This window comes from Somniosus microcephalus, chromosome 4 (assembly GCF_052327205.1).
Source record: "Somniosus microcephalus isolate GS21.2 chromosome 4, FLI_Smic_1.0, whole genome shotgun sequence".
In the NCBI taxonomy this organism is placed as follows: domain Eukaryota; kingdom Metazoa; phylum Chordata; class Chondrichthyes; order Squaliformes; family Somniosidae; genus Somniosus; species Somniosus microcephalus.
This window is the reverse complement of record NC_140990.1, coordinates 8,134,917-8,207,005: the sequence shown is the minus strand read 5'-3', so window position 1 is coordinate 8,207,005 and position 72,089 is coordinate 8,134,917. Positions and strand designations below refer to the sequence as shown.

Genomic DNA, 72,089 nt, shown 5'->3' with positions numbered 1-72,089 from the left:
AATCATCCTCCCCCGCGCCTGCGCGCTGGGCCCGAGCTCCAGGCTGCCGCGCGGGGCTTTCTTTGTAAAGTCGGTGTTGGTGAAGAGCCGCAATCAGTGAGGGAAACAGAGTAGGAGTAGGCCATTCGGTCCCTTGAGCCTGCTCCACCATTCAATGAGATCATGGCTGATCATCCAAATTCAGTACCCTGTCCCTGCCTTCTCCCCATATCCCTTGATCCCTTTAGCCTTAAGAAATATATCCAACTCCTTCTTGAATATATTTAATGATTTGGCCTCAACTGCCTTCTGTGGTAGAGAATTCCACAGGTTCACCACTCTCTGGGTGAAGAAATTCCTCCTCATCTCTGTCCTAAATGGCTTAACCCTTATCCTTAGACTGTGACCCCTAGTTCTGGACTCCTCGACCATCGGGAACATCCTTCCTGCATCTAGTCTGTCTAGTCCTGTTAGAATTTTATAAGTTTCAATGAGATCCCCTCTCATTCTTCTAAACTCCAGCGAGTATAAGCCCAATCGACCCAATCTCTCCTCATACGTCATTCCTGCCATCCCAGGTATCAACCATTTGCCTTCTTAACCGCCTGCTGCACCTGTATGCTTACCTTCAGCGACTGGTGCACAAGGACACCCAGGTCTCGTTGCACTTCCCCTTCTCCCAACCTATTGCCAGTCAGATAATAATCTGCCTTCCTGTTTTTGCCACCAAAGTGGATAACCTCGCATTTATCCACATTATACTGCATCTGCCATGCTATTGCCCAATCACCCAACCTGTCCAAATCATACTGGAGTTTCTCGGCATCCTCCTCACAGCACACACGCCCACCCAGCTTTGTGTCGTCTGCAAACTTGGAGATATTACATCTAGTTCTCTCGTCTAGATCATTTATATATATTGTGAATAGCTGGGGTCCTAGGACCGATCCCTGCGGTACACCACTAGTCACTTCCTGCCACTCGGAAAAAGACCCGATTATTCCAAGTCTTTGCTTCCTGTCTGCCAACCAGTTCTCTATCCATGTCAATACCTTGCCCCCAATCCCATGTGCCTTAACTTTACATGCTAATCTCTTATGCGGGACCTTATCGAAGGCCTTCTGAAAGTCCAAATACGCCACATCCACTGGTTCTCCCTTATCCATTCTACCAGTTACATCCTCAAAAAATTCCAGTACATTAGTCAAGCACGATTTACCTTTTGTAAATCCATGTTGACTTTGTCCGATCCTGTCACTGTTTTCCAAGTGCTCTGCTATTACATCTTTTATAATAGACTCTAGCATTTTCCCCACTACCGATGTCAGGCTTACTGGTCTGTAATTCCCCGTTTTCTCTCTACCACCTTTTTTGAATAGTTGGGTAACATTAGCTACCCTCCAATCCATGGGTACTGTTCCAGATTCCATCGAATGTTGGAAGATGATCAGCAATGCATCTACTATTTCGAGGGCCACTTCATTAAGTACCCTAGGATGTAGTTTATCAGGCCCTGGGGATTTATCGGCCTTCAATCCCGTCAATTTCCCTAACACCATTTCCCTACAAATACTGATTTCTTTCAGTTCCTCCCTCTCATTAGCAGTAACATAGAAGATAGGAGCAGGAGTAGGCCATTCGGCCCCTCGAGCCTGCTCCACCATTCAATGAGATCATGGCTGGTCATCCAAACTCAGTACCCTGTCCCTGCTTTCTCCCCATATCCCTTGATCCCTTTAGCCTTAAGAAATATATTTAACTCCTTCTTGATGCACTGTCCCCAGGTGAGAGCAGCTCAGTCAGCACAGAGCTGGGGCTGGAATCTGGGAGAGGGGCCGCAGGCAGCGGGCCTGGCAAAGGGACCATCACTGATTGAATAATAAACAGGGGTAAGAGCACACTAACCTCACATCATATATATCTATAGCTTAAGTAGACAGATTTTAAGCCAAACGATGGGACCGATGGCTGCAATTCCTGTGCCATACAGGAACTCCGGGACGCTTCACGTGTCCTGGTGAACCGTGTGTGCAGGAAGCGCCTCCCGTAGCTGGAAGTCGAGCTCAGGGTCTCTGAGCTTGGGGAGTGGCTGGAGTCACTGCCGGGCAGACGGGAGGCTGAGAGTTTCCTGGAGCGCACGTTCCAGGAGGTGGTCACCCCACAGCCACAGCGAGTTTGTGGGAATTGTAACTGGGTGGCCGCCCAGCAGGGTTTGAGGAGGCAAGGCAGTGCAGGAATCCCCCGGGAGTGCGGCGCTCTCAAACCGGTTTTCAGTGCTGAATCCCGGTGAGGGTGACGACACCTCGGGGGGAGAGTGCAGTCTAGAGCGCATCCAGTGCACTGTGGGGCAAGGCCAATTTCAGTGGGGTGAGAATGGATCTGGCCCGGGTAAATTGGAATCAAAGATTGGCAGGAAAAACTGTAGAGGAACAATGGGCTGCCTTTAAAGAGGAAATAATTCGGGTACAGTCGAGGTACATTCCCACTAAGGGGAAATGTAGGGCAACTAAAGTCAGAGCTCCCTGGATGACGAAAGAGATAGAGAGCAAGATGAAGCAGAAAAAGAGCGTGTATGACAGATGTCAGGTCGAGAATACATCTGAGAATCAGGCTAAATATAGAAAGTTCAGAGGAGAAGTGAAAAAGGAAATACGAGGGGCAAAGAGAGGGTATGAGAATAGAATGGCAGCTAACATAGAAGGTAATCCAAAAGTCTTCTATAGGCATATAAATAATAAACGGGTAGTGAGAGGAGGGGTGGGACCGATTAGGGACCAAAAAGGAGACCTACACACGGAGGCAGAGGGTAAGGCTGAGGGACTAAATCAGTACTTTGCATCTGTCTTCACCAAGGAAGAAGATGCTGCCATAGACATAGTGAAGGAGGAGGTAGAGGAGATACTGAATGGGATAAAATTGATAAAGACAAGGTACTAGAAAGGCTGGCTGTACTTAAAGTAAATAAGTCACCAGGACCGGATGGGAAGCATCCTAGTACGCTGAGGGAAGTGAAGGAAGAAAGTGCGGAGGTACTGGCCATAACCTTCCAAATCCTCATTAGAAACTGGGGTGGTGCCAGAGGACTGGAGAATTGCAAATGTCACACCCTTGTTCAAAAAAGGGTGTAAGGACAAACCCAGCAACACGGGCCAGTCAGTTTGACCTCGGTAGTGGGGAAGCTTTTAAAAACAAAAATCAGGGACAAAATTAACAGTGTGGATTAATTAAGGAAAGCCAGCACAGATTTGTTAAAGGCAAATCGTGTTTAACCAACTTGATGGAGTTTTTTGATGAGGTAACAGAGAGGGTTGATGAGGGCAATGCGGTTGACGTGGTGTGCATGGATTTCCAAAAAGCGTTTGACAAAGTGCCACATAACAGGCTTACCAGCAAAGTTGAAGCCCATGGAGTAAAAGGGGCAGTGGCTGCATGGATAGGGAATTGGCTAAGTGACAGGAAACAGTGAGTAGTGGTGAACGGTTGTTTTTCGGACTGGAGGAATGTACACAGTGGTGTTCCCCAGGGGTCGGTTCTAGGACCACTGCTTTTCTTGATCTATATTAAAGACTTGGATGTGGGTGTACAAGGCACAATTTCAAAATTTGCAGATGACAGAGAACTTGGAAGTATTGTGAACAGTGAGGAAGATAGTGATAGACTTCAAGTGGACATAGACAGGCTGGTGGAATGGGCGGACACGTGACAGATTAAATTTAATGCAGAAAAATGTGAAGTGATATATTTTGGTAGAAAGAATGAGGAGAGGAAATATAAACTAAAGGGTACAATCCTAAAGTGGGTGCATGAACAGAGAGACCTGGGGGTATATGTGCACAAATCATTGAAGGTAGCAGGTCAGGTTGAGAAAGCAGTTAAAAAAGCTGATGGGAACCTGGGCTTCATGAATAGAGGTATAGAGTACAAAAATGTTGAAATTATGATGAACCTTTATAAAACACTAGTTCGGCCTCAACTGGAGCATTGTGTCCAATTCTGGGCACCGCACTTTAGGAAGGATGTGAAGGCCTTAGAGAGGGTGCAGAAAAGATTTACGAGAATGATTCCAGGGATGAGGGACTTCAGTTACGTGGATAGACTGGAGAAGCTGGGGTTGTTCTCCTTGGAGCAGAGAAGATTGAGAGGAGATTTGATAGAGGTGTTCAAAATCAAGAGGGGTCTGGACAGAGTAGATAGAGAGAAACTCTTCCAATTGGCAGAGGGGTCGAGAACCAGAGGACACAGATTTAAGGTGATTGACAAAAGAACCAAAGGTGACATGAGGAAAAACTTTTTTACGCAGCGAGTGGTTAGGATCAGGAATGCACTGCCTGAAAGGGTGGTGGAGGCAGATTCAATCACCGCTTTCAAAAGGGAATTGGATAAGTACCTGAAAGAGAAATAATGCAGGACGTCAGATTCCTGGGGCAGGAGGGACCAGTTCTGGGGCAGGAGGGACCTGTCCAAGGTGGACGGGTTGCACCTCAACAGAGCTGGGACCAATGTCCTCATGGGACGGTTAACTAGTGCTGTGGGGGAGGGTTTAAATTAATTAGACAGGGGGATGGGCACCAGGATGAAACATTAGAGAGGAGAAACAAGGTGAAGAGAGGACTGGGAGAGACAAATAGCACTAGAGGGACAGAATTGCTGGTCATCTTCCAAAATTCGATAGACTCTGGAACAGTTCCCATGGATTGGAGGGTAGCTAATGTTACCCCACTATTCAAAAAAGGTGGTAGAGAGAAAACGGGAAATTATAGACTGGTAAGCCTGACATCGGTAGTGGGGAAAATGCTAGAGTCCATTATAAAAGATGTAATAGCAGAGCACTTGGAAAACAGTGACAGGATCGGACAAAGTCAACATGGATTTACAAAAGGTAAATCGTGCTTGACTAATCTACTGGAATTTTTTGAGGATGTAACTGGTAGAATAGATAAGGGAGAACCAGTGGATGTGGTGTATTTGGAATTTCAGAAGGCTTTCAATAAGGTCACGCATAAGAGATTAGCATGTAAAGTTAAGGCACGTGGGATTGGGGGCAAGGTACTGACTTGGATAAAGAACTGGTTGGCAGGCAGGAAGCAAAGAGTTGGAATAAACAGCTCTTTTTCCGAGCGGCAGGCAGTGACTAGTGGGGTACCGCAGGGATCGGTCCTAGGGCCCCAGCTGTTCACAATATATATATAAATGATCTAGGCGAGGGAACTAGATGTAATATCTCCAGGTTTGCAGACGACACAAAGCTGGGTGGGCGTGTGTGCTGTGAGGAGGATGCCGAGAAACTCCAGTATGATTTGGACAGGTTGGGTGATTGGGCAGAAGCATGGCAGATGCAGTATAATGTGGATAAATGCGAGGTTATCCACTTTGGTGGCAAAAACAAGGCGGCAGATTATTATCTGAACGGCAATAGATTGGGAGAAGGGGAAGTGCAAAGAGACCTGGGTGTCCTTGTGCACCAGTTGCTGAAGGTAAGCATGCAGGTGCAGCAGGCGGTTAAGAAGGCAAATGGTATGTTGGCCTTCGTAGCGAGAGGGTTTGAGTACAGGAACAAGGATGTCTTGCTGCAGTTGTACAGGGCCTTGGTGAGACCACATCTTGAGTATTGTGTGCAGTTTTGATCACCTTATCTGAGGAAGGATGTTCTTGCCATGGAGGGGGTGCAGCGAAGATTCACCAGACTGATACCTGGGATGGCAGGAATGACGTATGAGGAGAGATTGGGTCGATTGGGCTTATCCTCGCTGGAGTTTAGAAGAATGAGAGGGGATCGCATTGAAACTTATAAAATTCTAACAGGACTGGACAGACTAGATGCAGGAAGGCTGTTCCCGATGGTCGGGGAGTCCAGAACCAGGGGTCACAGTCTAAGGATAAGGAGTAAGCCATTTAGGACAGAGATGAGGAGGGATTTCTTCACCCAGAGAGTGGTGAACCTGTGGAATTCTCTACCACAGAAGGCAGTGGAGGCCAGTTCATTAAATATATTCAAGAAGGAGTTGGATATATTTCTTAAGGCTAAAGGGATCAAGGGATATGGGGAGAAGGCAGGGATAGGGTACTGAATTTGGATGATCAGCCATGATCTCATTGAATGGCGGAGCAGGCTCGAGGGGCCGAATGGCCTACTCCTGCTCCTATCTTCTATGTTTCTGTGAACCCCAGGACCAGGCCCCTATGGGGAATAGTTATGCAGATCTAGGCGCAAAACTAGCTGCGGAAGACATGCAACCAGAGGACGCGTTCAAAAATGAAATAAATATGGTCATGATAGTCAGTGGGGTACAGGAAGTGAATATAATGGAGCTACAAGAAAATACTAGTAAAGAGCAAAGGGAGAAATGGAGACAACTGGCGCGCAATTACAAGATGGAATTTGGAAATGGGGCCCTCGTAACCAGGTGGTGGCACCGGAATGTTGTAGAGAACAACTGATGGCGCTATACCATGGTGTAACACATACTGGCAGAAGTAACATGTTGCACCTACTGACACAGTACTGGTGGTGGCCAAAGATAGGTCGGGAAGCAGCGAAATATTGCCACCGCTGTATAATATGCGCAAGAATAATGTAGGACAGAGATGTAGAGTTGGAGTAGCAAACCAACCCAGGCCCCAAGAACCCTGAGAAAACTTACAAATTGACTTTACCGGCCCCTTAGCGCAAGACCGGGGGAAGAAATATTGCCTGGTAATAATTGACCAATTTACCAGGTGGGTGGAAGCCTTTGCCACCCGAGACTGCTCTGCAAAAACAGTTGCACTAATATTGGCTACCGAGGTTATACCCCATTGGGGAGTGCCTCTGCAAATTGACTCAGACAACGGCACTCATTTCACTGGCAAAATAATGAAAGAAATCTGTAAGCTGCTACATGTGACACAAAAATATCACATACCATATCACCCCCAGAGCTCGGGGATGGTAGAAAGAATGAATAGGACACTGAAAAACGCGCTGACAAAAGCCATCCAAGAAACAGGGAAGGGATGGTCGGAATTATTACCCAGCATACTAATGAGGCTGCGAGCCACCCCAGGACGAACGACCGGACTGACCCCCTATGAATTAATGACAGGACGAGCTATGAGACGACCAGAGGATTTGGCTGGAGGGGTGGGAGAACCAGGAACAGTACAAGATAGATTAAGGCAATACTTAGTACAACTAAATCAGGAGGTACAAGCACTAAATATAGAAGTGAGGAAACAACAACAGATTAAAGATCTAGAAAGGCAGAATGCTGGACTTAAACCAGACGAGTTGCCCAGAATAGGTCAACAAGTAATGATGCAAGTTATCGGAAGAAAGGGAATGGGGCCCGTTGGATGGGGCCATGTACTGTATTAATGACAAGTGATACGTGTGTTTGTCTACAGGAACCGATGGGTATGCGATGGAAGCAATGGACCCAGGTGAAACCATTTAACACTAAAGACCCCCATTCTACCCTCTCCTCTAGGGGAAGGAGCTCGGAAGACGACCAGACCTCTGTTTAAATTACAGATAAACATGGATCCAGTCGACCCTTTATATCAGAGGGTCCGTCTCGGGGAGAAGAAGCTCTCCCGGTTTACCCTTACACCCGAGAACTCATTTTTAATGTGGAAGCAAGTCATCCTCGGTTCCGAGGGACTGCCTAAGAAGAAAGAAGAAGATATAATTGGAGTAAGACTTCTTTACTCCTGTACTCAAATCCTCTTGTAATGAAGGCCAACATACCATTTGCCTTCTTAACTGCCTTTCACGACCACCGGACGTCCCAAAATGCTTTTCAGCCAATGAAGTACTTTTGAAGTGTAGTCACTATTGTAATGTGGGAAACGCGGCAGCCAAATTGCGCACAGCAAGCTCCCACAAACAGCAATATGACAATGACCAGATAATCTGTTTTTTCATCATGTTGATTGAGGGATAAATATTGGGCTCAAAACACCGGGGATAACTTCTTCGAAATAGCACCACGGGATCTTTTACATCCACCTGAGGGGGCAGACGGAGGCCTCGGTTTAACGTCTCATCCGTAGGATGGCACCTCCGACACTGCAGCACTCCTTCATTACTGCCCCTCCGACAATGCGGCTCTCCCGCAGCACTGCCCCTCCGACAGTGCGGCGCTCCCTCAGTACTGCCCCGCCGACAGTGCGGCGCTCCCTCAGTACTGCCCCTCCGACAGTGCGGCGCTCCCTCAGTACTGCCCCTCCGACAATGCGGCTCTCCCGCAGCACTGCCCCTCCGACAGTGCGGCGCTCCCTCAGCACTGCCCCTCCGACAATGCGGCTCTCCCGCAGCACTGCCCCTCCGACAGTGCGGCGCTCCCTCAGTACTGACCCTCCGACAGTGCGGTGCTCCCTCAGCACTGACCCTCCGACAGTGTGGCGCTCCCTCAGCGCTGCTCCTCCGACAGTGCGTCGCTCCCTCAGTACTGCCCCTCCGACAGTGTGGCGCTCCCTCAGTACTGCCCCTCTGACAGTGCGGCGCTCCCTCAGTGCTGCCCCTCCGACAGTGTGGCGCTCCCTCAGTACTGACCCTCCGGCAGTGCAGCGCTCGCCCAGTGCTGCCCCTCCGACAGTGCGGCGCTCCCTCAGTATTCCCCCTCTGACAGTGCGGCGCTCCCTCAGTACTGCCCCTCCGACAGTGCGGCACTCCCTCAGTACTACCCCTCCGACAGTGCGGCGCTCCCTCAACACTGCACTGGAGTGTCAGCCTCGCTTTATGTGCTCAAGTCCCTGGAGCGGGATTTGAACCCACAACCTTCTGACTCTGCTATCCACTGAGCCACAGCTGACTCCAGTCTTTTACACAGTTTCATCATAACTTCCTTGCTTTTGCACTCTAGGCCTCTCCTAAAGCAGGGGAGTTATGATGAATTGTTAAACAGTTTTTTTTTGCAGAGTGACCAAGGCTGTCTGTAGGAAACAATTGTGCATTTGAAAGCAGCTTGTATTGTGAAGCTTGTGCCCCTTTGCCAGGCCCGCTGCCTGCGGCCCCTCTCCCAGATTCCAGCCCCAGCTCTGTGCTGACTGAGCTGCTCTCACCTTGGGACAGCGCGTCACAATCGGCCCCAGCGCACTTGAGCTGGAGAGGAGGCCCTGCCCCCTTGCCGCGCCGCCATTGGTTGGAGGACCAGGCCGCCCAGTTCAGTCCTCCCACCTCAGCCCTCGTCCTATTGGTCAGAGCTCCCGTCAGTCACAGGCCGGGCCGGCCTCCATCCACCTGATTGGGCCTCTTCCTCTGATGACATCACAATCGGGCCCCAGCCCACCAGAAATAACTGGCAGTTAGAAAGATTACCTGTAATCATCTGGCATTATTCTCTGACTATATAAGCTGTGACTTTATGCATCTCTCCACTTCACCTGACGAAGGAGCAGCGCTCCGAAAGCTTGAGATTTCAAATAAAACTGTTGGACTATAACCTGGTGTTGTGTGACTTCTTACAATCCTTTACTAGGACATTTTTTATTAATCCTGTCTCATTACACAGGACCAGATCTAAGATTGCCTGCCCCCTGGTTGGTTCAGTAACATACTGCTCAAGGAACCTGTCCCTAATGCACTCTATGAACTCTTCCTCAAGGCTGCCCTGCTCAATTTGATTTGTCCAGTCAATATGAAAGTTAAAATCTCCCATGATTATAGTTGTTCCCTTATTACAAGCCCCAACTATTTCCTGATTTATACTCCGACCAATAGAGTTGCAACTGTTAGGAGGCCTATAGACTACGCCCACTGGTGACTTTTTCCCCTTATTATTCCTTATTTCCACCCAAACCGTTTCACTATCCTGATCCTTTGACCCAATATCATTTCTCACTATTGCAGTGATTCCATCCTTTATTAACACAGCCACCCCACCTCTTTTTCCTTCCTGTCTGTCCTTCCTAATAGTCAAATACCCCTGGATGTTTAGTTCCCAGTCATGGTCACCCTTCAGCCATGTCTCCGCAATGGCCACCAGATCATACCCATGTGTAGTTATTTGTACCGTCAACTCGTCTATTTTGTTACGAATGCTGCGTGCATTCAGATAAAGAACTTTTAAATATGTTTTGTGACAATTTATTCCTGCTTTTACCCTCTTTACTACTTTACCTTTATATATTCTGTCCCTTCCTGATACGCCCTGGTTTTTAATTCCCCCACTGCTACCTTGCTCTATTGCCTTCTCCGCTGACATTTTTATTTTTCGCTCTCTTGAAACCTCCCCCCCACTAATTAGTTTAAAGCCCTCTCTACAGCCCTAGTTATTCAATTCGCCAGGTTTCTAGTCCCAGCACTGGCCAAGTGAAGTCCGTCCCAATGGAACAGCTCTCTCCTGTCCCAGTACTGGTGCCAGTGTCCCAAGAAGCAAAACCCATTTCTCACACACCAGTCTTTGAGCCACGCATTTAACTCTCTGATTTTATTTACCCTAGCCAAATTTGCTCCTGAGGGCAGGTACATAAGAACATAAGAAGTAGGAGCAGGAGTAGGCCATACGGCCCCTCGGGCCTGCTCCGCCATTCAATAGGATCATGGCTGATCCGAATCTAGACTCACGTCCACTTCCCTGCCCTCTCCCCGTAACCCCTAATTCCCTTATCTGCTAGGAAACTGTCTATCTCCATTTTAAATTTATTTAATGTTGCAGCTTCCGCAGCTCTCTGGGGTAGCAAATTCCATAGATTTACTACCCTCTGAGTGAAGAAGTTTCTCCTCATCTCAGTTTGGAAAGGGCAGCCCCTTATTCTTAGATTATGCCCCCTAGTTCTAGTCTCACCCATCAGTGGAAACATCCTCACCGCATCCACCCGATCAAGACCCCTCACAATCTTATATGTTTCGATAAGATCGCCTCTCATTCTTCTGAACTCCAATGAGTAGAGTCCCAACCTACTCAACCTTTCCTCATACGTCAACCCCCTCATCTCCAGAATCAACCAAGTGAACCTTCTCTGAACCGCCTCGAGAGCAAGTATATCTTTTCTTAAATATGGAAACCAAAACTGTACGCAGTATTCCAGGTGTGGCCTCACCAATACCCTGTATAACTGAAGCAAGACTTCCCTGATTTTATACTCCATCCCCCTTGCAATAAAAGCCAAGAATCCATTGGCCTTCCTGATCACCTGCTGTACCTGCATACTAACCTTCTGTGTTTCATGCACCAGGACCCCCAGATCCCTTTGTACTGTAGCGCTTTGCAGTTTCTCTCCATTTAGATAATAACTTGCTCTTTGATTTTTTCTGCCAAAGTGCATAACCTCACACTTTCCAACATTATATTCCATCTGCCAAATTTCTGCCCACTCACTTAGCCTGTCTATGTCCTTTTGCAGGTTTTTTATGTCCTCCTCACTCACTGCTTTCCCTCCCATCTTTGTATCGTCGGCAAACTTGGATATGTTGCACTCGGTCCCCTCCTCCAAATCGTTAATACAGATTGTAAAGAGTTGGGGTCCCAGCACTGACCCCTGCGGAACACCACTAGTTACTGATTGCCAACCTGAGAATGAACCATTTATCCCAACTCTCTGTTTTCTGTTAGATAGCCAATCTTCCACCCATGCCAGTATATTACCCCCACTCCAATGATTTTTTATCTTGTGCAGTAATCTTTTGTGTGGAACCTTTTCAAATGTCTTTTGGAAGTCCAAATACACCACATCCACTGGTTCCCCTTTATCCACCCTGTTTGTTACATCCTCAAAGAATTCGAGCAAATTTGTCAAACATGACTTCCCCTTTATAAAACCATGCTGACTCTGTCCGATTAAATTATGCTTATCCAAATGTCCTGTTACTGCTTCCTTAATAATGGACTCCAACATTTTACCAACCACAGATGTTAGGCTAACAGGTCAATAGTTTCCAACCTTTTGTCTACTTCCCTTTTTAAATAAGGGCGTTACATTAGCGGTTTTCCAATCTGCCAGGACCTTTCCTGAGTCCCCCACCATTGCCCCCTGTACAGCACGGGTTAGATACAGAGTAAAGGTCCCTCTACACTGTCCCATCAAACACTCCCAGGGCAGGTACAGCACGGGTTAGATACAGAGTAAACCTCCCTCTACACTGTCCCATCAAACACTCCCAGGGCAGGTACAGCATGGGTTAGATACAGAGTAAACCTCCCTCTACACTGTCCCATCAAACACTCCCAAGGCAGGTACAGCTCGGGTTAGAGACAGAGTCAAGCTCCCTCTGCACTGTCCCATTAAACACTCCCAGGGCAGGTACAGCTCGGGTTAGAGACAGAGTCAAGCTCCCTCTACACTGTCCCATCAAACACTCCCAGGGCAGGTACAGCACGGGTTAGATACAGAGTAAAGCTCCCTCTACACAGTCCCATCAAACACTCCCAGGGCAGGTACAGCACGGGTTAGATACAGAGTAAAGCTCCCTCTACACTGTCCCATCAAACACTCCCAGGGCAGGTACAGCACGGGTTAGATACAGAGTAAAGCTCCCTCTACACTGTCCCATCAAACACTCCCAGGGCAGGTACAGCACGGGTTAGATACAGACTAAAGCTCCCTCTACACTGTCCCATCAAACACTCCCAATGCAGGTATAGCACGGGTTAGATACAGAGTAAAGCTCCCTCTACACTGTCCCATCAAATGCTCCCAGGGCAGGTACAGCACGGGTTAGATACAGAGTAAAGCTCCCTCTACACTGTCCCATCAAACACTCCCAGGGCAGGTACAGCACGGGTTAGATACAGAGTAAAGCTCCCTCTACACTGTCCCATCAAACACTCCCAGAGCAGGTACAGCATGGGTTAGATACAGAGTAAAGCTCCCTCTACACTGTCCCATCAAACATTCCCAGGGCAGGTACAGCACGGGTTAGATACAGAGTAAAGCTCCCTCTACACTGTCCCATCAAATGCTCCCAGGGCAGGTACAGCACGGGTTAGATACAGAGTAAAGCTCCCTCTACACTGTCCCATCAAATGCTCCCAGGGCAGGTACAGCACGGGTTAGATACAGAGTAAAGCTCCCTCTGCACTGTCCCATCAAACATTCCCAGGGCAGGTACAGCACGGGTTAGATACAGAGTAAAGCTCCCTCTGCACTGTCCCATCAAACATTCCCAGGGCAGGTACAGCACGGGTTAGATACAGAGTAAAGCTCCCTCGACACTGTCCCATTAAACACTCCCAGGGCAGGTACAGCACGGGTTAGATACAGAGTAAAGCTCGCTCTGCACTGTCCCATCAAACATTCCCAGGGCAGGTACAGCACGGGTTAGATACAGAGTAAAGCTCCCTCTACACTGTCCCATCAAACACTCCCAGGGCAGGTACAGCACTGGTTAGATACAGAGTAAAGCTCCCTCTACACTGTCCCATCAAACACTCCGAGGGCAGGTACAGCACGGGTTAGATACAGAGTAAAGCTCCCTCTACACTGTCCCATCAAACATTCCCAGGGCAGGTACAGCACGGGTTAGATACAGAGTAAAGCTCCCTGTACACTGTCCCATCAAACATTCCCAGGGCAGGTACAGCACGGGTTAGATACAGAGTAAAGCTCCCTCTACACTGTCCCATCAAACACTCCCAGGGCAGGTACAGCACGGGTTAGATACAGAGTAAAGCTCCCTCTACACTGTCCCATCAAACACTCCCAGGGCAGGTACATCACGGGTTAGATACAGAGTAAAGCTCCCTCTACACTGTCCCATCAAACACTCCCAGGGCAGGTACATCACGGGTTAGATACAGAGTAAAGCTCCCTTTACACTGTCCCATCAAACACTCCCAGGGTAGGTACAGCACGGGTTAGATACAGAGTAAAGCTCCCTCTACACTGTCCCATCAAACACTCCCAGGGCAGGTACAGCATGGGTTAGATCCAGAGTAAAGCTCCCTTTACACTGCCCCATCAAACACTCCCAGGGCAGGTACAGCATGGGTTAGATACAGAGTAAAGCTCCCTCTACACTGCCCCATCAAACACTCCCAGGGCAGGTACAGCATGGGTTAGATACAGAGTAAAGCTCCCTCTACACTGTCCCATCAAACACTCTCAGGACAGGTACAGCACGGGTTAGATACAGAGTAAAGCTCCCTCTACACTGTCCCACCAAACACTCCCAGGGCAGGTACAGCACGGGTTAGGTACAGAGTAAAGCTCCCTCTACACTGTCCCATCAAATACTCCCAGGGCAGGAACAGCACGGGTTAGATACAGAGTAAAGCTCTCTCTACACTGTCCCATCAAACACTCCCAGGGCAGGTACAGCACGGGTTAGATACAGAGTAAAGCTCCCTCTACACTGTCCCATCAAACACTCCCAGGGCAGGTACAGCATGGGTTAGATACAGAGTAAAGCTCCCTCTACACTGTCCCATCAAACACTCCCAGGGCAGGTACAGCATGAGTTAGATACAGAGTAAAGCTCCCTCTACACTGTCCCATCAAACACTCCCAGGGCAGGTACAGCACGGGTTAGATACAGAGTAAAGCTCCCTCTACACTGTCCCATCAAACATTCCCAGGGCAGGTACAGCACGGTAAGATACAGAGTAAAGCTACCTCTACACTGTCCCATCAAACACTCCCAGGGCAGGTACAGCACGGGTTAGATACAGAGTAAAGCTCCCTCTACACTGTCCCATCAAACACTCCCAGGGCAGGTACATCACGGGTTAGATACAGAGTAAAGCTCCCTCTACACTGTCCCATCAAACACTCCCAGGGCAGGTACATCACGGGTTAGATACAGAGTAAAGCTCCCTCTACACTGTCCCATCAAACACTCCCAGGGCAGGTACAGCATGGGTTAGATACAGAGTAAAGCTCCCTTTACACTGCCCCATCAAACACTCCCAGGGCAGGTACAGCATGGGTTAGATACAGAGTAAAGCTCCCTCTACACTGCCCCATCAAACACTCCCAGGGCAGGTACAGCATGGGTTAGATACAGAGTAAAGCTCCCTCTACACTGTCCCATCAAACACTCTCAGGACAGGTACAGCACGGGTTAGATACAGAGTAAAGCTCCCTCTACACTGTCCCACCAAACACTCCCAGGGCAGGTACAGCACGGGTTAGGTACAGAGTAAAGCTCCCTCTACACTGTCCCATCAAATACTCCCAGGGCAGGAACAGCACGGGTTAGATACAGAGTAAAGCTCTCTCTACACTGTCCCATCAAACACTCCCAGGGCAGGTACAGCACGGGTTAGATACAGAGTAAAGCTCCCTCTACACTGTCCCATCAAACACTCCCAGGGCAGGTACAGCACGGGTTAGATACAGAGTAAAGCTCCCTCTACACTGTCCCATCAAACACTCCCAGGGCAGGTACAGCATGAGTTAGATACAGAGTAAAGCTCCCTCTACACTGTCCCATCAAACACTCCCAGGGCAGGTACAGCACGGGTTAGATACAGAGTGTCAGCCGTGCCTCAGGCAGCAGCTGAGTCAGAAGGTTGTGGGTTGAAGTCCCACTCCAGAGACTCGAGTCTAAAACTCTGTGCTGCCCCTCCAGTGCAGTGCTGAGGGAGTAAAGCCCAGTGCAGAGTAAAGTTCTCTCTGCACTGCTCCACTAACAGGCCTAAGCCCCAAACTCAGAAGAGCGCCCTCTGCTGCATTCCACTTGTCTCAGCAGCGGGAGAAGCAGGCGGCGGAAGTCCCGCCCCTCGGACACCCCGATTGGTTGGAGGACCCGCCGCCACCTCAGTCCTCCAAGCTCCGCCCGCTCTCTCCCTATTGGTCGGAGCTCCCGTCAGTCACCGCTGTGAAGTTGTTGACGTGGCCCAGTCCGGCTCCCTGCAGAAGACAAGGGGCTGCGGCCGCTGAATCCACTCCGCTCGGCGCCGGGCGGGCGCTGGGACGTTGCGGTTTGTATTTTCTTTTATTTATCTCCCCGCCCGCGCTTCTCTCCGCTATATATAAAAAACCCTGATAAAACTCACTTTCCGCCGGTGATCCGGACTCTCGCGGTTGCTCGGGCCTTCCCCAGAATGCGAGGCCCTGCGCAGGCGCGGTAGCGGCTCAACATTCGGGAGCGGGGCCCGGCGGCGCACGCGGAGTAGGGGGAGGGGGCGGTGCCTGTTCAGAGGGGGAGGATGATTGACAGGGGCCCAGGGTGTGTGCTGAGCATGCGCGGTGCTGGCCGGGCGCCTGTGGAGCAGGAGAGGGCGGGGCCATGGGGCGCATGCGCGGGGCCAGCTGCAACTTTAGAGTCACAAAGGGACCGAGTGTCTTCAAATCTCTCCCCTCCTCTTCTAATTTCCGGTAAAACCAGTTTATAAAAGTCATCACTGAAAGTGCATAGAAGATAGGACCCGGGCCCAGGGCCTGATTGACGGGAGCTTCCGACCAATAGGGAGCGAGCGGGGCTGGAGGAGCGAGCCGGCGGCGGGTCCTCCAACCAATCGGGGAGCCCGAGGGGCGGGAGTTGCGCCGGCTGATTGGTACAGAGGAGGCTGACGGGAGATTTAATTTAAATTAATTTAATTTCCCGCCTGCTCCAACCGCCCACCCTGCAACGTCATGACGTCGCCGGCGTGCACTGACTGACTCTGAGCTCTCCACCAATGAGCGAGGGGAGGCGGAGCCTGGATGACTGACCGCGTGGCTTTGGTCCTCCAACCAATCGCGGCGAAGGAGGAGGCGGGACCTGGGGTTGGCCCGCCGCCATTTTGTAAAGCGGCCTGGTCAGAATCTGTGATCCTGGGATAGTTTATTTTTTATGTTCCTTTTACAGCTCAAACCAATTTTATTTTACAGAAGATACTTGTTTTAAACATAAAAGATAGGAGTAGGAGTCGGCCCTTCGAGCCTGCTCCGCCATTCAATGCGATCATGGCTGATCGTAAAAAAAGCAGTTTGTTTTTAAATTGATGAAACAGAAACAAGAAACGCTGTGGAGCAAATGTGAGTAAAAATATTTTTTCTCCCTGAATTAATTTTTTTAATATTAATTTTCTGCGTTTTTAATTATTAATTTCAAGCACTTTATTAAGAGAAATATGGGAGTGGTGGGGGTTCTCTTAAAGGGACAGGCGCTCTCTTCTGTGAGATTTTCATCGTGGATGACCGATTTTAAAGGGACAGCATCTCCCTTTTTATAATAATGTATATTTAAGAGACTGACATTTAAATGAGAGCAAATCCCCTGCTCCCGTGAGTGCTTGGCGAGAAATCAGGTGCTGTTTGCACTCGCCCCCTCCCAATTCTCTGCCAAGGGAATCGTCGCTAAGCAAAAGGAAAAATATCTGTCATATTGGGCAGAAACAACAAAAACCCAAAGCAAACTCAATTGCTACTTGGCCCTAAACAGACAATACAACATGGCTGATTACCTGACTATGGTAAAGGATAGCAAACTGAGAAAAACCTTGACAATGTACAGACTTAGTGAACATAGCCTGGCGATCGAAAAAGGTAGACACAGGCAGACCCGGCTACCAAGAGAGGACAGGATATGCTCTCACTGCAGTCAGGGAGTGGTGGAGACAGAGATGCACTTCCTCACAGCTTGTAGAAAATATCAGGGCATAAGGGTGAATTTCTACCCAAAATTCACAAAAATATGCCCGGAATTCAGAAATTTGAATGACGACCAAAAACTCCCATACCTACTAGGGGAAGAAAGAAATTGTGTAACCTTAGCGGCAAACTATGTTACAGCTTGCCATAAACAGAGGGACAACCACTAAATATAAGAAAAGAGTATATACAAATTATTGTATGAATGTATATTTATACACTCAGGGATATATCTGTTTATACACTGTATGGATAGATCTGTATTTTTGTGTACAACCATGAATGTTTTTCGATGCTTTGGCAACATAAGAAGTACCTTGTCATGCCACATGCCAATAAAGCGATTTGAATTGAATTGAATTGACAGAAAGCAGAGAGTAGTGGTGAACAGTTGCTTTTCAGACTGGAGGGAGGTAAACAGTGATGTTCCCCAGGGGTCGGTATTAGGATCAATGCTCCCTCTTTTTTTTTGAGGTGCGTGGCCCCTTTAACGGGCTGCACGGCCCATTCAAATTTCCACGCATGCGCGTTTATTCCATTTATAGGGCGGTGAGCCGGCTGCGCGGGACCTCCAGACCGCTGCGTGGCCACGCAACTTAACGTGAACATTGATTCGGACCACTGCCTTTTTTGATATATATCAATGACCTGGACTTGGGGATCCAGGGCAAAATTTCAAAATTTACAGACGACACGAAACTCAGAAATGTAGCAAACAATGAGGATAGTAACAGACTTCAGGAGGATGTAGCCAGACTGGTGAAATGGGCAGAAACGTGGCAGATTAAATTTAATGTAGAGAAGTGTGAAGTGATTCATTTTGGTAGGAAGAATGAGGAGAGGCAATATAAACTAAATGGTCCAGTTTTAAAGAGGGTGCAGGAACAGAGAGACCTCGGGGTGTATGTACACAAATCTTAGAAGGTGGCAGGACAAGTTGAGAAGCCTGTTTAAAAAAGGCATACAGGATCCTTGACTTTAATAATAGAGGAATAGAGTACAAAAGCAAGCAGGTTATGCTAAGCACTGGCTAGGCTTCCGCTGGGCACCACACTTTAGGAAGGATGTCAAGGCCTTAGAGAGGGTGCAGAAGAAATTTACGAGAATGGGACCAGGGATGAGGGACTTGAGTTACGTGGAGAGACGGGAGAAGCTGGGCTTGTTCTCCTTAAGCAAAGAAGATTAAGAGGAGATTTGATAGAGTTGTTCAAAATCAGGATGGATTTTGAGAGAGTAAATAAGGAGAAACCGTTTCCAATGGCTGAAGGGACAGAAACCAGATTTAAGGCGATTGGCAAAAGAACCGGAGGTGACATGAGGAAACAGATTTTTACACCAAGTTGTTGTGATCTGGAATGCGCTGCCTGAAAGGGCGGTGGAAGCAAATTCGATATTATAATTCAAAAGAGATTGAGGTAAATACTTGAAGGGAAAACATTTACAGGGCTTTGGGGAAAGAGCAGGGGGAGTGGGATTAATTGGATCGCTCTTTCAAAGAGCCAGCACAGGCACGATGGGCCGAATGGCCTCCTTCTGTGCTGTATCATTCTATGATGCTATTCTACACAGACACACACACATACAGTCAGACAGACACACAGACACAGATACTCACTAAAATACAGTCAGACACACACTCACATTTTTTCTGCATGAACTTTTATTATTAATTTCAAAGAGTTTAAGAAAAAGGTGGGAGTGGTGGGCAGCGGGCTCTTAAAGGGACAGGGACTCTTCTTTTCAAAGTGGTATTCATTAAAGGGTCCGAGTCCCTCCTTGCCTGTGGAGGACCAATTTTAAAAGGACAGCGTCTCGAAATCGGGTGCTGTCTGCGTGTGAACCACCTCCTCCCAATTTCCTGCCAAGCGATCCCTGCGAGCACCACTCCACTCTAGGAGTGGCTCCTAGAATCATACAGCACAGAAGGAGGCCATTCAGCCCATCGTGCCTGTGCCGGCTCTTTGAAAGAGCTCTCCATTTAGTCCCACTCCCCTGCTCTTTCCCCATAGCCCTGAAAATGTTTCCCCATCAAGTATTTATCCAATTCCCCAGTGAACGTTATTATTGACTCTGCTTCCACCGCCCTTTCAGGCAGCGCATTCCAGATCACAACAACTCGCTGCGTCAATAAAATTCTCCTCACCTCGCCTCTGGTTCTTTTGTCAATGACCTTATCACAGAATCACAGAAACCCCACAGTGCAGATAGAGGCCATTTCGGCCCATCGAGCCTGCACCGACACATATCCCACCCGATCCCCGTAACCCCACGTATTTAATCCCCCTAACACTAAGGGTCAATTTATCATAGCCAATCAACCTAAACCCGCACATCTTTGGACTGTGGGAGGAAACCGGAGCACCCGGAGAAAACCCACGCAAACACGGGGAGAATGTCTGTGTGGAGTTTGCACAGTCACCCGAGGCCGGATTCGAACCCGGGTCCCTGGCGCTGTGAGGCAACAGTGCTAACCACTATGCCACCGTGCCGCCCTTATATCTGTGTCCTCTGGTTACCGACCCTCCTGCCACTGGAAACAGTTCTCCTTATAAGCTACAGCTATACAAAGCCCTGGTTAGACCCCAGAGAGTGACAGAGTCATAACGGCACAGAAGGAGGCCATTCGGCCCATCGAGTCCGTGCCGGCTCTCTGTAGAGCAATCTAGTCAGTCCCACTCCCCCGCTCTATCCCCGTAGCCCTGCAAGTTTATTTCCCTCAAGTGCCTATCCAGTCTCCCCTTGAAAACATTGAGTGTCTCCGCTTCCACCACTTCCGTCGGCAGCGAGTTCCAGGTCCTCACCACTCGCTGCGTAAAAAAGCTTTTCCTCACATCCCCCCCTGTATCTCTTGCCCAAAACATTAATTCTGTGTCCCCTATTCCTTGTACCATCAACTAGTGGGAACAGCCTTTCCCCGTCTAGCCTATCCAAACCCGTCATAATCTTGTACATCTCTATCAAATCACCCCTAAACTTCCTTTGCTCTAATGAAAACAAATCCAGCTTCTCCAACCTGTCCTTGTAGCTAAGATCCCCCATCCCCGGAACCATTCTGGTAAATCTCCTCTGCACCCTCTCAAGGGCCTTCACATCCTTCCTAAAGTGTGGTGACCAGAACTGGACGCAATACTCCAGTTGTGGCCTAACCAGCGCTTTATAAAGGTTCAGCATAACTTCTCTACTTTTGTACTCAATACCTCTATTTATGAAGCCCAAGATCCCATATGCTTTGTTAACCACTCTCTCAATATGTCCCGCCACCTTCAGGGACCTATGCACATTAACTCCCAGGAACTCCCTGGAGCACTGTGTACAGTTCTGGGCACCGCACCTCAGAAAGGATATACTGGCCTTGGAAGGAGTGCAGTGCAGATTGACCAGAATGTTACCTGGGCTCCAAGGGTTAGATTATGAGGAGAGATTACATAAACTAGGCTTGTGTTCCCTGGAATCTAGAAGGTTAATGAGTGATTGAGGATTTTAGGATTTTGAAAGGAATTGGCAGAGTAGATAGAGAGAAACTTTTTCCGCCGGTGGGGGAGTCGAGGACAAGGGGACATCACCTTAAAATCAGAGCCAGGCCATTCAGGAGAGAAGTTGGGAAACACTTCTTCACACAAAGGGTGGTAGAAGTGTGGAACCCTCTCCCACAGGAAGCAGTCGATGCCAGCTCAATTAATCATTTTAAGTCCGAGAGCCATAGATTTTAGCTAGACAAGGGAGCAAAGGGATATGGAGCCAAGGCAGGTGGGTGGAGTTAAGACACAGATCGGCCATGATCTCATTGAATGGCGGAACAGGCTGGAGGGGCTGAATGGCCTCCTCCTGTTCCCATGCTCCTATTTGCTCTATCAAAACCCTTCCTGTTTTGAACACCTCTATTAAATCTCCGCTGCACCTTCTCTGCTCCAAGGAGAACAATCCCAGCTTCTCCAGTCTCTCCACGTAACTGAAATCCTCTGTGTATTTGTCATGGGGCAGCAGGCTATAGCAAACAGCTTTCTTAAGAACATAAGAAATAGGAGCAGGAGCAGGCCATTCGGCCCTTCGAGCCTGCTCCGCCATTCAATAAGATCATGGCTGATCTTCTACCTCATCTCCACCTTCCCGCCCGATCCCCATATCCATTGATTCCCCATGAGTCCCAAAATCTATCGATCTCAGCCTTGATTATACTCAATGACTGAGCCTCCACAGCCCTCTGGGGCAGAGAATTCCAAAGATTCACCACCCTCTGAGTGAAGAAATTTCTCCTCATCTCAGTCCTAAATGGCCGACCCCTTATTCTGAGACTGTGACCCCTGGTTCTAGACTCCCCAGCCAGGGGAAACAGTCTCCCAGCATCTACCCTGTCGAGCTCTGTAAGAATTGTAGATGTTTCAATGACATCACCTCTCATTCTTAAAAATTCCTGGGAATATAGGCCTAGACTCCTCAATCTCTCCTCATAGGACAATCCCCCCATCCCAGGAATCAGTCTGGTGAACCTTTGTTGCACTCCCTCTAAGGCAAGTATATCCGTCCTTAGGTAAGGAGACCAAAACTGTACACAATACTCCAGGTGTGGTCTCACCAAGGCCCTATATAATTGCAGTAAGACTTTACTCTTATACTCCAATCCTTTTGTAATAAATCCTTTTGTAATAAAGACTAACATACTGTTGGATCCGTGGTTCAGTGGATATGCTGTTATTAAATAATCACACGGATGCTGTACATTAACAATAAACAGGTCTTTACTGGAGGAGGGTAGTCTCAAGACTGGGGGTACAGAGGCATGCGCAAAGCTTATATACAGGTGTGGTCACTGCCGGTACTACAGTATACAGGAGCTGTAAAAGTAGTTCTGATTTAAAGGCACATACACTACAATTCCTCCCCTTTTAGATTAGTAGTACCCCTAATATTCAAATAACAATTAACATTTCAACATGTACATTAACCAACAAAAGTCCATTTATAGATTCAGTCTTTGGGGCGGCTTCCTGACCCTTTCGGGATAGCGCCTTTCCGGAGGTTCTTGTTCTTGGTGCAGAGGCAATTCTGACCCCTTTTCATCGGGCAGTTCATCGGGTTCCACTGCTACTGGGTCTGAGGTAGATGCTACCGGTATGTCGGGTTCATCCCCAGGTACTCGAGACATGGGGTTGACGCGCTCCTGTGACGCTAAGATCTGATGGACGTGGTGTCTCACAATGTTCTCCCCGACATCCACTGTGTACATTAATGGCCCCTGCCTTGTACATATCATTCTGGGTTGCCATTTCTCTGTTCGATCGTCACGGGCCAAGACTGGTTGCCCTACATTGAAGCTCCTTGTCAGCTTCTCATTGATGTGCTGGAATTGTTTGTCCTCAACATTTCTTCGCACATTTGGTCTGAGCAAGTCCAGACGAGATCTCAACCTTCGGTTAAAGAACATCATGGCCGGGGTCTGGTTGGTAACTGCATGTGTCGCGTTTCGGTAGGCTAATAAGAAATTGTCCATCTTATGCTGTAGTGGAATTTCGTCGCACATGGCTTTATCGCCTTCTTAAAGGTTTGTACGAACCTCTCAGCCAATCCATTTGTGGCTGGATGATACGGGGCGGATGTGTAATGCCTTACCCCATTCCTTCTCATAAATTTTTGGAACTCGTCGGACACAAACTGTGGTCCACTATCAGAGCAAATCTGCTCTGGCAAACCGTTTCTGGCAAATATGGTCCGTAGGACTGCAATCGTTTTCTCTTCAGTGGTTGAAGACATTTGTATCACCTCAGGCCACTTTGAATGAGCATCCACTGCTATTAAGAACATTGAGTCCATGAATGGACCAGCGAAATCAATATGCACCCGCTGCCATGGAGAGGAGGGCCACTCCCATGGGTGTAGAGGGGCATGTGGTGGTGCATTTTGGACCTTCTGGCATCCTAAGCAGCTCTTAGTTAGGTCTTCGATTTGTTGATTGATTCCCGGCCACCACACATAAGCCCTAGCAAGGCTTTTCATTTTCACTCCCCCCAGATGACCTTCATGTAGCTCATTTAGCACTCTCTCCCTTAACTTGGGTGGAATCACCACTCTGGATCCACACATCACTGTCCCCTGGCATACTGACAGCTGTTCTCTTCTGGATGAGAATGCTGGCAACAGTGAGTCGCCATGAGTTGGCCATCCCCTCACCGTCAATTCATATACCCGAGACAGCGTCGGATCATTGCGGGTCTCCATCTCTATATCCGCGTTCGTTACTGGCAATCGTTCAATTATTGACGAATAAAATATCTCGATAGGGTCCACTGCTGGTGCTTCCTCCACAGTAGGCAGTGGCAGGCGCGATAGCCCATCAGCGTTCCCATGCTGTTTCGTGCCTTTATATTCTATTTCATATTGATTCGCTGTGCAGTCATCACTGGAACGCCCTTCTTAGGATTAAAGATGGAGACAAGTGGTTGGTGGTCAGTCAGCAAGGTGAACTTCTGCCCATGCAGATAGTCATAGAGTCATAGAGTTATACAGCACAGATAGAGGCCCTTTGGCCCATCGTGTCCGCGCCGGCCATCAAGCCCTGTCTAATCTAATCCCATATTCCAGCATTTGGTCCGTAGCCTTGTATGCTATGGCATTTCAAGTGCTGATCCAAATGCTTCTTAAATGTTGTGAGGGTTCCTGCCTCCACAACCCTTTCAGGCAGTGAGTTCCAGACTCCAACCACCCTCTGGGTGAAAAAGTTATTTCTCAAATCCCCTCTAAACCTCCCGCCCTTTACCTTGAATCTATGCCCCCTAGTTATTGACCCTTCTACTAAGGGAAAAAGCTCCTTAGTATCCATCCTATCTATGCCCCTCATAATTTTGTACACCTCAATCATGTCCCCCCTCAGCCTCCTCTGCTCCAAGGAAAACAAACCCAATCTGCCCAGTCTCTCTTCATAGCTGAAGCGCTCCAGCCCTGGTAACATCCTGGTGAATCTCCTCTGTACCCTCTCCAAAGCGATCACATCCTTCCTGTAGTGTGGCGACCAGAACTGCACACAGTATTCCAGCTGTGGCCTAACCAGTGTTTTATACAGCTCCATCATAACCTCCTTGCTCTTATATTCTATGCCTCGGCTAATGAAGGCAAGTATCCCATATGCCTTTTTTACCACCTTATCCACCTGTTCCGCCGCCTTCAGGGATCTGTGTACTTGCACACCCAGATCCCTCTGACCCACCGTCTTGCCTAGGGTCTTACCATTCATTGTGTATTCCCTTGCCTTGTTAGTCCCCCCAAAGTGCATCACCTCGCACTTTTCCGGGTTAAATTCCATTTGCCACTGTTCCGCCCATCTGACCAACCCATCTATATCGTCCTGCAGACTGAGACTACCCTCCTCGCTATTTACCACCCTACCAATTTTTGTATCATCCGCGAACTTACTGATCATACCTTTTACATTCATATCCAAGTCATTAATGTAGACCAGAAACAGCAAGGGACCCAGCACCGATCCCTGTGGTACCCCACTGGCCACAGGCTTCCAGTCACAAAAACAACCTTCGACCATCACCCTCTGCCTTCTGCCACTAAGCCTGTTTTGTATCCAATGTGCCAAGGCACCCTGGATTCCATGGGCTCTTACCTTCTTGACCAGTCTCCTGTGCGGGACTTTATCAAAGGCCTTACTGAAATCCATGTATACCACATCCACTGCGTTATCCTCATCCACACACCTAGTCACCCCCTCAAAAAATTCAATCAAATTAGTCAGACATGATCTTCCCTTGACAAAGCCATGTTGACTATCCCTGATTAAACCTTGCCTCTCCAAGTGGAGACTAATTTTGTCCCTCAGACTTTTTTCCAATAATTTTCCTACCACTGATGTTAGGCTCACTGGCCTGTAGTTCCCCGGTTTTTCCCTACTCCCCTTCTTGAATAATGGTACTACATTAGCGGTTCTCCAGTCCTCTGGCACATCCCCTGTGGCCAGAGAGGTTCTGAATATATGTGTTGGAGCCCCCGCAATCTCTTCCTTTGCCTCACACAGCAGCCTGGGATACATTTCGTCCGGGCCTGGGGATTTATCCATTTTTAGGCCTGCTAAAACCGCCAATACCTCCTCCCTCTCGATGTTAATATGTTCGAGCATATCACAGTCCCCCCGCCCTATTTCTATGTCTACATCGTCCTTCTCCATAGTGAAAACAGATGCAAAAAATTCATTTAGAACCCCTCCTACATCTTCCGGCTCCACACACAGATTGCCACTTTTGTCCCTAATGGGCCCTATTTTTTCCCTAGTTATCCTCTTGCCCTTAATATACTTATAAAACATCTTAGGGTTTTCCTTTATTTTGCTCGCCAGTGTTATTTCATGGCCCCTCCTTGATCTCCTAATTTCTTTTTTAAGTATCCCCCTGCACTTTTTGTACTCCTCTAGGGCTTCCTCCATCTTTAGCCTTTTGTATCTGCCAAAAGCCCTCCTTTTTTTCCTAATCCATTCTCGTATATCCCCTGACATCCAAGGTTCCCTGTGGTTTTTGGAACCACCCTTGACCTTTACGGGAACATGTTGCCATTGTATGATCTCAATCTCCCTTCTGAAAGCCTCCCATTGCTCCGATGTGGATTTTCCTACAAGTAGCTGATCCCAGTCCATTTTGGCCAGATCCTGCCTTATCCTATTAAAATCGGCCTTCCCCCAATTTAGAACCTTTATTTCCGGCCCATCCCTGTCCTTTTCCATGACCACCTTAAATCTCACCATATTATGGTCACTGTCACCAAAGTGCTCACCTACTAGCACTTCTTCCACTTGGCCGGCCACATTCCCTAGAATTAGGTCCAGTACCGCCCCCTCTCTTGTAGGACTTTCTGCATGCTGGCTCAAAAAGCTCTCCTGGATGCACTTTAAGAATTCTACACCCTCTGAGCCTTTCACACTCTGACTATCCCAGTTAATATTGGGGAAGTTGAAATCCCCCATTATTATTACCCTATTATTTGCACATTTCTCTGAGATTTGCCTACATATCTGTTCCTCTATCTCCCCCTGACTGTTTGGGGGCCTATAGTACACTCCCAGCAAAGTGCTTGCCCCCTTTTTGTTTTTAAGCTCCACCCATATGGCCTCATTAGAGGAACCTGCTAATATATCATCCCTCCTTATGGTAGTAATTGATTCCTTAATTAATATTGCGACACCCCCTCCTCTTATACCTCCCCCTCTGTCTCGCCTGAAGATTCTGTACCCCGGAATATTGAGCTGCCAGTCTTGCCCCTCCCTCAACCATGTCTCCGTGATAGCAACAATATCATACTCCCATGTGTTTATCAACACCCTCAGTTCATGTGGTTGAATTTTTTTACTCCCCATACTAGGCTGAGGGCCTCCCTGTCAATCTGGACGTAGTTGTGCTCGGCTGAGGTTCGTGACCGAGACGCAAAGGCTACTGGCCTCTCCAACCCATCAGGGAATTTGTGCGACAGCACCGCTCCAATACCATAGGGTGATGCATCACATGCCAAACGAATTGGTAGTGCTGGGTTGAAATGGGCCAACACCTCTTTTGATGTGATCAATTCTTTACACTTCTGGAAAGCTCGTCTACGTTCGTCACCCTACTTCCATGGTACCCCTGTTTGCAGTAGGGTGTTCAGTGGGTGTAATACCGTAGACAAATTTGGTAAGAACTTGTGGTAGTAGTTTACCAGCCCGAGGAATGACCTCAGTTGTGACACATTTTCCGGTGCTGGAGCCTTGACTACTGCCTCAATCTTGTCAGGGGACTTATGTAACCCCTCTTCATCGATGACGTGGCCACAATACGAGATCTGTTTCTGGAAAAACTCGCACTTGTGGCGATTAGCTCGTAGCCCATACTCCTTTAATCTGGTGAGCACCTTCTCCAAGTTGGCGAGGTGATCACCGTCATTTTCGCCCGTGACCAAGATGTCGTCCAAATAACCGTGGGTCCCTGGAAGCCCTTGCAGGACCTGATCCATCGCCCTTTGCCAGATAGCCGGAACCGAGGCTACTCCAAACACCAGCCGGTTGTATTGATAGAGACCTTTGAGTGTTGATCGTAAGGTATTGTTTCGAAGCTTCTTCTACCTCCATTTGCAAGTACGCCTGGGCTAGATCAATTTTGGTGAAGCGTTTACCTCCAGATAGCGAGGCGAAGATATCCTCAATTTGTGGAAGCGGATATTGTACCGTGTGAAGGACTGGGTTCACTGTCACCTTAAAATCCCCACAGATGCGGACCTTCTTTGGTTCCCCAGGCGTATTACTCAACGACCTCTTCATTACAGGAACAATGGGTGTAGCCCACTCACTCCAGTCCACTTTGGACAGTACTCCTGAACATTCCAACCCTTCCAGCTCTGCTTCAACAGCTGGTCTGATCGCATAAGGCACTGGTCTGGCCTTCAGAAACTTTGGGCTTGCATTTTCCTCTATTTTAATCATTGCTGTTATTCCTTTTAGTGTTCCTAGTCCCTCCTGGAACACTTCTTTTGCGTCAGTTAGCATTTTTGACAGTCGTCCAGGTGTGACGTCGTCATCCTTTTTGGCCTCAACCTTCAGTGCCTGTATGGAATGCCAATCTAATTGTATCTTCTGGATCCATTCACATCCTAGCAGTGGTGGTCCTCCATCTGGCAATACATATATATCCATTTTAGGTATTTCCTGGCCTTTATATGTCACTTTCACCCTTATTTTTCCTTTTGGGGTAGACTTTTTGCCCCGTATACGTCTTCAAGACAATCTCTGTAGCTTTCAAGGGTATGTGTGAAAATAGCTGCTTGTAGTCTCTTTGATTTATGATTGTTAGCGCTGACCTTGTGTCCAATTCCATTTTCACTTGGACTCCGTCTATCTTGAGTGTAACCTAGATAGTCTGGTGATCCTCCATTTCTGTTACCTTATGTAGTTTCAGACAACCCAGCTCGTTGATTCCGGAGTCTGTGTCACTTTTCTGTTCGTCTGAACCACTGTCCATCACCTGGTGTACCTTTTTGTACTTCTCCTGTGGAGATTTCTTACTGTTGGTTTTCTTCCCAGACCTGCAGACTCTTGCTATGTGTCCTGCTTTCCCACACTGTCTGCACACTTGGTCCTTGAACCAACAATCTTTCTGGTCACGTGTTGTTCTGCCGCAGCGATAGCACTTCCCTGTTCCATAGGACATTTCATTGGTGCCATATTCTTGCGGTCTCCGTTGTATCTCTGCAGCGCCCCTTGCGGCTGCTTCGTGTGATACTGCCATACTGAAAGCTTTGTCCAGCGTAAGGTCCTTTTCTGATAGAAGCCGTTTCTGGGTTCCTTCACTTTGTAGCCCACACACAAACTTGTCCCTTAACGTATCTGCTAGTCCCGCTCCAAACTGGCAGTGTTTCGATAGCTTGCACAGTTCCGTTAGGTACTCAGCATTGCTTTCGTCTTTGTGTTGGTTCCTTTTATGGAACGTAAATCGTTCTGCTATCAGCAGCGGTGTGGGGTTTAAGTGGTCCTGTAGGATTTCTACTATGCTTTCAAAATTCTTGTTTACCGGCTTCTCTGGGGTTATTAGATTTCGCAGTAACCCATAAGTTTTTGCACCCATGGAATTTAACAGAACCAGTGCTTTATTAGCATCTGGCACTTCATTCGCCCTGCAGTGCACCTCAATACGTTCTACATATGTCGCCCAATCTTCGACTTCATTGTCGAACGTAGAGATACTGCCACTCTTCGGCATCCTTGGGTGTGAGTTAACTGTCAAAAATGGCGCATCCCGCGCTTCCCCTTCTTCTCCGCTGGCACAAAATGGCGTCTCCCGCGCTTTCCTTCCTGCGCTCGTCCTTCTTCTCCGCTGCGGCTTTTAAAAATGGCGTCTCCCGCGCTCTTTCTTCTCCGCGGCTCAATGGCGCCTCCCGCGCTCCCCTTTCTTCACCCCGCGGACCCTGTTCAGCCCGTGAGCCCTGGCTGTGCTCTGCGTGTTCTTTTTATATTTTTCGACGCCGCTCAATCTAGAAACCGGCTGTTTCTCTACCCTCTCTCCGGTTTGTTTTCTTTTTCTCGACGCCGCTTGGTGTTCAACCCCCGGCTGCGCCCTGCACTCTTCACCCTCTGTCTTACCCCGTCGACGCTGCTCGGCTTTCTCTCCGCCGTCGGTCGGCTCCAGCCACCGCTGCTCGGGAAGGGTCTGCGCTGGACCTGTCGTCGGTCTCTTGCTGCTCGTCGTGGCCGGGGAACCAAGCCCGGCTCTCCACAGCCTCCGCTGCGAAGTTCAATCTCTGCCTGACTGCTGGGCGGTTGCTCGTGGTCGACGCCCGTGTTCCTGGCCTCGACTTTTCTTTATGTTGCAGGTAGATTCGAATCGACACTCGTCGCCACTGTTGGATCCGTGGTTCAGTGGATATGCTGTTATTAAATAATCACACGGATGCCATACATTAACAATAAACAGGTCTTTACTGGAGGAGGGTAGTCTCAAGACTGGGGGTACAGAGGCATGCGCAAAGCTTATATACAGGTGTGGTCACTGCCGGTACTACAGTATACAGGAGCTGTAAAAGTAGTTCTGACTTAAAGGCACATACACTACAGAAAGGCTTTGGGGAGTCAGGAGGTGAGACACTCGCCGCAGAATTCCCAGCCTCTGGCCTGCTCTTGTAGCCACAGTATTTATATGGCTGGCCCAGTTCAGTTTCTGATCAATGGTAACCCCCCAGGATGTTGCTAGTGGGGGATTCAGTGATGGTAATGCCATTGAATGTCATGGGGAGATGGTTAGAGTCTCGCTTGTTGGAGATGGTCATTGCCTGGCACTTGTGTGGTGCGAATGTTACTTGTCAGCCCAAGTCTGAATGTTGTCCAGGTCTTGCTGCATATGGACATGGACTGCGCAGTATCTGACGAGTCTCGAATGGTGCTGAACAGTGTGCAATCATCAGCGAACATCCCCACTTCTGACCTTATGATGGAGGGAAGGTCATTGATGAAACAGCTGAAGATGGTTGGGCCTAGGACACTGCCCTGAGGAACTCCTGCAGTGATGTCATGTGATTGAGATGAATGACCTCCAACAACCACAGCCAACTTCCTTTGTGCTAGGTATGATTCCAACCAATGGAGAGTTTTCCCCTTGATTCCCATTGACTTCAGTTTTGCGAGGGCTCCTTGATGCCACACTCAACCAAATGCTGCCTTGATGTCAAGGGCAGTCACTCTCACCTCACCTCTTGAGTTCAGCTCTTTTGTCCATGTTTGGACCAAGGCTGTAATGAGGTCAGGAGCTGAGTGGCCCTGGCGGAACCCAAACTGGGCGTCAGTTAGCAGGTTATTGCTGAGTAAGTGCCGCTTGATAGCACTGTCGACGACACCTTCCATCACTTTGCTGATGATTGAGAGTAGACTGATGGGACGGTAATTGGCTGGGTCGGATTTGTCCTGCTTTTTGTAGACAGGACATACTTGGGCAATTTTCCACATTGCCGGGTAGATGCCAGTGTTGTAGCTGTACTGGAACAGCTTGGCTAGGGGCGCAGCTAGTTCTGGAGCACAAGTCTTCAGTACTATTGCCGGAATGTTGTCAGGGCCCATAGCCTTTGCAGTATCCAGTGTCTTCAGCCGTTTCTTGACATCACGTGGAGTGAATTGAATGGGCTGAAGACTGGCATCTGTGATGCTGGGGACCTCAGGAGGAGGCCGAGATGGATCATCCACTCGGCACTTCTGGCTGAAGATAGTTGCAAATGCTTCAGCCTTGTCTTTTGCACTCACGTGCTGGGCTCCACCATCATTGAGGATGGGTATATTTTTGGAGCCTCCTCCTCCTGTTAACTGTTTAATTGTCCACCACCACTCACGACTGGATGTAGCAGGACTGCAGAGCTTTGATTTGATCCGATGGTTGTGAGATCGCTTAGCTCTGTCTATCGCATGTTGCTTCCGTTGTTTGGTATGCAAGTAGTCCTGTGTTGTAGCCTCACCAGGTTGACACCTCATTTTTCGGTATGCCTGGTGCTGTTCCCGGCATGCTCTCCTACACTCTTCGTTAAACCAGGGTTGATCTCCCGGCTTGATGGTAATGGTAGAGTGAGGGATATGCCGGGCCATGAGGTTACAGATTGTGGTTGAATACAATTCTGCTGCTGATGGCCCACAGCGCCTCATGGATGCCCAGTTTTGAGTTGCCAGATCTGTTCGAAATCTGTCCCATTTAGCACGGTGGTAGTGCCACACAACACGGTGGAGGGTATCCTCAACATGAAGACGGGACTTCGTCTCTACAAGGACTGTGCGGTGGTCACTTCCACCAATGCTGTCATGGACAGATGCATCTGCAACAGGTAGATTGGTGAGGACGAGATCAAATAGGTTTTTCCCTCTTGGTTCCCTCACCACCTGTCGCAGACCCAGTCTGGCAGCTATTTCCTTTAGGACTCGGCCAGCTCGGTCAGTTGTGGTGCTACCGAGCCACTCTTGGTGATGGACATTGAAGTTCCCCACCCAGAGGACATTTTGTGCCCTTGCTACTCTCAGTGCTTCTTCCAATTGGTGTTCAACATGAAGGAGTACTGATTCATCAGCTGAGGGAGGGCGGTAGGTGGTAATTAGTAATTGCCCAAGTTTGACTTGATGCCATGAGACCTCATGGGGTCCTGAGTCAATGTTGAGGATTCCCAGGGCTACTCCCTCCCGACTGTATACCACGGTGCCACCACCTCTGGTGGGTCTGTCCTGCCGGTGGGACAGGACATACCCAGGGATGGTGATGGTGGTGTCTGGGACATTGGTTGTAAGGTATGATTCGGTAATTTTGACTATGTCAGGCTGTTGCTTGACTAGTCTGTGGGACAGCTCTCCCAATTCTGGCACAAGCCCCCAGATGTTGGTAAGGAGGACTTTGCAGGGTCGACAGGGCTGGGTTTGCCGTTGTCATTTCCGGTTCCGAGGTCGATGCCGGGTGGTCCGTCCGGTTTTATTCTTATTGTTTTTCGTAGCGGTTGTTTACAACTGAGTGGCTTGCTGGGCAATTTCAGAGGGCGGGTTGTCTTATGAGGAAAGGTTGGACAGGCTAGGCTTGTATCCGCTGGAGTTTAGAAGAGTAAGAGGTGACTTGATTGAAACATATAAGATCCTGAGGGGTCTGGACAGGGTGGATGTGGAGAGGATGTTTCCTCTTGTGGGAGAATCTAGAACTAGGGGTCACTGTTTAAAAATAAGGGGTCGCCCATTTAAGACAGAGATGAGGAGAAATTTTTTCTCTCAGAGGGTCGTGAGTTTTTGGAACTCTCTTCCTCAGAGGGCCGTGGAAGCAGAGTCTTTGAATATTTTTAAGGCAGAGGTAGATAGATTCTTGGTAAGCAAGGGGGTGAAACGTTATCGGGGGTAGGTGGGAATGTGGAGTAATCAGATCAGCCATGATCTTATTGAATGGCGGAGCAGGCTCGAGTGGCCGACTCCTGCTGCTAATTCGTATGTGACCTATGCCCATTAACTCCCAGGTCCCTCTGTCCCTGCACACTGTTTAAAACTGTGCCATTAAGTGTATATTGCCTCTCCCTGTTCCTCCTGCCAAAATGCATCACCACACACTTCGATTGGGTCGATTGGGCTTATACTCGCTGGAGTTTAGAAGAATGAGAGGGGATCTCATTGAAACTTATAAAATTCTAACAGGACTAGACAGACTAGATGCAGGAAGGATGTTCCCGATGGTCGGGGAGTCCAGAACCAGGGGTCACAGTCTAAGGATAAGGGGTAAGCCATTTAGGACAGAGATGAGGAGGAATTACTTCACCCAGAGAGTGGTGAACCTGTGGAATTCTCTGCCACAGAGGGCGGTTGAGGCCAATTCATTAAATATATTCAGGAAAGAGTTGGATATATTTCTTAAGGCTAAAGGGATCAAGGGATATGGGGAGAAGACAGGGACAGGGTACTGAATTTGGATGATCAGCCATGATCTCATTGAATGGCGGAGCAGGCTCGAGGGGCCGAATGGCCTACTCCTGCTCCTATTTCTTATGTTCTTATAAGTGCAAGTCTATCTTGAACCCACAACCTTCTGACTCTGCTATCCACTGAGCCACAGCTGACTCCAGTCTTTTACACAGTTTCATCATAACTTCCTTGCTTTTGCACTCTACGCCTCTCCTAAAGCAGGGGAGTTATGATGAATTGTTAAACAGTTTTTTTTGCAGAGTGACCAAGGCTGTGTGTAGGAAACAATTGTGCATTTGAAAGCAGCTTGTATTGTGAAGCTTGTGCCCCTTTGCCAGGCCCGCTGCCTGCGGCCCCTCTCCCAGATTCCAGCCCCAGCTCTGTGCTGACTGAGCTGCTCTCACCTGGGGACAGCGCGTCACAATCGGCCCCAGCGCACCTGAGCGGGAGAGGAGGCCCCGCCCCCTAGCCGCGCCGCCATTGGTTGGAGGACCAGGCCGCCCAGTTCAGTCCTCCCACCTCAGCCCTCGTCCTATTGGTCAGAGCTCCCGTCAGTCACAGGCCCGGGTCGGGCCTCCACCCACCTGATTGGGCTTCTTCCTCTGATGACGTCACAATCGGGCCAAGCCTCAGCGCCGGAGAGGAAGGTCCCGCCCCCTAGCCACGCCACCATTGGTTGGAGGACCAGGCCACCCAGTTCAGTCCTCCCACCGCAGCCCTCTTCCTATTGGTCAGAGCTCCTGTCAGTCAGAGGCCCGGGCCGGCCTACATCCACCTGAATTGGCCTCTTCCGTTGATGACATCAGAATCGGGCCCCCGCCCACCATCGCCGGGGAGGGAGGGAAGGTCCCGCCCCCTAGCCACGCCGCCATTGGTTGGAGGACCAGGCCGCCCAGTTCAGCTCTCTTCCTATTGGTCAGCGCTCCCGTCAGTCAAAATCACATTGCTGCGGCTCAATCCGCTCCGTTCGGCGTCCGCGGAGGTCCCGCCCGCCCGACTCTCAGGTTTGGTTTTTCTCGTATTTTACTTTATAATCTCGCGTTCCGCTCCCTCACCTCACCTCACCTCGATTTAAAACGTCAACTCAAATTTCTCTCCACGGATGTTGCCTGACCTGCTGAGTTTTTCCAGCATTTTCTGTTATTATTTCGGATTTCCAACATTTGCAGTATTTTGCTATCGTTTCTTGACTTTACCCCGGCCGCTGATTCCGCCTCTTCCCCAGGCCCGGCCTTCCGTCTGCTCCCCGGAGGCCCCGCGCAGGCGCACTGGCAGTCTGGTTTTGTGGTGGGCCCGAATGAGCATGCGCGGCCCTGCCTCTCCACATTTAAAGGGACACCCACCCCCTCAACATTTAAAGGGACACCCACCCCCTCCACATTGAAAGGGACACCCACCCCCCTCTCGTGTGTTCTTCTGATTAAAGGGTCTGTGACAATTCCCCCCACCACCGCACTTTAGCAAGGATGCGAAAGACCTTGAGAGCCAGGTAGTGGCTCAGTTGAGAGCACCCTCGTCTCTCAGTCAGAAAGTTGTGGGTTGAAGGTCCCCACTCCAGGGACTCGAGCACATAAACCTAGGCTGACGCTCCGGGGCAGTGCCGAAGGAGCGCCGCCCTGTCGGAGGGGCGGTGCCCTGTCGGAAGGGCAGTACTGAGGGAGCGCCGCACTGTCAGAGGGGCAGTACTGAGGGAGCCCCGCACTGTCGGAGGGGCAGTACTGAGGGAGCCCCGCACTGTCGGAGGGGCAGTACTGAGGGAGCGCCGCACTGTTGGAGGGCAGTCTTTCGGAAGAGACGTTCAGGTGGACATAAAAGATCCCATTATTTCGAAGAAGGGCAGGAGAGTTATCCCCGGTGTCCTGGCCATTATTTATCATGCAAATTGGCTGCAGTGTTTCCCACATTACAACAGCGACTACACTTCAAAAACTAATTAATTGGCTGTAAAACCGTTGGTCGTGAAAGGCGCTGTATAAAGGCCAGTCTTTCATAAGAACATAAGAAATAGGAGCAGGAGTAGGCCATACGGCCCCTCGGGCCTGCTCCGCCATTCAATAGGATCATGGCTGATCTGAATCTGGACTCGCGTCCACTTCCCTGCCCTCTCCCCGTAACCCCTAATTCCCTTATCTGCTAGGAAACTGTCTATCTCCATTTTAAATTTATTTAATGTTGCAACTCTGGGGTAGCAAATTCCATAGATTTACTACCCTCTGAGTGAAGAAGTTTCTCCTCATCTCAGTTTTGAAAGGGCAGCCCCTTATTCTAAGATTATGCCCTCTAGTTCTAATCTCACCCATCAGTGGAAACATCCTCACCGCATCCACCCGATCAAGCCCCCTCACAATCTTATATGTTTCGATAAGATCGCCTCTCATTCTTCTGAACTCCAATGAGTAGAGGCCCAACCTACTCAACCTTTCCTCATATGTCAACCCCCTCATCCCTGGAATCAACCGAGTGAACCTTCTCTGAACCGCCTCGAGAGCAAGTATATCTTTTCTTAAATATGGAAAGCAAAACTGCACGCAGTATTCCAGGTGTGGCCTCACCAATACCCTGTATAACTGAAGCAAGACTTCCCTGCTTTTATACTCCATCCACCTTGCAATAACAGCCAAGATTCCATTGGCCTTCCTGATCACCTGCTGTACCTGCATACTAACTTTTTGTGTTTCATGCACCAGGACCCCCAGATCCCTTTGTACTGTAGCACTTTGCAGTTTCTCTCCCTTTAGATAATAACTTGCTCTTTGATTTTTTTCTGCCAAAGTACATAACCTCACACTTTCCAACATATATTGCATCTGCCAAATCTCTGCCCACTCACTTAGCCTGTCTATGTCCTTTTGCAGGTTTTTTATGTCCTCCTCACTCACTGCTTTCCCTCCCATCTTTGTATCGTCGGCAAATTTGGATATGTTGCACTCGGTCCCCTCCTCCAAATCGTTAATATAGATTGTAAAGAGTTGGGGTCCCAGCACTGACCCCTGCCGAACACCACTAGTTACTGATTGCCAACCCGAGAATGAACCGTTTATCCCAACTCTCTGTTTTCTGTTAGATAGCCAATCTTCCACCCATGCCAGTATATTACCCCCAATCCCGTGATTTTTTATCTTGTGCAGTAATCTTTTGTGTGGCACCTTGTCAAATGCCTTTTGGAAGTCTTTATTTTCTCTGCTGTATTTACATTAATTATTTATATAAACCTGTTTTACTGTCTCTTGCAAGGGGAGGAATTGCAGACGGCCAGCTTAACGCAAACTTCACACGACGATCTGACAGAGTCACTCGATTCATCAGGACCTGAATATCATCACCATATGGAAGCGGAAAGCAGCAATCAGAGTGCGGGCAAACTGCACATGTGTCTTGTGTGTGGACGTGGATTCAACCAAAGGTGCAGCCTGGGGAGGCACAAGTGTAACCAAAGCGAGGAGAATCTGTGCAAATGTCGGGAATGCGGCAAGGGATTCAGTTGCCTCTCCAAGCTGGAGACTCATCAACGCAGTCACTCTGTGAAATGGCCGTTCAGCTGCTCCGTGTGTGGGCAGGTGTTGCGTCTGTGTATAATAAGACACAGACTGCGGAGAACGGTACAACAGGTGTTTACTCAATGTGGCTCACACTGCAACTGACTGTACAGATTACTACTCAGTGCTATATACAGGTGTGGTCACTGCCGGTACTACAGTATACATGAGCTGTAAAAAGTAGTTCCCCCCTTAAAGGTATATACATTACAAACTAATTACAATTAACACTTTTAACATGCAACATTAGCTGAAAATAGTCTATTTATATATTCAGTTTTTGGGGAGGCTTCCTGATCCTTTCTGGATAGCGCCTTTCCCGAGTGTCTTGCTCTTGGTGCGGAGCGATTCTGGCCCCCTGTCGTCGGTTGGTTCATCAGCTTCCGATGCTACTGTTTCTGGGGTAGATGCGGCCTGTACGTCGGGTTCATCACCAGGTACGTATGGGCGAGGCATGGGGTTGACTTGTTCCTGTGACTCTAGGATCTGGTCAGCATGGCGTCTCACGATGCTCTCCCCAACGTCCACTGTGTACATTAGTGGGCCCTGCCATGTGCATATCGTTCCTGCCTGCCATTTTTCTGTTCGGTAGTCGCGGGCCAAGACTGGTTGCCCTACATTGAAGCTCCTTGTTGGCTTCTCATGGATGTGCTGGAATTGCTTACTCTCAACATCTCTTCGTACATTTGGTCTGAGCAAATCCAGGCGAGATCTTAACCTTTGGTTAAAGAACATCATGGCTGGGGCCTGGTTGGTGACTGCATGTGTCGCATTCCGGTAGGCGAACAGGAAATTGTCCACCTTGTGCTGCAGTGGAATGTTGTCATTGTACATAGCCTTTATTGCCTTCTTAATGGTTTGTACGAACCTCTCAGCCAATCCATTTGTGGCTGGATGATACGGGGCGGATGTGTAATGCCTTACCCCATTCTTTTTCAAGAACCTCCGGAACTCTTCGGACACAAACTGTGGTCCGTTGTCGGAGCAAATCTGTTCCAGCAAGCCATTCCTGGCAAAAATGGTCCGTAGGACTGCAATAGTTTTCTCCGTGGTGGTGGAGGACATTTTGATGACCTCAGGCCATTTCGAGTGCGCATCCACGGCTATTAAAAACATTGAGTCCATGAATGGACCAGCAAAATCAATATCCACCCGCTGCCATGGAGATGAGGGCCACTCCCATGGGTGTAGAGGGGCCTGTGGTGGTGCATTTTGGACTTTCTGGCATCCTGAGCAGCTTTTGGTCAGGTCCTCGATTTGTTTATCGATTCCCGGCCACCACACATAAGCCCTGGCTAGGCTTTTCATTTTTACCCCTCCCAGATGACCCTCATGAAGCTCATTGAGCACTCTATCCCTTAACTTGGGTGGAATTACCACTCGGGATCCACACATCAAGGTCCCCCCAGCACACTGACAGCTGTTCTCTCCTTGTCGAGAATGCTGGCAACAGTGAGTTGCCATGTGCTGGCCATCCCTTCACCGTCAAATCATATACCCGAGACAGCGTCGGGTCATTTCGGGTTTCCTTTTCGATACAAGCGTTAGTTACCGGTAGGTATTCAACTATAGTCGAATGGAATATTTCGACAGGATCCACTGCTGGTGCTTCATCCGCAGTAGGCAGTGGCAGGTGTGATAGCCCATCAGCATTTCCATGCTGTTTCGTGCCCTTATATTCAATCTCATAGTGGTGCACCCCCAGAAAAAGTGACCATCTTTGTAGTCGTTGCGCAGTCATCACCGGAACGCCCTTCTTCGGATTAAAAATGGAGACAAGAGGCTGGTGATCAGTCAGCAAGGTGAATTTCTGCCTGTGCAGATAGTGATTGAACTTTTTCACTCCCCACACCAGGCTGAGGGCCTCCCTGTCAATCTGGGCGTACTTACGCTCGGCTGAGGTTAGTGATCGTGATGCAAAGGCTATTGGCCTCTCTGAGCCGTCCGAGAATTTGTGCGACAGCACCGCTCCAATGCCGTAGGGTGACGCATCACATGCCAACCGAATTGGTAATGCTGGGTTGTAATGGGCCAATACCTCTTTCGATGTGATTAGTGTTTTGCTCTTCTGGAAAGCTCATCTACATTCGTCACTCCACTTCCATGGCACCCCAGTTTGCAGTAGGGTGTTCAGTGGGTGTAGTACTGTAGACAAATTTGGCAAGAACTTATGGTAGTAGTTTACCAGCCCAAGGAACGGCCTCAGTTGTGACACATTTTCCGGTGCTGGAGCCTTGACTACTGCCTCAATCTTCTCTGGGGACTTATGTAACCCCTCTTTATCGATAAAGTGGCCACAATATGAGATCTGTTTTCTAAAAAACTCGCATTTGGGGTGGTTAACACGGAGCCCATATTCCTGCAGTCTAGTGAGCACCTGCTCCAGGTTGGCAAGGTGATCACTGTCATTTTCGCCCGTGACCAGGATGTCGTCCAAATAACACTGGGTCCCTGGGATCCCTTGCAGGACTTGTTCCATTGCCCTTTGCCAAATAGCCGGAGCTGATGCTACCCCGAATACCAGCCGGTTGTATTGGTAGAGACCTTTATGGGTGTTGATTGTGAGGTATTTTTTTGATGCTTCTACCTCCATTTGCAGATAAGCCTGGGCCAGATCAATCTTAGTGAAGCGTTTCCCTCCAGATAGCGAGGCGAAAATATCTTCGATCTGTGGAAGTGGATATTGTACGGTGTGAAGGACCGGGTTCACTGTTACCTTAAAGTCCCCACAGATGCGAACCTTCCTTGGTTCCCCAGGCGTGCTGCTCAACGACTTTTTCATCACTGGGACGATGGGTGTAGCCCACTCGCTCCAGTCTACCTTGGACAGTACTCCTGAACGTTCCAAACTCTCCAGCTCTGCTTCGACGGCTGGGCGGATCGCATAAGGTACCGGTCTGGCCTTAAAAAATTTTGGGCTTGCGTTTTCTTCAATTTTAATCGTCGCTGTCATGCCTTTTAGTGTTCTGAGTCCTTGCTGGAACACTTCTTTCACGTCAGTTAGGATCTTTGACAGTCGTCCAGGTGTGACGTCGTCATCCTTTTTGTCAGCCACAGTCAGTGCCTGTATGGAATGCCAATCCAGTTGTATTTTCCGGATCCATTCATGTCCCAGTAATGGTGGTCCTCCATCTTGCAATACATACAGGTCTAGTTTTGGTGCTTCCTTACCGTTATATATAACGGTCACCCTTATTTTTCCTTTGGGGTAGACTTTTTGCCCCGTGTACGTCTTCAAAATAATTTTTGTGTCTCTCAAGGGTATGTGTGAGAATAGCTGCTCGTAGTCCCGTCAGTTTATGACTGTTAGGGCTGATGCTGTGTCCAATTCCATCTTTACCTGGACTCCTGCTAACTTGAGAGCGACCCAAATGGTTCGGTGATCCTCCGTTGTGATCACATTATGTAGTTTCAGACAACTCAGTTCCCTGCTTTTGGAGTCGTTATCACTCTTTTGTTCATCTGAACTATTCTCCGTCATCTTATGTACCTTCTTGTACTTTTCTTTGATAGGTTTCTTATTGCTGGTTTTCTTTCCCGACCTGCAGACTCGTGCTATGTGTCCTACTTTTCCACACTGTCTGCACACTTTGTCTTTGAACCAGCAATCATTCTGGTCGTGTGTTGTTCTGCCGCAGCGATAGCACTTCTCTGTTCCATATGACATTTCGTTTGTGCCATATTCTTGCGGTCTCTGTTGTATCTCTGCAGCGCCCCGTGCTGCTGCTTCATATGATACCGCAATGCTGAAAGCCTTTTCCAGCGTAAGGTCCTTTTCAGATAAAAGCCATTTCTGGGTTCCTTCACTTTGAAGCCCACACACAAACTTGTCCCTTAAGGTATCTGCCAGGCCCGCTCCAAACTGGCAGTGTTTCGATAGTTTGCGCAGTTCTGTTAAATAATCAGCATTGCTTTCATCCTTATGCTGGTTCCATTTGTGAAACTTGAATCTTTCTGCTATCAGCAGCGGCGTGGGGTTTAAATGTTCCTTTAGTATCGTTACTATGTCTTCAAAACTCTTTTCCATTGGCTTCGTTGGGGTTACTAGATTTCGTAATAAACCATACGTCTTTGCACCCATTAAATTTAGCAATACCGACGTTCTCTTGTCATCTGACACCTCATTTGTCTTGCAGTACACCTCTATTCGTTCGACATATGTAGCCCAGTCTTCGACTTCATTGTCAAATGCGGTGATACTGCCACTCTTCGGCATTTTGGGTGTGGTTTAAAATGGTGTCTCCCAATGGCTTAAAATGGCATCTCCCGCACTTTCCTTCCTCCCCCGCTGCAACCAACGCCGCTCTCGGCGGTCCTCGTGGCAATGGCGGTGCCTCGCGGGTTTGTGTGCGTCTCTCCCTCTCTCCGATGCTGCTCGGCCCCTGAACACCGGCTGCGCCCTGTGCGCTCTGCCCTCTCTCCCGACAATGCTGCTCGGCCCTTTGCTGTGCCACTCGGTCGGGCTCTAGCCCGCCGCTGTCCGGGAAGGGTCTGCGCACTACCTGTTGCCAGCCCGTTTCGCTGGACCACCTCGACTGGAAAGCCAAGCCTGGCTCTCGACAGCCTCCCCCGCAATTCTCGAGTCTCTGCTGGATGACTGGGCGGTTGCCTGTGGTCGACGCCCGAGTCTCTGGCCTTGACCTCCAATCCACTGATCTCCAGGAACGAATCCCCAGGAGGTGATGCAGAGTTGCAGGTAGGTTCGAACCTGCCTCATCGCCAATGTTGCGTCCATGTATAATAAGACACAGACTGCGGAGAACGGTACAACAGGTGTTTACTCAATGTGGCTCACACTGCAACTGACTGTACAGATTACTACTCAGTGCTATATACAGGTGTGGTCACTGCCGGTACTACAGTATACATGAGCTGTAAAAAGTAGTTCCCCCCCTTAAAAGGTATATACATTACAGCAGGGATTCACTATTTCAGGCTCCCTGCGGGCACACCAGCGAGTACACACCGGGGAGAGGGCGTTCACCTGCTCCGTGTGTGGGAAGGGATTCAGTCATTCATTCCATCTGCAGACACACCAGCGAGTTCACACCGGGGAGAGGCCGTTCACCTTCTCCGAGTGCGGGAAGGGATTCACTCAACAATCCGCCCTGCTGAGACACCGGTGAGTTGACACTGGGGATAAGCCGTTTGCCTGCTCTCACTGTGAGAAGAGGTTTAACCAGTCTTGCAACCTGTTGATACACGAGATTATTCACACCGATGAGAGACCTTTTCAGTGCTTCGACTGCGAGAAGGGCTTCAGAAGATCCAGCGACCTGATACTGCACCAGCGAGTTCACACCGGGGAGAGGCAATTCACCTGCTCCGTGTGTGGGAAGGGATTCACTCTCTCCTCCGCCCTGCTGATACACCAGCTGGTTCACACTGACGAGACGCCGTTCACCTGCTCCGAGTGCGGGAAAGGATTCGCTTGTCCCTCCACTCTGCGGGAACACCAGCTGGGTCACACTGACGAGAAGCCATTCTCCTGCTCCGAGTGCGGGAAAAGATTCACTCGTCTCACCTATCTGCAGGAAGACCAACTGGTTCGCACTGACGAGAGGCCGTTCACCTGCTCCGAGTGCGGGAAAGGATACACTCGTCTCGCCTATCTGCAGGAACACCAGCTGGTTCACACTGACGAGAGGCCGTTTAAATGTTCCGACTGTGACAAGAGTTTCAAATGCTCCAAGGACCTGAAGAAGCATCGACGCATCCACACCGGGGAGAGGCCATTCAGCTGCTCTCACTGTGGGAAGAGGTTTACGCACTCATCCAATCTTCGGAATCACCAGTTCACTCACACTGGGGAGAGGCCGTTCCCCTGCTCAGTGTGTGAAAAGGGATTCACCAGTTCATCTCACCTGCTGAGACACCAGTGAGTTCACACCTGAGTGCACTGGTCCCATTCAGCTGTTAATCACATGAAGGACTATTCTGTGTTAATAATGGCAATTACGGGGGCGGGGGGGCCGTTTGAAGATGCTGATAATAACCCCAGTAACTAGGCTGAAGTTTAAGAGGGGTCAGCCTCGGCTCAGTGGGTGACACTCTCACCTCTAGAGTCAGAAGGTCATGGGTTTGAGGCCCACTCTGGAGACCTGAGCACGTAATCTAGGCTGACACTCCAGGGCAGTACTGAGGGAGAGCTGCTCTGTCAGAGGTGCCATGCTATTTGCCTTCTTAACCGTCTGCTGCACCTGCATGCTTACCTTCAGTGACTGGTGCACAAGCACACCCAGGTCTCGTTGCACTTCCCCATCTCCCAATCTATTGCCGTTCAGATAATAACCTGTCTTCCTGTTTTTGCCACCAAAGTGGATAACCTCGCATTTATCCACATTATACTGCAGCTGCCATGCATCTGCCCAATCACCCAACCTGTCCAAATCATAGAAACATAGAAGATAGGAGCAGGAGTAGGCCATTCGACCCTTCGAGCCTGCTCCGCCATTCAATGAGATCATGGCTGATCATCCAAATTCAGTACCCTGTCCCTGCCTTCTCCCCATATCCCTTGATCCCTTTAGCCTTAAGAAATATATCCAACTCTTTCTTGAATATATTTAATGAACTGGCCTCCACCGCCTTCTGTGGCAGAGAATTCCACAGGTTCACCACTCTCTGGGTGAAGAAATTCCTCCTCATTTCAGTCCTAAATGGCTTACCCCTTATCCTTAGACTATGACCCCTGGTTCTGGACTCCCCGGCCATCATAAACATCCTTCCTGCATCTAGTCTGTCCAGGCCTGACAGAGTTTTATAGGTTTCGATGTGATCCCCCCACACCTGGAATACTGCGTGCAGTTTTGGTTTCCATATTTAAGAAAAGATATACTTGCTCTCGAGGCGGTTCAGAGAAGGTTCACTCGGTTGATTCCGGAGATGAGGGGGTTGACGTATGACAAAAGGTTGAGTAGGTTGGGACTCTACTCATTGGAGTTCAGAAGAATGAGAGGCGATCTTATCGAAATATATAAGATTGTGAGGGGGCTTGATCGGGTGGATGCGGGGAGGATGTTTCCACTGATGGGTGAGACTAGAACTAGGGGGCATAATCTAAGAATAAGGGGCTGCCCTTTCAAAACTGAGATGAGAAACTTCTTCACTCAGAGGGTAGTAAATCTATGGAATTTGCTACCCCAGAGAGCTGTGGAAGCTGCAACATTAAATAAATTTAAAATGGAGATAGACAGTTTCCTAGCAGATAAGGGAATTAGGGGTTACGGGGAGAGGGCAGGGAAGTGGACGTGAGTCTAGATTCGGATCAGCCATGATCCTATTGAATGGCGGAGCAGGCCCGAGGGGCCGTATGGCCTACTCCTGCTCCTACTTCTTATGTTCTTATTCAAAAGTAATCAAAGTGTGACATCACCAGGAAGCAGTTAAGTGATTGGTTGGTGAGTATTTCTCTAATTTTAAACTTTAACTCTGTGGTTTTGTGGTGATTATTCTTTATGTTTAGTAAGAAGTATTGTGATTGGTTGTTTGTTTCCTGCCTTGGGATATATGCTGTAATCTCATTGGTAGTTGAAGTCATGTGATTTGTGGTGACCATCTTAAATTCAGTTCTTTCCAGCCTTTAGTTGGGACTGGGTGTTGAAAGATGTGCTACAGGATTTTTAAGTTAATAAAGCTTAGATTAGAAAGGCAAATCTATTCTTTATTTCAATTTATTAACTTAATGTGAGAATGGAGCGATATCTTCAACCAGAACGATTCAATGCTGACCCTAATTCTGCAGGAGTGGATGATAAATGGAAACATTGGTATTGTACATTTAAAAACTTTTTGGGCGTGTTGGATCAAGAGTCTCTAAATAAGCTGAATATGCTGATCAACTACATTGCTCCGGATGTGTATAAGTATATTTTGGACTGTAAAACTTACGAAGTGGCTATTTCTACATTGGAAAAGATTTTTGTTAAACCAAAGAATGAGGTATTTGCACGTCACCTTCTATCTGCCCGTAGGCAGCAGGTGGGAGAATCTTTGGATACTTATTTACAAGCACTTCGGTGCCTTAGTGTTAACTGTAATTATAAGGCCGTGACGGCTGAAGAATATAAGGAAGAATCGGTATGGGATGCTTTTATTAATGGATTACTGTCTAGATCAATTCGTCAGCGGTTGTTAGAAAATAAGACTTTGGATCTTAAGAGTGCTTTTGAGCAAGCTTCTACATTGGATGTGGCTCAGAGAAGTTCAGATTCTAATGCTCTTTTTAATCGGCCTGTGACTGTGGTTTCGGCAGTTCCGGATGAAAAGGAATTATGTGGACTTAATAGGAGTGGTTTACTAGATTCTGAAACAGTTTCTACTTCAGCGGCTGTTGCCTCTAGGATTCAGAAGTGTTATTTTTGTGGGAACGTCCAGCACCCTCGTCTGAAGTGTCCTGCTCGGGAGGCTGTGTGTAGTAAATGCGGCAATAGAGGTCATTACGCACGTGTGTGTAAATCATCAGGTTCAATTACCTCCTCTGTGACTATTCAGCCTTTAGATAGGGCGTTTATTGCATCAATTTCTGCTGCATTTGCTCATGGCCTAAACAAAGCTATAGTTACGGCCCAAGTTAATGGGTTGGAAGTGAAGGCCCTTATAGATACGGGCAGTACCGAGAGTTTTATAAGTCTTCAGTTTGCAAAGGAGAAGCATTTGAAAATTTCGCCTGTTTCCTATCAGGTGTGTATGGCTGAGACGACTCTCACTTCACAAGTAGCTGGTTGTTGCCTTGTGAAATTGATTCTTCTAGGTAATACGTATACTGATATACGCCTATCTGTTTTGCCTAATCTCTCTGCGGATATTTTGATTGGTCATGATGTGCTTCAGTTACACGAGTCTCTCAGTCTTTCATTTGGCGGGACTAAGCCACCTTTATCTATTTGTGGATTAACCTCTTTATCCATTTCTCCATTATCACTTTTTTCCAATTTGATGCCGGATTGTAAGCCAATTGCTACCAAGTCAAGAAGGTATAGCAGTCAGGATAGAGAATTTATTAATTCTGAAGTTCAACATCTCTTATTGGAAGGAATCATTGAACCTAGTTGTTCGCCTTGGCGGGCACAGGTAGTTGTCACGACTAACGAGAGACATAAGAAACGAATGGTGATAGACTATTCCCAAACTATTAATAGGTAAACTCAATTAGATGCGTACCCTTTGCCTAAGATTGATGAGCTTATCAATAAATTATCTCAGTATTAGGTTTTTAGCACTATTGACCTAAAGAGTGCTTATCATCAGATTCCTATTGTTAAGAAGGATCAACCATATACGGCCTTTGAGGCTGGTGGAAAGCTGTATCAGTTTTGCCGAATACCATTTGGTGTTACTAATGGTGTTGCTTGTTTTCAACGGGCAATGGATGCTTTTATAAGTGATAACTCTCTCTCTGACACCTTTTCATACTTAGATGACATCACGGTGTGTGGCAAATCAAGGGTGGAGCATGATTCTAATTTAGAAAGATTCCTTCAAGCTGCAGAAAAAGTTGGTTTAACTTTCAATAAAGAGAAGTGTACCTTTTCGACCACTGAGGTAAATCTACTGGGGTACATTATTTCAGGAAACAAGATTAAACCAGACCCAGAACGTCTGCGACCATTGATTGATTTACCTTGTCCTACTAATTCTAAGGCTTTGCAACGAGTTGTTGGACTGTTTTCTTACTATTCTAATTGGATTGCAAATTTTTCACAGAAGATCCGGCCTCTTATTCGGGTTACGACATACCCTCTATCATGGGAGGCCAGGACGTGTTTTGATAATTTTAAAAAGGATATCCTTGGAGCAGTTGTGCATTCTATTGATGAGCAGGTTCCTTTTGTGATTGAGACGGACGCTTCTGATTTTGCAATTGGGGCTACTCTGAACCAAAATGGAAGACCTGTGGCCTTTTTCTCACGTACCTTGAACAATAGTGAAAAAAGGCATTCTTCAATAGAGAAAGAGGCGTATGCAATAGTAGAAGCACTGCGTAAATGGAGACATTATTTATCGCGGCGACATTTTACGTTGGTAACTGATCAAAAGTCTGTGTCCTTTATGTTTGATGTCAAACATTTTGGAAAGATTAAGAATGATAAAATAATGAGGTGGAGGATTGAGTTGGCATGTTACCATTTTGATATAGTTTATTGTCCGGGGAAGGATAATGTTGCTGCTGATGTGCTGTCGAGGGCTTATTGTTCTGTGATTCACGGAGATACGCTTATTAATCTTCACAATGCCTTATGCCATCCTAGGGTTACGAGGATGAAACACTTCATACGCAGTAAGAATTTGCCCTTTTCAGTTGAAGACGTCAAGCGGATGACTTCATCATGTTCTATCTGTGCTCGGTGTAAACCGAATTTCTTTAAGCCTCAACGAGCTCATCTTATAAAGGCTACTTCTCCTTTTGAACGTTTGAGCGTCGATTTCAAGGGGCCTCTTCCTTCAACTACTCAAAACCGATATATATTTACTGTTGTGGATGAGTTTTCAAGGTTCCCTTTTGCTTTTCCTTGCGCAGATGTATCAGCTGCTACAGTTATCAAATGTCTGACTCAACTTTTTGTCATCTTTGGGATGCCTGCGTATATCCATTCGGATCAGGGAAGTTCTTTTATGTCTTCCCAGTTGAAGGAATACCTTCAGAGTCGGGGAATTTCTACTAGCAGAACTACCCCGTATAATCCCCAGGGTAATGGACAGTGCGAACGATATAATGGGGTGATCTGGAAGGCAGTTATGTTGGCTTTGACATCCCGGAACCTTAAGAATACACAGTGGGAAATGGTACTGCCTGATGCCCTGCATTCCATTAGATCATTGCTTTCAACGGCTACTAATGTGACCCCCCATGAAAGGCTCTTTAACTATCCGCGGAGATCTACTACGGGATATTCGGTACCTTCATGACTTACTATGCAGGGACCTGTGCTGCTTCGATGCCATGTTAGATTGTCAAAATATGATCCTTTAGTGGAGGAGGTGGAGCTGTTGGAGGCAAATTCCCAATATGCTCATATTCGATTCCAAGATGGGAAAGAAAGTACCGTTTCAATTAAAGACTTGGCTCCTTGTGGTGGCCAGCCCTCTTCTGAGGATATTAACAATAGTCATGATTCAGATAATGTGGATGCTGTTACAGATACTACGAATATTTACAATCCGACTGCAGATAATTATACTTCTATTAGTCAGCCCTCGATGGATGTTCATGACCGTCCCAGTTTACCTCCTGATGGGATTTCTAATCCAGAAACCGTTGAAAATCGGGATATGGATAGCCTTCCTGCAGAGGATACTTCTGTGTCTCCTGGTGTGGGAGGGCAAGGAATTTCACCAAGGTTAAGAAGGTCGACACGAACAAGATATCTGGTCGACCGATTGAAAATGGACTTTTAAATTGATAGTAATGTTTTAAAATTGTTGAAATATTATATTATTGTTTTAGTTGAGAGATACTTAATACTTATGTGCAATGTTACTATTTGTTGTTGCTCACTTAGTATTGTGTCATGTTGAATAGTTTTATTTTGTCTGTGCATAGTTTTAGTTGTAAATAATTAATTATAAATTGTAAAGGTTATGTAGGTTGGAGTATATTTTAAAAGGAGGGGTGAATGTGGTGATTATTCTTTATGTTTAGTAAGAAGTATTGTGATTGGTTTTGTTTCCTGCCTTGGGATATATGCTGTAATCTCATTGATAGTTGATGTCATGTGATTTGTGGTGGCCATCTTAAATTCAGTTCTTTCCAGCCTTTAGTTGGGACTGGGTGTTGAAAGATGTGCTACAGGATTTTTAAGTTAATAAAGCCTAGATTAGAAAGGCAAATCTATTCTTTATTTCAGGTTTATAGTTGCTAAAGTGTCTCTGGTGTAGCAGAGACTGTTGGTAAACCATTTAACTGTAGTGTAATTAGTGGGATTGATTGATTTAATTTAAATTCAATTAATTAAAGGGTAAGTCATTGCAGGACAGCCCGGCCACGTGGTATGCTCCTCCTGCGATATGTGGGAACTCAGGGACACTTCCTGTGTCCCTGACAACTACATGTGCAGGAAGTGCATCCAGCTGCAGCTACTGACAGACCGCATTGCGGCGCTGGAGCTGCGATTGGATGCATACTGGAGCATTCACGATGCTCGGGACGTCGTGAATAGCACGTTTACAGAGTTGGACACACTGCAGGTAGAGGTTGGACAGGAAGAAAGGGAATGGGTGACCAGCAGGCAGAGTACTAGGTGCAGGCAGGTAGTGCAGGGGTCCCCTGGGGACATCCCCCTCTCAAACAGATACACCACTTTGAGTGCTGTTGGGGGGGATGGCTTATCAGGGGAAGGCAGCAGCAGCCAACTTCCTGGCACCAGGGGTGGCTCTGCTGCACAGGACGGGAGGAAAAAGAGGGGTAGAGCTATAGTAATAGGGGATTCTATTGTAAGGGGAATAGATAGGCGTTTCTGCGGCCGATGGTGTGTTGCCTCCCTGGTGCAAGGGTCAAGGATGTCTCAGAGCAGCTGCAGAACATCTTGGAGGGGAGGGTGAACAGCCAGTTGTCGTGGTGCATATAGGCACCAACGATATAGGTAAAAAGCGGGATGAGGTCCTAAAAGCAGAATATAGGGAGTTAGGAGCTAAATTTAAAAATAGGACCTCAAAGGTAGTAATCTCAAGATTGCTACCAGTGCCACGTGCTAGTCAGAGTAGAAATAGAAGGATATTTCAGATGAATACGTGGCTCGAGGAATGGTGCATCGGGGAGGGATTCAAGTTCCTGGGACATTGGAACCGGTTCTGGGGGAGGTGGGACCAGTTCAAACCAGACGGTTTGCACCTGGGCAGGGCTGGAACCGATGTCCTAGGGGGAGTGTTTGCTAGTGCTCTGGGGGAGGGTTTAAACTAAAATGGCAGGGAGTTGGGAACCTGAGCAGGGAGACAGAGGAAAGGGAAACAAGGATAAAAGCAAAAGATAGGAAGGAGAAAAACAAAAGTGGCAGTCAGCGAAATCAACGGTTTAAATCAAATGTGGCCACAGTAAATAATAATTCTAATAGGTCTAAGAGCATCAAAAAAACAAGCCTGAAGGCTTTGTGTCTTAATGCGAGGAGCATTCGTAATAAGGTGGATGAATTGGCTGCGCAAATAGAGGTAAACGAAGATGATTTGGTTGGGATTACGGAAACGTGGCTCAAGGATGGCCAAGGCTGGGAACTCAACATCCAGGGGTATTCGATATTCAGGAAAGATAGGCAAAAAGGAAAGGGAGGTGGGGTAGCATTACTGGTTAAAGAAGGGATTAACACAATTGTAAGGAAGGATATTAGCTTTGATGATGTGGAATCTGTATGGGTAGAATTGAGAAATACCAAGGGGCAGAAAACGTTAGTGGGAGTGGTATATAGACCTCCAAACAGTAAGGAGGAGGTTGGGGATGACATTAAAAGGGAAATTAAAGAAGCGTGCAATAAGGACACAGCAGTCATCATGGGTGACTTTAATCTACATATTGATTGGGCTAACCAAATTAGTAACAATACTGTGGAGGACGAATTCCTGGAGTGTATACGGGCTGGTCTCCTGGACCAATATGTCGAGCAACCAACTGGAGATCAGGCCATCTTAGACTGGGTATTATGTAACGAGAAAGGATTAATTAGCAATCTTGTACGAGGCCCCTTGGGTCGGAGCGATCATAATATGATTGAATTCTTCATTAAGATGGGGAATGAAGTAGTTGACTCAGAGACTAGGGTCCAAAATTTAAATAAAGGAAACTACGATGGTCTGAGGAGCGAGTTGAGTAGGATTGATTGGGGAATGTCACTCAAAGGGTTGACAGTGGATATGCAATGGCAAACATTCAAAGAACGAATGGATGAACTACAGAATTTGTTCATCCCAGTTTGGCATAAAAATAAAACAAAAAAGGTGACTCAACCGTGGCTAACAAGGGAAATTAAGGATAGCATAAGATCCAAGGAGAGGACGTATAAATTGGCCAGAAAAAGCAATAATCCTGAGGATTGGGAACAGTTTAGGATTCAACAAAGGAGGACAAAGGGATTAATTAAGAAGGGGAAAATAGAATATGAGAGTAAGCTAGCAGGAAACATAAAAACTGACTGTAAAAGCTTTTATAGATATGTGAAGAGGAAAAGCTTGGTGAAGTCAAGCGCAGGTCCCTTGCAGTCAGAATCAGGGGAATTTATAATAGGAAACAAAGAAATGGCAGACCAACTAAATACATATTTTGGTTCTGTCTGCACAAAGGAGGACACAGATAACCTCCCAGAGATGCCGGGGAACATAGGGTCTGATGAAAGGGTGGAACTGAAAGAAATCAGTATTTGTAGAGAAATGGTGTTGGAAAATTGATGGGACTGAAGGCCGATAAATCCTCAGGGCCTGATAATCTACATCTTGGGTACTTAAGGAAGTGGCCCTAGAAATAGTAGATGCATTGCTGGTCATCTTCCAGAACTCGATAGCCTCTGGAACAGTACCCATGGATTGGAGGGTAGCTAATGTTACCCCACTATTCAAAAAAGGTGGTAGAGAAAAAGCGGGAAATTATAGACATCGAACCAGTGGATGTGGTGTATTTGGACTTTTAGACATCGGTAGTGGGGAAAATGCAAGAGTCCATTATAAAAGATGTAATAACAGAGCACTTGGAAAGCAGTGACAGGATCGGACAAAGTCAACATGGATTTACAAAAGGTAAATCGTGCTTGACTAATCTACTGGAATTTTTTGAGGATGTAACTGGTAAAATAGATAAGGGAGAACCGGTGGATGCGGTGTATTTGGACTTTCAGAAGGCTTTCGATAAGGTCTCGCATAAGAGATACCAACAAAGAAGATAGGAGCAGGAGTAGGCCATTCGGCCCTTCGAGCCTGCTCCGCCATTCAATGCGATCATGGCTGATCATCCAAGTTCAGTACCCGGTCCCTGCTTTCTCCCCATACCCCTTGATCCCTTTAGCCTTAAGAAATATATCCAACTCCTTCTTGAATATATTTAATGAATTGGCCTCTACTGCCTTCTGTTGTCGAGAATTCCACAGGTTCACCACTCTCTGGGTGAAGAAATTCCTCCTCATTTCTGTCCTAAAAGGCCTACCCCTTATCCTTAGACTGTGACCCCTGGTTCTGGATTCCCCGACCATCGGGAACATCCTCCCTGCATCCAGTCCTGCCAGAATTTTATAAGTTTCAATGAGACCTCCTCTCATTCTTCTAAACTCCAGTGAGCAGAAGCCCAATCGACACAATCTCTCCTCATACATCATTCATGCCATCCCAGGTATCAGCCTGGTGAATCTTGGCGGGACTCCTTCTATGGCAAGAATATCCTTCCTCAGATAAGGCGACCAAAACTGCACACAATACTCAAGATGTGGTCTCACCAAGGCCCTGCACAACTGCAGTAAGACATCCTTGTTCCTGTACTTAAACCCTCTCGCTATGAAGGCCAACATACCATTTGCCTTCTTAACCGCCTGCTGCACCTGCATGCTTCCCTTCAGCGACTGGTGCACAAGGACACCCAGGTCTCGTTGCACTTCCCCTTCTCCCAATCTATTGCCGTTCAGATGATAATCTGCCTTCCTGTATTTGACACCAAAGTGGATAACCTCACATTTATGCACATTATACTGCATCTGCCATGCTTCTGCCCAATCACCCAACCTATCCAAATCATCCTGGAGTTTCTCGGCATCCTCCTCACAGCACACACGCCCACCCAGCTTTGTGTCGTCTGCAAATTTGGAGATATTACATCTAGTTCCCTTCTCTAGATCATTAATATATATTGTGAATAGCTGGGGTCCAAGGACCGATCCCTGCGGTACCCCACTAGTCACTGCCTGCCACTCAGAAAAAGACCCGTTTATTCCAACTCTTTGCTTTCTATCTGCCAACCAGTTCTCTATCCAAGTCAATACCTTGCCCCCCAATCCCATGTTCCCTAAACTTTACACGCTAATCTCTTATGCGGAACCTTATCGAAAGCCTTCTAAAAGTCCAAATACACCACATCCACTGGTTCGCCCTTTTCTATTTTACTAGTTACTTCCTCAAAAAATTCCAGTAGATTAGTCAAGCAAGATTTACCTTTTGTAAATCCATGTTGACTTTGTCCGATCCTGTCACTATTTTCCAAGTGCTCTGCTATTACATCTTTTAGAATGGACTCTAGCATTTTCCCCACTACCGATGTCAGGCTTACCGGTCTGTAATTCCCCGTTTTCTCTCTACCACCTTTTTTGAACAGTGGGGTAACATTAGCTACCCTCCAATCCATGGGTACAGTTCCAGATTCCATCGAAAACCCAGCAGCTTCTCCTCCATCTCCACTCCAGCTCAAACTGCTGCAACAAAAAGACCTACACAGGCGGCCAGGGACCGAATTCCGTCACCTGCAATAAAACTCATCCCGACAGCCGCTGACTAATGGCGGCCGCAGCACCCACAATTCCCCGCGCCCCAGAAACCGCTCTATCCAACGTGCTGATTTCCCCGCTGAGAGTGCGCATGCTCCCCGGGGCCGCGGGCCATTCTGGGAGCCTGGCTCCCGTCCTTTGACCTGAGTCGGACTCGGTGGAACCGGCTGAAGAAACCGGGAAGCGGCGGCTCGGATGGGGGAGGCGCTGCACCCTGGGTTTCCTGGTGCTGGGGCTCTGGCCGCACGTCCGCTGGGCCCTCCTGCTCTGATTCTGATTGAGGTTTTTGATGAGGTAACAGAGAGGGTTGATGAGGGCAATGCGGTTAACATGGTGTACATGGATTTCCAAAAGGCGTTCGACAGCGTGTAAAGTTAAGGCACATGGGATTGGGGGCAAGGTATTGACTTGGATAGAGAACTGGTTGGCAGATAGAAAGCCAAGAGTTGGAAGAAACGGGTCTTTTTCCGAGTGGCAGGCAATGACCAGTGGGGTACCGCAGGGATCGGTCCTTGGACCCCAGCTATTCACAATATATATTAATGATCTGGACGAGGGAACTAGATGTAATATCTCCAAGTTTGCAGACGACACATTCAATGTGATCATGGCTGATCATCCAAACTCGGTACCCTGTCCCTGCCTTCTCACCATATCCCTTGATCCCTTTAGCCTTAAGAAATATATCGAACTCCTTCTTGAATATATTTAATGAATTGAGCTCTACTGCCTTCTGTGGTAGTGAATTCCACAGGTTCACCACTTGTTCTGCCCTCGCAACGCGCTTCTATGCAGAGCTAGACAGATAGCGAACAACTCGATATCTTCCAATAAAATCACAAGGCTTGACTTTTCTTGTAACGCTTTACTGAACGATTCTAATTGTAAAACTGAAATACAACACAGAAATGGAAGCACACATTAGTATACAGGCGCATAACTGATATGTATACACAGATTTAGGTACGCCTGAGCAACACAGTACATTTAGTAAACTGGGAGGCATTCTCTTTAAATTAGCCCTGTACATAGTGTATGAAAATACAGCTACTAGTTAATCAGCTAGACAGAGAAAAGTTACAACTAAACATTTTCTACAACATACAGTGCACATTAATCATCCATAGCATTCTAAAATACTTACAGACAAACAATTTCCAAGACTCAAGCATGGGGACAATACAACTGCCCGGAGCCTGTGCTGCTGTAGGAGCACCGTGGTGTAGGTCTGTGTCCCAGCGAGGACTCCACGAGGACTACGTAGCAGTCCTGTGGGGAGCGTGATGACCTCATCACGCTCGGTAGCGTTGTCCGCGCTTGGGGCGTCACGTGATGCGCGTGGTCGCGTTTCTGGCCATGGAGGCCGAAGTCGGGAGCGGGAGCTGGAGGCCAGGCTGAGCCGATGCTTGCCGTGGGAGCGGAAGATCGCGTCACTCCCGGCGGCTGGTAGATGCGGCCGAAGACGCTAGGCCGGGCTGTGCCGGCAGCCTTTCTGGAAGGCCGAGTCGGGCCGGCAGCCGCCTCACGCACGTCACGTCGTACGTGCCGTGACGTCAGCACGCTACATTGTACGTGACGTGACGTCAGCACGCTAAGGCGCGTCTTAAAGGGGCAATGGCCCTAAAAGGTAAGTTAAAGGGGCAACGGCCCCAACAGGTAGGTTATACATATATAAGTAAGTTAAATACATACAGTGAGGTTAAGTTAGAGGGAGAGACAGCACACTCCCCGCTTGGTACAATTCCATTTGTACCACTACAGATACAAAATAACCTGGAGAAAACGTCCTTTGGCTGCCACACGCTCAGAGTCCGTTCTCTAGATTTCTTCGGAAAGGAGGACTACGATCTCTGAGACTGGCCTCGGAAACACCTTGACAGTCTCTTCCTTGACGGTCTTCACCTCCACCTTGTGGACCCTCTTGTCCCTGCTCGGCAGAGTTTTGACGGCTAGTCCCACTGACCGTTCGTTTGTGTGCTTGGCTGTCTTTCAGCAAGACGACATCTCTCACTTTGACATTCGGCTTGTCTTCTGTCCATTTCCTACGGCTCTGTAGGGTGGGCGAATACTCTCCTCCCCATCTCTTCCAAGAAGTGTCTGCACGACACTGTACTTGCTTCCACTGCTTCCCGTGCAGCTCGGCCATGTCGAAGTTTCCAGAGGGAGCTGAAATAGCACTCATCTTTTGAGTCAGGAGCATCGCTGGGGTGGGGACTGCAGGCGTGTCTGGGTCGGTGGACCCCGGCACCAGGGTTCTCCTGAGCGAGCAGAGGCGCCCCGCAGCCTGCTCCCCGCTACTCGGAAGACGGCGTCCAGGAGGGCGAAACGGCAGGGGTGCCGCCCAGCTGTGTCTATCGTCCTTGGACCTTTCAAGCACTGAGCATCCTAGGCCATCTGTGCTCACAGTGGGGCCTGCCTCTTCCTCACAGGCAGAGGAGGTTGACCTATGATGCTGCGTCATGTCGTCGTAGTCCTCCTTTGCCTGGATCCTGTTTGGGCATGGGCTGAGACAGGATGTGCGACCGTTGCACGACACGTTTGCTTTATAGACGCTGACATCCGCTGGTTTGTGGACTGTTCCCAGGCAAACTCCACCCACGAGGACCCATCCCAAGTCAAGCCGCTGCGCATAGGGAGCATCGTGGGGCCCTTTGATGTGCTCACGTACCTTGTGCACCCTTAAGATGTCTCTTCCCAAGAGTAGGAGGATTGGAGCGTCCGGGTCCACAGCTGGAATCTTATTGGCAATTGGCTGTAGGTGGGGCTGATGGCGTGCGACCTCTGGGGAGGGGATTTCCGTCCTGTCCTCTGGCATCATGTCGCACTCAATCAAGGTGGGGAGGGGAAGCTGTAGTTTCCCATCCATGGACTCGATCATGAAGTTGCCAACTCTCCTACCCGTAGTCTCTGTTGTCCCTGAACAGGTTTTTAGCGTGTACGGAGCGGTGCTGGCCTTGACGTCGAAGAGATTGAAGAATTCCGTCTTCGCTAGGGACTTGTTGCTTTGCTCATCGAGCACTGCATACATTTTGATTGCCTTCTCCTTTCTCCCTGCAGGATATGCTTTAACCAAGCAGATTTTGGAGCATGAGCGTGGGCTGCTTGCATTTCCGCAAACCTCTGTACACTTGGAGGTGACTGAAGATGTGCTTTCGCTTTGCTCCCCGCTATCCTCTTTGTCAACCGCGGCGCTCTCGGTGGTTGACGGAGGAGGACCTGGATGCAGGGCTGCTATGTGTTTTTCGCTGTTGCACTCAAGGCACTTGATTGTCGCCTTGCAGTCTTTTGCCATGTGCGTAGTCGACCCACAACACCTGAAGCAGATGCGGTTCTCTCTCAGGTATGACGTGCGCTCATCAATGGGCTTGTCTCTAAAGCTTCGACACTTTTTGAGTGGGTGGGGCTTCTTGTGTATAGGACACTGACGATCTGGGTCATCCACTTCATTCCCAGCAGAACTGGATTGGTTGACTGAGGGTTCGGCTGGAACCTCTGTTTTGTGCACACTCACAGAGGCTTTGTTGCTGTCCTTTGTGGGTTTCTCTGTTCTCGAAGGAGCGTAACTGCTGGAGGTGGAGAAAGCGAAACTTGGATCATTCCTCACCCTTGCCTGTTGTTGGACAAACCTGGAGAAGAGAGAGAAGGGGGGAAATGCCACTCCATTTTCCTCCTTGTACTTGGATCCCTTAGCTATCCATTTCTCTTGAAGATTGTGGGGGAGCTTTTCCACTATTGGGTTTACCCCGCGAGCCGTATCCAAATACGAGAGGCCGGTCAGGTAACCTTCTCCCTTGGCACACTCCAGTTCGAGGAGAATGTCGCCCAGTTCTCTGAGCTCGACATTATCCTTGTTGGTTAGCTTCGGGAAGTCCTCAAGCTTCTTGAGCAGTGCGTGTTCGATGACTTCTGGTGTCCCATAACAGTCGTTGAGACGTTGCCAAACCAGGTGGAGGCCTGCTGTGGGATTGAGGACGTGCGCTGAGCGAATTCTCTTCGCCTGCCTTGACGACTCGGCTCCGAGCCACTTTGTCATCAAGTCTAGTTCTTCTCTGGCTGACAGATTCAAGTCCTTGGTGGTACTCAGGAAGGATGCTCTCCATGACCAATAATTTTCAGGACGGTCATCGAATTCTAGGAGGCCTGAACTTAACAATTCTCGGCGAGTAAGGTACCTGGCGAAGTCTTGTGCGCCTTGCGGCTCGGGCGAGGACTGCTTAGCTGGATTGGCCGAGTGTTGTGGAGGTCTCTGCAGGTGAGTCTTACTCGTTTCTTCTCTTTTGAGCTCAGTGTCTCCGAAAACGGGCCGTTTGTTGCTGGGGTGAGTAGCTAGTTCTACGTCGAGATACCTGAATGTTTCCTTTGGGAACACTTTGGAGTGTTGTTGGACATACTCATTTGTACGTTGCACTGGACTGAGGGGCTGTTCCAGGTCATATGTTTCCTGGCTGGGCTCCCCGCGTTCGCTCTCCTCATCTTCTTCATAAGCTGCGGCTTCGGCTTTAGCGGCAGCGGCAGCTCTCTGGCTTTGGAGAATGTGGAGAATGGCAGCGATATCAGCTCTCTGCTTTACAAGGTCGGCTTTCTGCTTCATCGCACTAGCTTCGAGGTCAGCTCTCTGCTTCATCACACTAGCGTCGAGGTCGGCTCTCTGCTTCATGAGGTCAGCTTCTTTTTCAGTGAAGGACAATTGCGCTTGGGTGGCCTTTGCCTTGGCACGTGCTTTGGCGGCTGTAGAAGCTGTCGATGACGACGGTCTGCTGGACCGCCGAGATGACCTAGAGGATACTTTAGAGAACTGTGACTTGGCGTCGTTTGCTGGGAGAGCTGTCGGTGACGACGGTCTGCTGGACCGCCGAGATGTTCTAGAGGATACTTTAGAGAACTGTGACTTGGCGTCGTTTGCTGGGAGAGCTGTCGGTGATGACGGTCTGCTGGACCGCCGAGATGTTCTAGAGGCTGCTTTAGAGGACTGTGACTTGGCCTCGTTTGCTGGGAGAGGCTCATTCTTCTCGATTGGCTGGTCGACTTCCTCTAGAGTATATTGTTTTCCTGAGCGTAGACTCATGGTAGCTGAGTGGTATCTTCCTGTGCTTGAGCCCGCTGTGCTGCTGTCTTTTTACTGTTCTGCCCTCGCAACGCGTTTCTATGCAGAGCTAGACAGATAGCGAACAACTCGATATCTTCCAATAAAATCACAAGGCTTGACTTTTCTTGTAACGCTTTACTGAACGATTCTAATTGTAAAACTGAAATACAACACAGAAATGGAAGCACACATTAGTATACAGGCGCATAACTGATATGTATACACAGATTTAGGTACGCCTGAGCAACACAGTACATTTAGTAAACTGGGAGGCATTCTCTTTAAACTAGTAGCTGTATTTTCATACACTATGTACAGGGCTAATTTAAAGAGAATGCCTCCCAGTTTACTAAATGTACTGTGTTGCTCAGGCGTACCTAAATCTGTGTATACATATCAGTTATGCGCCTGTATACTAATGTGTGCTTCCATTTCTGTGTTGTATTTCAGTTTTACAATTAGAATCGTTCAGTAAAGCGTTACAAGAAAAGTCAAGCCTTGTGATTTTATTGGAAGATATCGAGTTGTTCGCTATCTGTCTAGCTCTGCATAGAAACGCGTTGCGAGGGCAGAACACCACTCTCTAGGTGAAGAAATTCCTCCTCATCTCTGTCCTAAATGGCTTACCCCTTATCCTTAGACTGTAACCTGTGGTTCTGGACTCCCCCGCCATCGGGAACATCCTTCCTGCATCTAGTCTGTCTCGTCCTGTTAGAATTTTATAAGTTTCAATGAGATCCCCTCTCATTCTTCTAAACTCCAGCGAGTATAAGCCCAATCGACGCAATCTCTCCTCATATGTCAGTGCCTCTCTCTTTCTGTATCGTGTAAGAGCAGGGAGGTTATGCTTGAACTGTACAAAACACCAGTTAGGCCACCGCTAGAGTGCTGCGTGCAGTTCTGGTCGCCCCATTGCAGGAAAGATGTGACTGCTCGAGATGGGAGATTTACGAGGATGTTGCCAGGACTAGAGAATTTTAGCTACAAGGAAAGATTGGAGAGGCTGGGGTTGTTTTCTTTGGAACAGAGGAGGCTGAGGGGAGACCTGATTAAGGTGTATAACATTGAGGGGCAGAGAGAGAGTGGATAGGGAGGACCTATTTCCCTCAACAGACAGATCAATAACCAGGGGGCACAGATTTAAAGTAATTGGTCGGAGGTTTAGAGGGGATTTGAGGAGAAATGTTTTCACCCAGTGGGTGGTGAGGGTCTGGAACTCACTGCCTGAAAGGGTGGTAGAGGCAGAGACCCTCGTCACATTTAAAAAGTACTTGGATATGCATTTGAAGTGCCTTAACCTACAAGGCTACGGACCAAGTGTTGGAAAGTGGGATTAGGGTGGATAGCTCTTTGTTGGCCGGCACGGACAAGATGGGCTGAATGGCCTCCTTCTGTGCTGTAAATGTCTATAATTCTATGAATTGTAGTTAAAGGGACAGACACCCCACAAACTCCGTTCCCTAGCCACTGACTCCATCCCTCTCCCCAACATTTGTCTGAGGCAGAACAGAGAAACATAGAAGATAGGAACATTCGGCCCCTTGAGACTGCTCCGCCATTCAATGATATCATGGTTGATCATCCAAACTCAGTACCCTGTCCCTGCCTTCTCCCCATATCCCTTGATCCCTTTAGCCTTAAGGAATATATCCAACTCCTTCTTGAATATATTTAATGAATTGGCCTCTACTGCCTTCTGTGGTAGAGAATTCCACAGGTTCACCACTCTCTGGGTGAAGAAATTCCTCCTCATCTCTGTCCTAAATGGCTTACCCCTTATCCTTAGACTGTGACCCCTGGTTCTGGACTCCCCGACCATCGGGAACACCCTTCCTGCATCTCGTCTGTCTAGTCCTGTTAGAATTTTATAAGTTTCATTGAGATCCCCTCTCATTCTTCTAAACTCTAGTGAGTACAAGCCCAATCGACCCAATCTCTCCTCATACGTCATTCCTGCTATCCCAGGTATCAGTCTGGTGAATCTTCGCTGCACTCCCTCCATGGCAAGAACATCCTTCCTCATATAAGGTGACCAAAACTGCACAGAATACTCAAGGTGTGGTCTCACCAAGGCCCTGTACAACTGCAGCAAGACATCCTTGTTCCTGTACTCAAACCCTCTTGCTATGAAGGCCAACATACCATTTGCCTTCTTAGCCGCCTGCTGCACCTGCATGCTTACCTTCAGCGACTGGTGCACAAGGACACCCAGGTCTCGTTGCACTTCCCCTTCTCCCAATCTATTGCCGTTCAGATAATAATCTGCCTTCCTGTTTTTGCCACCAAAGTGGATAACCTCACATTTATCCACATTATACTGCATCTGCCATGCTTCTGCCCAATCACCGAACCTGTCCAAATTATCCTGGAGTTTCTCGGCATCCTCCTCACAGCACACACGCCCACCCAGCTTTGTGTCATCTGCAAACTTGGAGATATTACATCTTGTTCCCTCGTCTAGATCATTTATATATATATTGTGAATAGCTGGGGTCCGAGGACCGATCCCTGCAGTACCCCACTAGTCACTGCCTGCCACTCGGAAAAAGAGCTGTTTATTCCAACTCTTTGCTTCCTGTCTGCCAACCAGTTCTTTATCCAAGTCAGTACCTTGCCCCCAATCCCATGTGCCTTAACTTTACATGCTGTTCTCTTATGCGGCACCTTATCAAAAGCCTTCTGAAAGTCCAAATACACCACATCCACTGGTTCTCCCTTATCTATTCTACCAGTTACATCCTCAAAAAATTCCAGTAGATTAGTCAAGCACGATTTACCTTTTGTAAATCCACGTTGACTTTGTCCGATCCTGTCACTGTTTTCCAAGTGCTCTGCTATTACATCTATCATAATGGACTCTAGCATTTTCCCCACGACCGATGTCAGGCTTACCGGTCTGTAATTCCCCGTTTTCTCTCTTCCACCTTTTTTGAATAGTGGGGTAACATTAGCTACCCTCCAATCCATGGGAACTGTTCCAGAGTCTATCGAAATTTGGAAGATGACCAGCAATTCTGTCCCTCTAGTGCTACTTGTCTCTCCCAGTCCTCTCTTCACCTTGTTTCTCCTCTCTTATGTTTCATCCTGGTCCCCATCCCCCTGTCAAATTAATTTAAACCCTCCCCCACAACACTAGTTAACCGTCCCATGAGGACATTGGTCCCAGCTCTGTTGAGGTGCAACCCGTCCACCTTGGACAGGTCCCTCCTGCCCCAGAACTGGTCCCTCCTGCCCCAGGAATCTGAAGTCCTGCAATATTTCTCTTTCAGGTACTTATCCAATTCCCTTTTGAAAGCGGTGATTGAATCTGCCTCCACCACCCTTTCAGGCAGTGCATTCCAGATCCTAACCACTCGCTGCGTCAAAAAGTTTTTCCTCATGTCGCCTTTGGTTCAGCAGCAGCTGGGGTCTGAAAATCAGCTTCACTGCCCCTGGGCTGGGAAAGGGAAACATGAGGCAACATTCTCCCTCTTACCCCTCTCTACACTCCTTTTACAGGGTTTTAGAAGTGGAGCATTTACAGACAGGAAGCTCAGACCAAACATCACGTCAAGAACAGACAGACTCGCTCGATTCATCAGGACCTGATTCAATCGCTCCTCCAATCTGCTGGCACCTCAGAGAGTTCACACTAATGAGAGACATTTTAAATGTTCTGAGTGTGGGAAGAGCTTCAAAATCTACAAGTACCCAAAGAGACACCAGTGGCTACACACTGGGGAGAGCCCGTTCACTGGCCCCGTGTTCCAGAAGGGATTCACTCAGTCATCTGCTCCGATGATACACCAGCAAATTCACACTAGGGAGAGACCTTTAACCCACTCCGTGTGTGGGCAGGGATTAATTGCACCCTCCGTGCTGCTGAGACACCAGCTTGTCCACACCGATGTGAGACCGTTGACCTGCTCCGTGTTTTTGAAGCGATTCTCTCATTCTGCCACCCTCCTGAGACACCAGTTTGTTCACAGTGATGAGAGACCGATTAGACGTTCTGACTGTGAAAAGAGATTTAAAAGGTCCCAGGATCTGAAGAGACACCAGCTGGAGAGAGCAGGAGAGATTTTGTTCACCTGCTCAGTGTGTGGGAAGGGATTCACTCGGTCCTCAAATCTGCTGGCACACCAGCGCGTTCACACTGGGGAGAGGCCGGGGAAACATTCCGACTGTGGAAAAAGCTTTCAAATGTCCCAGGAGCTGAAGGGACACCAGCTGGAGAGAGCAGGAAAGAGGCCATTCACCTGCTCCGTGTGTGGGAAGGGATTCACTCAGTCATCCAACCTACTGATACACCAGCGTGTTCACACTGATGAGAGACCATTTAAATGTTCTGACTGTGGGAAAAGGTTTAAAAGGTCCGGAGATCTGAAGGTACCCCAGCGAGTTCACACTGGGGAGAAGTTGTTCACCTGCTCCGTGTGCGGGAAGGGATTCACTCAGTCATCCAACCTGGTGAGACACCAGCAAGTTCACACTGATGAGAGACCATTTAAGTGTTCTGACTGTGGAAAGAGCTTTAAAACTCTGGGGAGCTGAAAGAACACCAGCGAGTTCACACCGATCAGAGACCATTTACATGTTCTGTCTGTGGGATGAGCTTTAAAAGCTCCGTGAATCTGAACGGACACCAGCGAGTTCACAGTGGGGCGAGACCATTCATCTGCTCCGTGTGTGGGAAGGGATTCACTCAGTCGTCCAACCTGCTGACACACCAGCAAGTTCACACTGATGAGAGACCATTTAAATGTTCTGACTGTGGGAAGACATTTAAATGTTCGAAGGGCCTGAAGAGACACCAGCAGGAGAGAGAAGGAAAGAGACCGTGCACCTGCTCCATGTGTGGCAAAGGATTCACTCGGTCATCCCACCTGCTGACACACCAGCGAATTCACACTGCTCCGTTGCGCAGGGCCCGGTAGACAGCTGGGGTGACATGAACATGGAATGGATGAATGTTTTATAAATTCTTGTACTGCTGTTTAATCTTTAAGATTGTTGTGCTGATGATTCCCTTTGTTTCACTGTTCATAGAAACATAGAAGATAGGAGCTGGAGTAGGCCATTCGGCCCCTCGAGCCTGCTCCGCCATTCAATGAGATCATGGCTGATCATCCAAATTCAGCACGTTGTCCCTGTCTTCTCCCCATATCCCTTGATCCCTTTAGCCTTAAGAAATATATCTAACTCCTTCTTGAATATATTTAATGAATTGGCCTCTACTGTCTTCTGTGGTAAAGAATTCCACAGGTTCACCACTCTCTGGGTGAAGAAATTCCTCCTCATCTCTGTCCTAAATGACTTACCCCTTATCCTTAGATGGTGTTCCATAGAATGTACAGCACAGAAACAGGCCATTCGGCCCAACTGGTCCATGCCGGTGTTTATGCCCCACACCCACCCTATTTCAATTAACCTGATCAACATCTCCTCCCATTCCTTTCTCCCTCATGTGGCTTCCCCATAAATCCATCTGTGCTGTTCACCTCAACTACTCCCTGTGGTAGCGAGTTCCCCATTCTCACCATTCTCTGGGGAAAAATTTTCCTCCTGAATTTCCTCCTGGATTTATTAGTGACTTTTATATTTATAGCCACATAAATATGATGAGATTCTGTTAAGCTGACCAGTATGTTGTACTTTGTCTTTTTCTGATGAATGAAACATTACTGAGCCCCTGTACCCGTGTTATGGGATGAAGCGCCAGACAAGTGAAGGCACAACATATGGGTGTGAATCTAATTATAACCTCACGGACCGTATAGGTGTGATAACCAGACGGGCTTGTGGTTATAGTCTAGTCACAGATGGACTAAATTCCCTGAATTAGCAGGAGTTCAGGAGGCGGCCAACAGACGGGTCCAAACAATCCCATTTCCTGAGTGGTAACCAAGCTTGTGTATAAGAACAGGCCACTTAAGCCATTGTCAGTTGGAACAGACTCAAGAAGATCGCGCACGAATCCACTGTACTTCTATTCTCCAGATTGAGGGAATTATCACCCGATCTCTGTTATGCAGCGATCTTAATAAAGCCTGGAGAGATAATTTGTGCTCTTGTGAGCTTCATTATCTGGTATCCAAAACCCTGGGACTCCCGATCATTAGAGTCAACCTCAGTGTGTGGAAAGGGATTCCCTGGTGTATCCCACCCACTGACACACCAGAGTGTCTACATTGTGACTGCGGTGGGTCGATTCCACTGTTTCCGATGCCTTTAAGCACATCCAGGACTGAACCATGTTAATTCAGGCAACTGAGGCTTGTTAATGTTAAGAGCCCCCAATAACTGGGCTGGATTTAAAGATTATTCCCTGTTCTCTCAGTACTCGTGAGCAGAGAGAAGCTGATGTTATAGAATCATAGAGCACAGTGGGATGCCTTTCGGCCCATCGTGCTGCTGCTGGCTCTCTGAAAGAGCGATGCAATTAGTCCCACTGCCCTGCTCTTTGCCCACAGCCCTGCAAATTTCTGCCTTTAGTATATATCCAATTCCCTTTTGAAAGTTACTATTGAATCTCCTTCCACCTCCCATTCAGGCAGTGCATTCCAGATCATCACAATTCGCCGTGTAAAAAAAAGTCTCCTCATTTCCTCTCTCGATTCTTTTGCCAATGACCTGAAATCTGTCCTCTCGTTACCGACCCTCCTGCCAGTGACAACAGCTTCTCCTTGTTTGCTCGATCAAAACCCCTCATAATTTTGAGCACCTCGATCAGAGCTCCACTTAACCGTCTCTGCTCCAAGTTATATTGCCATTGTTTTGTGAATTGTTGCTGTGATCGAGGTGCTGGATGTCCGTGCCTGGGGAATGGGACATTCTATCCTCATGAGCACCGAGTGTCAGCATCCAGCAATCTCTGGTCAGGGACTGTCTTTTTAAACTGCCTCACCTGAGCTTTTTGACTCCCTGATTTCATTATTAAACATTTCAGAGTTTTTGCAGAGTGACCAAGGCTGAACAGATAAATGTGAGGTATTACATTTTGGTAGGAAGAATGGGGAGGTCACTTATCACTTGGAGGGTGCGAGTCTAGGTGGGGTAGAGGAACAAAGGGATCTCGGAGTACAAATACACAAATCACTAAAAGTTGCGACACAGGTTAGCAAGGCCATAAAAAACCAAACCAAGCACTAGGGTTTATTTGTAGAGGTATAGAATTGAAAAGTAGTGAAGTTATGCTAAACCTGTATCGAACCTTGGTTAGACCACACTTAGAGTACTGTGTACAGTTGTGGTCGCCATAATATAAAAAGTATATAGAGGCACTGGAGAGGGTGCAGAGAAGATTTACAAGGGTGATACCAGAAATGCGAGGGTATACATATCAGGAAAGGATGAACAGGCTGGATCTCTTTTCTCTTGAAAAAAGAAGGCTGAGGGGTGACCTCTTTTGAATTATGAAAAATGTTGATAGAGTGGATACAGAGAGAATTCACTGCTCACGATGTGGTCTCCTCTACATTGGGGAGACCAAACGCAGATTGGGTGACCACTTTGCAGAACACCTCCATTCAGTCCGTAAGGGTGACCCCGAGCTTCCGGTCGCCTGTCATTTTAATTCACCACCCCATTCCCACTCAGACCTCACCGTCCTCGGGCTCTTGCATTGTTCCACGGAAACCCAGCGTAAGCTCGAGGAACAGCACCTCATCTTCCGATCAGGCACTTTACAGCCTTCCGGACTCAATATTGAGTTCAACAATTTCAGATCGTAACCTCGGCCCCTATTACATTTTTATATATTTTTATCCACCCCTTTGTTTTGGCCCTTCCCCCTTTTTCTCTCTCCCACATGGCAGCTGTCTCTCATTCTGCCAGAACATTTCACACTTCACACTGCATCCATTGAATAAACATCTCGAGCCGTCTTTTGTCTCTTTACTAGTCTTATCTTCACTTCTCTTTTGTTGTTTCATCCCCATTTCCCAGCCCCCAAACTGGCCTTTTAATCTGTTTCATTTCCTGTGTTTCCTCTCAGTCCTGACGAAGGGTTTCGACCTGAAACGTTGACTCGATTTCTTTCTCCACAGATGTTGCCTGGCCTGCTGAGTTTTTCCAGCATTTTCTGTTGCTCAGCACACACCCTGGGCCCCTGTCAATCATCCTACCCCGCGCGTGCGCGCTGGGCCCCTGAGCTCCAGGCTGCTGCGTGGGGCTTTCTTTGTAAAGTCGGTGTTGGTGAAGAGCCGCAATCAGTGAGGGAAAGTGAGTTTTCCCCCAGATCCAATTGAGATCAGAGTGGGGGAGAGAATAAAGGGGAATCCAAACCTGAGAGTCCGCGGATCTGGGCGCCGAGTGGAGCTTCTTCAGTTTGGCGGAGCGCACCCGTAAGACAAAGGTCCTCTACCAACCTGCCCCCGCCGCACAGTGCTGCCCCCTGATTATCAAAATCCACGACAAGGCCTTGGACAATGTGGACCACTTTCCATACCTCGGGAGCCTACTGTAAACAAGGGCAGACGTCGATGACATCGTCCAACACCGCCTTCAGTGTGTCAGTGCAGCCTTCGGTCGACTGAGGAAGAGAGTGTTTGAAGACCAGGACCTCAAACCCGGTTCTAAGCTCATGGTCTACAGAGCAGCAGTGATACCCGCCCTCCTGTATGCCTCAGAGACATGGACCATGTACAGCAGGCACCTCAAAGCAAAAAATAAACCCTTTTCAATTTAATTTAAAATAAGACAATACTTTAGAAAATATGATTAAATATAAAATAAATATTCACAACCTCCGCCTTTTTACTCCAGACACACCCCTCCTCCAGCATTCATCTGTGTGAAAGGCTCAGAGGGTGCAGAATTCTTAAAGTGCATCCAGGAGAGCTTTTTGAGGCAGCATGTAGAAAGTCCTTCAAGAGAGGGGGCGGTACTGGACCTAATTCGAGGGAATGTGGCCGGGCAAGTGGTAGAAGTGTCAGTAGGAGAGCATTTTGGTGACAGTGACAATAATTCGGTGAGATTTAAGGTAGTCATGGAAAGGGACAAAGATGGACCAGAAATAAAGATTCTAAATTGGGGGAAGGCCGATTTTAATATGATAAGGCAGGATTTGGCCAAAGTGGACTGGGATCAGCTACTTGTAGGAAAATCCACATCAGCAGTGGGAATGTTTCAGAAAGGAAATTGAGAGAGTACAATGGCAACATGTTCCCGTAAAGGTCAAGGGTGGGACCAACAAGCCCAGGGAACCCTGGACGTCAAGGGATGTACGAGAATGGATTAGAAAAAAAAGGGAGGCTTTTGGCAGATACAAAGGACTAAAAACAGTGGAAGCCCTAGAGGAGTACAGAAAGTGCCGGGGGGGATACTTAAAAAAGAAATTCAGAGAGCAAAGAGGGGGCATGAAATAACACTGGTGGGCAAAATAAAGGAAAATCCCAAGGTGTTTTATAAGTATATTAAGGGCAAGAGGATAACCAGGGAAAGAATAGGGTCCATTAGGGACCAAAGTGGCAATTTGTGTGTAGAGCCGGAAGATGTGGGTGAGGTTCTAAATTAATATTTTGCATCTGTGTTCACTATAGAGAAGCCATGGTGTGGAGATGCCGGAGTTGGACTGGGGTGGACAAATGTAAGAAGTCACACAACACCAGGTTATAGTCCAACAGCTTTATTTGAAATCACAAGCTTTCGGAGCGCTGCTCCTTCTTCAGGTGAAGTGGAGAAATGCATAAAGACACAGCTTATATAGTCAGAGAATCATGTCAGATGTTTACAGGTAACCTTTCCAACTGCCATTTATCGCACCTCGGCAGAGAGATAATCACAGCAGTCAAAGGTGTGAATGGTGTCCAAACAGGTCAGTCAGGGAAACATTACATCAAAGAACAATGAGGTGGGGTCACAAGGGGTCAAATATTGCAGATGCTGGGGTCTGTATGAAAAACAAAAAAACAGACAAAAAACATTTTTTTTGGCTGGAAATCACAGCAGGTCCGGCCGCATCTGTGTAGAGAGAACAAGCCAATGTCGACTCGAGTCTGGATGACCCTGCATCAGGTGGGGTTACATGTAGCGTGACATGAACCCAAGATCTCGGTTGAGGCCGTCCTCATGAGTGCGGAACTTGGCTATCAGTTTCTGCTCGACGATTTTGCGTTGTCGTGTGTCTCGAAGGCCACCTTGGAGAATGCTTACCCGAAGATCGGAGGCTGAATGTCCTTGACTGCTGAAGTGTTCCCCGACTGGGAGGGAACACTCCTGCCTGGTGATTGTTGCGCGGTGTCCGTTCATCCGTTGAGAGGGAGGAGGTACTAGCGGTTTTAGCGCGCTTAATAGTGGATAAATCCCCAGGCCCTGATGGGATGTATCCCAGGCTGCTGTGTGAGGCAAGGGAGGAGATTGCAGGGACTCTGACACAAATTTTCAGAACCTCTCTGACCACAGGGGAGGTGCCAGAGGACTGGAGAACAGCGAACGTAGTACCATTATTCAAGAAGGGTAGTAGGGATAAACCAGGGAATTACAGGCCAGTGAGTCTAACATCAGTGGTAGGGAAATTATTGGAAAAAATTCTGTGGGACAGAATTAGTCTCCACTTGGAGAGGCAAGGATTACTCAAGGATAGTCAGCATGGTTTTGTCAGGGGGAGATCATGTCTAACCAATTTGATTGAATTTTTCGAGGGGGTGACTCGGTGTGTGGATGAGGGTAGTGCAGTTGATGTAGTCTACATGGACTTCAGTGAGGCTTTTGACAAAGTCCCACATGGGAGATTGGTCAAGAAGGTAAGAGCCCATGGGATCCAGGGCAATTTGGCACATTGGATCCAAAATTGGCTTAGTGGCAGGAAGCAGAGGGTGATGGTCGAAGGTTGTTTTTGTGACTGGAAGCCTGTGTCCAGTGGTGTACTGCAGGGATCGGTGCTGGGTCCTTTGCTGTTTGTAGTGTACATTAATGGTTTAGATATGAATGTAGGAGGTATGATCAGTAAGTTAGCAGATGACACAAAAATTGGTGGATTGGTAAATAGCGAGGAGGGAAGCCTCAGGCCACAGGCCGATATAGACAGATTGGTCAGATGGGCAGAACAGTGGCAAATGGAATTTAACCCTAAAAAGTGTGAGATGATGCATTTTGGGAGGACTAACAAGGCAAGGAAATACACAATGAATGGTAGGACCCTAGGAAGGACAGAGGATCAGAGGGACCTTGATGTGCATGTACATAGATCCCTGAAGGCAGCAGGACAGGTAGATAAGGTGGTTAAAAAGGCATATGGGATACTTGCCTTCCTTAGCCGAGGCATAGAATATAAGAGCAGGGAAGTTATGATGGTGTACAAAATGCTAGTTAGGCCACAGCTGGAATACTGTGTGCAGTTCTGGTCGCCACAATATAGGAAGGATGTGATTGCATTGGAGAGGGTGCAGAGGAGATTCACCAGGGTGTTACCTGGGCTGGAGCGCTTCAGCTATGAGGAGAGACTGGACAGGCTGGGGTTGTTTTCCTTGGAGCAGAGAAGGCTGAGGGGGGACCTGATTGAAGTGTATAAAATTATGAGGGGCATAGATAGGGTAGATAGAAAGGAACTTTTCCCCTTAGTAGAGGGGTCAATAACCAGGGGGCATAGTTTCAAGGTAAGGGGCAAGAGGTTTAGAGGGGATTTGAGGAAAAACTTTTTCACCCAGCGGGTGGTTGGAATCTGGAACTCACTGCCTGAAAGGGTGGTAGAGGCAGGAACCCTCACAACATTCAAGAAGCATTTAGATGAGCACTTGAAACACCATAGCATACAAGGCTACAGACCAAGTGCTGGAAAATGGGATTGGATTAGACAGGGCTTGATGGCCGGTGCTGACAGGATGGGCCGAAGGGCCTCTTTCTGTGCTGTATAACTCTATGACTCTAACTCTGAGCCGAAGTTCCTCGAGTTGCAGACACTTCTGGTCGCCACACTTTAGGAAGGATGTGAAGGCCCTTGAGAGGGTGCAGAGGAGATTTACCAGAATGGTTCCGGGGATGGGGGATCTTAGCTACAAGGACAGGTTGGAGGAGCTGGATTTGTTTTCATTAGGGCAAAGGAGGTTGAGGGGTGATTTGACAGAGGTGTACAGGATTATGACCGGTTTGGATAGGCTAGACGGGGAAAGGCTGTTCCCACTAGTTGATGGTACAAGGACTAGGGGACACAGATTTAAGGTTTTGGGCAAGAGATACAGGGGGGACGTGAGGAAAAACTTTTTTACGCAGCCACTGGTGAGGACCTGGAACTCACTGCCGACGGAAGTGGTGGAAGCGGAGACACTCAATGTTTTCAAGGGGAGACTGGATAGGCACTTGGGGGAAATAAACTTGCAGGGCTACGGGGATAGAGCGGGGGAGTGGGACTGACTGGATTGCTCTACAGAGAGCCGGCACGGACTCGATGGGCCGAATGGCCTCCTTCTGTGCCTCTATGACTCTATGTGGTTGCTGTGGATCACACTGGGGTCCACCAGCTCCCACATGCTGCAGCTGCAACACATCACCTGCCCGGCCATCTCTATTGTATTTTATTTTACTAATTAGGTTTTCAAGTTTTGAAATACCCAATTGTCTATTAATAGTTTTTAATCTAGGTAATAACCTTGTTTAATTTATTACATTTAGCTATATGCTTTAGGTCTTTACTGTAACTTAGCCCACAGTCCTAATTAAACCCGAGTTTATATTTTTTCACGTATCAAGCAGCACCTCTTACCCCCACCTCATCGAATTCGCTCACTCACCCAATTCCCGAGTTAAGTACTCTGTAGAAGCCGTACTCCATAGAACTGGACTCCGTGCTACTTACCTCCCAAACATTTCTCCTTCCACACCCAAAAGGCCGATGAATTTCAGGTCCTGATGAATGGAGTGACTCTCTGAGATCTTGATGTGAAGTTTGGTTTGAGTTTCCCCGTCCGTCAATCCTGCCCTTCTCACAGCCTGTGAAAGGAGTTTCCAAAAGCTATCACTGAGAGTCCAGGACAGAAATGGACAACATTCTCCCCCAGCAACAATTCTCTTGTCCTCACCCAATCACGTTCCCTTAGCAACAAGGTATTGAAACTTCTTTTATACATTCTCGCAAAATATTACACACAGGTGTCTTCAACCAATCTCGCTCCCCCAGCAACAACTCCCCGGTCCTCACAGGATACTAGTTTGGCAACATAAAATGATATGGAACCTTCCAGAACTTTGGGCACTTTTTAATGGTTAATTACAAAATGGGCAGTTTTGCAGCTACCAATTACTGTAACTCATCAATACTCACAATTCTGATTCATCGACTTTGCATTATGGAATAGTAGAATTACATTAATACATCCAAAGGGCTTCCAGCAAATAGTTTGCAGAAGGCTGCACCAGTGAATAAATGTGAAATATTTAGTGTTTCCCACATTCAGTAACTGTTAATTTTATTTTGCCTCATTTGAACACATTAATCTGACTGGCTGAAGGGCACTGATGTAATTTGATTGGAGGCCTTCTATCAATTATCTTGCCTACCCTCAATCTGGCAAGAAACTACTTAAAAATGTCGACTATTCCTCAATTCAATTAATGTCAAGCACAATGGTTTTAATGGGAACAGACACAAACAGTTAATTGCTGCCCCTTGCCCACCACAACAGCACTTAGACATACTATGGGGAATCCTCATGGGACAAAGATGGAAGCTT

At 48.0% G+C, this 72,089-nt stretch overlaps 1 long non-coding RNA gene across 1 annotated transcript; it reads left to right on the top strand.

Annotated features, from left to right (window-relative positions):
* The first annotated feature begins 15,729 nt into the window (after window positions 1-15,729).
* Window positions 15,730-38,371, top strand: LOC147118240 (uncharacterized). The gene is made up of 3 exons (XR_015077895.1): window positions 15,730-15,821; window positions 16,714-16,860; window positions 36,614-38,371. It is a non-coding gene; the product is annotated as an uncharacterized LOC147118240 (long non-coding RNA).
* The last annotated feature ends 33,718 nt before the right edge of the window (window positions 38,372-72,089 follow it).